Below are 71,805 nucleotides of genomic sequence, written 5' to 3'. Positions count from 1 at the left end.
TCTTTTTTTCTCAAAACTAGGGTATCATCAGAATTAAAGAACACTAATTTTGAGGCATAACCACCCTATTTTGTCTGTTTGATTTGGCTTGAATCCAATACAGTATAGAACATATCCATCAACAAATTGTCCAGGTCCATTCAACCTCACAGATGGATCCAGTCTCCAGCCCTTATGTCTCCTGAATAGCCACCATATTTCCTTCCTCTTGGACAGCAGATGAATGTGACCCAGATAAAGGAAGTTTTCAATCATAAACACTGTCTTGGAAGGACAACAAGATTACATTTCTCCCCGTGGCGGTTTGGTCATTTATTGTAATCTAGCATGAAAAAGAAAGGGAAATAATATCTTCCTTCCTCTTTAGCAGGCTGCCATGCTGGGAAAATAATGTATTATCCTATACAAATGAAAAGGGTCTATGGATAATCTTATTCTCTCTGAGTAAGGAGTATGGCTTTACTACTGGCCTGCACGTTATGAACCAAATAATGTCTACAGTGGTTTGCGAAAGTATTCACCCCCCTTGGCATTTTTCCTATTTTGTTGCCTTACAACCTGGAATTAAAATGGATTTTTGGGGGGTTTGTATCATTTGATTTACACAACATGCCTACCACTTTGAAGATGCAAAATATTTTTTCTTGTGAAACAAACAAGAAATAAGACAAAAAAACAGAACTTGAGCGTGCATAACTATTCACCCCCCCCCCCCCCCCAAAGTCAATACTATGTAGAGCCACATTTTGTAGCAATTACAGCTACAAGTCTCTTGTGGTATGTCTCTATAAGCTTGGCACATGTAGCCACTGGGATTTTTGCCCATTCTTCATGGCAAAACTGCTCCAGCTCCTTCAAGTTGGATGGGTTCCGCTGGTGTACAGCAATCTTTAAGTCATACCACAGATTCTCAATTGGATTGAGGTCTGGCCTTTGACTAGGCCATTCCAAGACATTTAAATGTTTCCCCTTAAACCACTCAAGTGTTGCTTTAGCAGTATGCTTAGGGTCATTGTCCTGGTGGAAGGTGAACCTCCATCCCAGTCTCAAATCTCTGGAAGACTGAAACAGGTTTCCCTCAAGAATTTTCCTGTATATAGCGCCATCCATCATTCCTTCAATTCTGACCAGTTTCCCAGTCCCTGAAAATGGGTTTAAGCCAGACATTGCGTTTTCCTTGATGGCCAAAAAGCTCAATTTTAGTCTAATCTGACCAGAGTACCTTCTTCCATATGTTTGGGGAGTCTCCCACATGGCTTTTGGCGAACACCAAACGTGTTAACTTATTTTTTTCTTTCAGCAATGGCTTTTTTCTGGCCACTCTTGCGTAAAGCCCAGCTCTGTGGAGTGTAAGGCTTAAAGTAGTCCTATGGACAGATACTCCAATCTCCGCTGTGGAGCTTTGCAGCTCCTTCAGTGTTATCTTTGGTCTCTTTGTTGCCTCTCTGATTAATGCCCTCCTTGCCTGGTCCGTGAGTTTTGGTGGGCGGCCCTCTCTTGGTAGGTTTGTTGTGACATATTCTTTCAATTTTCTAAGAATGGATTTAATGGTGCTCCGAGGGATGTTCAAAGTTTAGGATATTTTGTTATAACCCTGATCTGTACTTCTCCACAACTTTGTCCCTGACCTGTTTGGAGAGCTCCTTGGTCTTCATGGTGCCGCTTGCTTGGTGGTGCCACTTGCTTAGTGGTGTTGCAGACTCTAGGGCCTTTCAGAACAGGTGTATATTTACTGAGATCCTGTGACAGATCATGTGACACTTAAATAAAGTCCACCTGTGTGCAATCTAACTAATTATGTGACTTCTGAAGGTAATTGGTTGCACCAAAGCTTATTTAGGGGCTTCATAGCAAAGGGGGTGAATACATATGCACGCGCCACTTTTCCGTTATTTATTTTTTAGAATTTTTTTAAACAAGTTATTTTTTTCATTTCACTTCACCAATTTTGACTTTTGTGTATCTCCATTACATGAAATCCAAATAAAAATCAATTTCTATTACAGGTTGTAATGCAACAAAATAGGAAAAACGCCAAGGGGGATAAATACTTTTGCAAGGCACTGTATATCCCAAATGGCACCCTATTCCCCTTCATAGTGCATTACATTTGAGCAGGGCCTATAGAGCTCTGGCCAAAATTAGTGCACTATCTAGGGAATAGGAGGCCATTTGGGACGTCACCAATGTCTATTGATGTTCTGTGCAGTAGCAGGCTATACTACTATCAGATTAATTGATAATTGGGTCATTGGACAACCCAGTCCTCACCCACTTCTGGGACAAAAAGACATGAATCAAAGCCATTTCAGGATAAAAACCTTCAGGACAACTTCCATGCAACAGGACTATCTAATTCTCATTCTGCAATGTCATTCCACAGGAGTAAACAGATAATTGCATTGCAGTCTAAGTAATGTTTGATTTGGAGACAAATTGCAAAATATTTTTATTTATTTTTTGCTTTCTTTTATGTGAGTGCACCACAACCTCTGCTGAGAAGTCTGTGCCTTATTGGCACAGGTGGTAGTGCACTGACATTTACTATAACTAGAACAGAGTTCTTGGTTCCCCCTTAATGCTACTGAACACGTCATAGAGCATCAGCAGTAGTCATGTGACCTGAACAGTGAGGGACAATTCAACTTATTGACCTGGGAAACTCCCCTGACATACCAAGTTCCTTTTTTAATGTAGCTGGAATCACCCACACATGATTTATTCACACACACCCTGTTATTTACTGATTGTACTGTAAGTGTTTTCCCAGCTAGCACATAATGTTCTAAGAACCATATGTTTCTTAGAACTTGGTGAGAGCCTGGTTGTCCTATGGTTATTTGCATACAACATTTCCATAATGTTTCCTACAGGTTTCCTTACGGCTATATTTAAAGTAATGTTCTCAAATTGTTCGGAGAACGTTAAGAAACAACGTTGTTCCGTGGGAATTTCAGAACTTCAGCCTAACGTTTTTTCTACAGATTTCCTCATGGTTCTATTTCAAGTTATGTTCTCAGAACATAACAAAAAGTTTCCATAAAAAACACAAGAAAAAGTGTGTAACGTTCAATAAAAGTTCTAAGAATGTTATTTAAAAACATACATTCTGTTCTCAGCATCAACAAACGATCTCTATCCTCTATCTTGTTAAGTGTGTTCAGCTGTGTTGTCCTCGCCCACTAATTGGCCACACCTGATGTTAATGAGTGTTTGTTTCCTTTGAAATGGGGTCTGTTTGAATAGACTAAAATGAACAGCTTTGTATAAGTTTTAAAAAAACATGGCATGCTAGCTCCATCCTTGTGGCGTAGTGGACTTATTCCATGGATAGCAAGCAGAAGATCATAGGTTCGAATCTCACTGATGCCATGCCACAAGAAATGAAAAATAAACATAATGTGTTTGCATGATTAATGCCTAAGCAAATTAATTTATACGTGTCATATCTGTGCTTGGAATTCAAAACAGTTAACCTAAGCTAGCAGTAAAATGTTCTCAGAACCTCCCTGCAACCAAAAAAGTTATGTTCCCAGAACAGGCTAAAAGTTCACTTTTGTCCTCAGAAGATTTATTAAAAAACTTTCAGTTTTACCGGACAGGAAACGTATGGGTTCGTTCCCAGAACCAATGGGAAATCAAAAACGTACATTCCCACAACTTCCAAGAAATCAAATGTGTCAGCTGGGTTTAATCATCCACACTTGTGGTGTTTTGGACATGCATACCTTGATTCCTCTGTAGCCCCATGTTCCTCTGGGTTCTGCAGGAGAGCACTGGCGCTGTAGGGTGAAGAATCTTCCTCCTCCTCAGACGACGATAATGATGCGGACAGTGAACCTCCGTCCATGACTGATCTGAGCCAACAAATGAACCTGACAAAAGTTCAAAAACTGCACTCCAAAAGGAAATATAAAAAGAAATAAGAACTAAATAAGAAGTCAAGGTTGGTCAAGGCTGTCTTCTCTAGTGTGCAGATTTTACACTTATTTTTGACCTGATCCAACTGTCAACTGATCCAGAATCCTCTGATGTGATGAACACCAGCCCAAGTTGTATAAAGCCTCCACAGAGCATGTGGTGGAGAGTCAATATGACTTTCAGTCTCTGTTGTCTGCCTAAAAAGGAAGTCCAAACATACCCTGCTGCCTGTACCCACATACAAATGATGTTAGAATATAGGAAGTCGCACAACAACTTAGGCTGCTTCTCTGTCTCAACTCTGTCAGAGGGTTTTTAAATGTAGTATTTATAATGTGAGAATAGGAAGTCACAGAACAACTCTCAACTCATCTCAACTCTGTCTGGGTCTAAACAATAGGTAAATATCGTTCTGTTTCTGTCATTACTTTCAAAGTGGGGTTTTTGAGAGGTTGTCCCACAGATTTAGGAGTTATTTTTGAGTACAAATAAAGAAGTATGACATCAGTGGGGAATTCCACTCATGCTCATGTTTCTTTCTGTGTGTGAGCGAGTGAGCGAGCGAGTGAGTGTCTAGAGTTCACAGCATACTCTCAATGTACAAACAACTGTCATGTCCCCAATCTCACAAGTATCACAGTTACTGAATCAAAGGCATTACATGTAAATAAAAGAACACAACTGTTATCATAACAAAGCAGCCTGCATTCCACTTCTACCACATCATGTGACATTCCAGTGAGATACAGATCTAAGTTATGGCAAGGCCCCCACATTTTTTACTTTTAAGATACCCCTACCTGAGGTAGAACAAAACACAATCATGTTTTGTTCACATCCCTAATGTCTCCCAAAAATATTTTACTGCAAAAGTTGTTAAATTGATAGATATTGTGACACACTCCCTGAACTCAAAGTTCAGAAAATATTGCAAGCTCTGATATTGCTAAAATGTGGAATACAAGTAGCCAGTTGTCTGTCCTACATACACAAACAAACAGGCATTAGGATATCTTCATGGGTCTTGGAAATATAGAGCTGACTGGAATATGTTTCGGGATTCACCCAATGGCATTGAGGAGTATACCGCCTCAGTCACCGGCTTTATCAATAAGTGCATCGACGACGTTGTCCCCACAGTGAACGTACGTACATATCCCAACCAGAAGCCATTGATTACAGGCAACATCCGCACCGAGCTAAAGACTAGAGCTGCCGCTTTCAAGGAGCGGGATACTAATCCGGATGCTTATAAGAAATCCTGCTATGCCCTCAGACGAACCATCAAACAGGAAAAGCGTCAATACAGGACTAAGATTGAATCCTACTACACCGGCTCTGATGCTCATCGGATGTGGCAGGGCTTGAAAACTATTACGGACTACAAAGGGAAACCCAGCCACGAGCTGCCCAGTGATGCAAGCATACCAGACAAGCTAAATGCCTTTTATGCTCGCTTCGAGGCAAGCAACACTGAAGCATGCATGAGAGCACCAGCTGTTCCGGACGACTGTGTGATCACGCTCTCCGTAGCCGATGTGAGCAAGACCTTTAAACAGGTCAACATTCACAAAGACGCGGGGCCAGACTGATTACCAGGACGTGTATTCAAGCATGCACGGACCAACTGGCAAAAGTCTAAACTGACATTTTCAACCTCTCCCTGACCAAGTATGTAATACCTACATGTTTCAAACAGACCACCATAGTCCCTGTGCCACGAAAGCGAAGGTAACCTGCCTAAATGATTACCGCCCCGTATCACTCAAGTCGGTAGCCATGAAGTGCTTTGAAAGGCTGGTCATGGTTGACATCAACACCATCACGCCGGAAACCCTAGACCCACTCCAATTCACATACCGCCCCAACAGATTCACAGATGACGCAATCTGAATCGCACTCCACACTGCCCTTTCCCACCTGGACAAAAGGAACACCTATGTGAGAATACTGTTAATTGACTACAGCTCAGCGTTCAACACCATAGTGCCCACAAAGCTCATCACTAAGCTAAGGACCCTGGGACTAAACACCTCCCTCTGCAACTGGATCCTTGACTTCCTGACGGGCCGCCCCCAGGTGGTAAGGGTAGGCAACACCACATCTGCCACGCTGATCCTCAACACGGGGGCCCCTCAGGGGTGCGTGCTTAGTCCCCTCCTGTACTCCCTGTTCACCCACAACTGCGTGGCCAAGCACAACTCTAACACCATTAAGTTTGCTGACGACACAACAGTGGTAGGCCTGATCACCAACAACAACGAGACAGCCTATAGGGAGGAGGTCAGAGATCTGGCGGTGTGGTGCCAGGACAACAACCTCTCCCTCAATGTGAGCAAGACAAAGGAGCTGATCATGGACTATAGGAAAAGGAGGACTGAACAGGCCCCCATTAACATTGACGGGGCTGAAGTGGAGCGGGTCGAGAGTTTCAAATTCCTTGGTGTCCACATCACCAACAAACTATTATGGTCCAAACACACCAAGACAGTTGTGAAGAGGGCACGACAACACCTTTTCCCCCTCAGGAGACTGAAAAGATTTGGCATGGGTCCCCAGACCCTCAAAAAGTTATACAGCTGCACCATCGAGAGCATCCTGACTGGTTGCATCACCGCCTGGTATGGCAACTGCTCGGCATCTGACCGTAAGGCGCTACAGAGGGTAATGCGTACGGCCCAGTACATCACTGGGGCCATGCTTCCTGACATCCAGGACCTATATACTAGGCGGTGTCAGAGGAAAATTGTCAAAAACTCCAGTCACCCAAGTCATAGACTGTTCTCTCTGCTACCTCACGGCAAGCGGTACCGGAGCGCCAAGTCTAGGACCTAAAGGCTCCTTAACAGCTTCTATCACCCCGCCCCCCCCTTTTGTTTTTACACTGCTGCTACTCGCTGTTTATTATCATTGCATAGTCACTTTACAAATTACCTCGAATAACCTGTACCCCCGCACTTTGACTCGGTACCGGTACCCCCTGTATATAGCCTCGTTACTGTTATGTAATTTACTTCTTACTTTTAGATTTGATTTAGTTTATTTAGTAAATATTTTCTTAACTCTATTTCTTGCACTGCATTGTTGGTTAAGGGCTTGTAAGTAAGCATTTCACGGTAAGGTCTACACCTGTTGTATTCGGCGCATGTGACAAATACAATTTGATTTGTAAACACAGTGGTACAATAGGCGGAAATATACTGTATAATATCAAATATGAATATTTATGATGAATGTAAGCTTGACTTTTTTGTAGCTGATTAGTAGAGAACTTTCCAAGTCAAATGTTCTCTCATTCAGTACTGTACGGTCCTGCTAGACAACAATACATACAGTTATACCTGTCTTTTGAGGTTGTAGCTATTGGAATCAGCTCTAAGAAAAACAAGTGGGCTCAGATATTGGAATTACAGTTTTTGGGGTCCAAGGTTCCTTGAAGCCTCTACTTTTGTAATTTAGTCAGGGGGCCACCACAGATTATATGTCACATCTGCTCCTGCAACGCCCTCTACTGCTCATCCTGTCTCCTTGACCTGCTGCCACTCCCCCAGTACTCTCTCCCTCTCCCTCTCTCTCTGTGTGTGATTGTGTGGGCGGAGACAGGTGTGCTGGAGTCAGAGCAGATCCCAACCAGCTGCAACCTGTTCCATAATCAAGACCTCTACAAATACCCTGCCACTTCCAGATCATAATCTCTGCTCAGTCAGTCTACGGTTCTAGCCGTTTGTTACTATTCAGATCCTGTTGTACCTGTTTTCCTTGCCTGACGCTGTTTTCCTCTCCGCTACAGTTCTGCCCGCTCTGACTCTGGTCCCTGTCTCCAGTCATCCTGCTACTCTGTCCTGGATTCCCCACTCTACTACTCCCTTGGATTCCCCTCCGGACCTGCTCACCCTGTATCAACCCCCCTCGCTCCAGCCTCAGCCTCCGCACCTGGTTTCCAGCAGTTTCCCCTGACCTGCACTCCATCTTCCCCCATGTTTCAATAAATACCTTGGTTACTTCATCCCAGTCTCCTCGTCTGAGTCTGCTCTTGGGTTCCCCTGTTCCACTCCGCGTAACATTATCTTTGGGTCCATCCTGGATTTTGCCTCAAATTCATTATGGCGTTCAAAATCCAATAATACCATTTAATGGAGGTTAAATCACGTTTAAATATCAATTTTGTTGATGAGGCCTTTTTTTCAGAATTTTGTACAACACTCATGCCCATAAAGACTGTTTTGGTGTGAATCAATTTGATTCCGAATCCAATATGGACATGATTACACTCAAACACCTTCGCCTGAATATACAGTGCCTTTCAAAAGTATTCATCCCCCTTGGCGTTTTTCCTATTTTGTTGCATTACAACCTGTAATTTAAATTGATTTTTATTTGGACTTCATGTAATGGACATAAACAAAATAGTCAAAATTGGTGAAGTGAAATGAAAAAAAAGACTTGTTTCAAAAAATTCTAAAAAATCAATAACGGAAAAGTGGTGCGTGCATATGTATTCACCCCCTTTGCTATGAAGCCCCTAAATAAGATCTGGTGCAACCAATTACCTTCAGAAGTCAAATAATTAGTTAAATAAAGTCCACCTGTGTGCAATCTAAGTGTCACATTATCTATCACAGGATCTCGCCCCAGAGTCTGCAACACCACTAAGCAAGGGACACCACCAAGCAAGCGGCACCATGAAGACCAAGGAGCTCTACAAACTGGTCAGGGACAAAGTTGTGGAGAAGTACAGATCAGGGTTGGGTTATAAAAAAATATCCGAAACTTTGAACATCCCACAGAGCACCATTAAATCCATTTTTAAAAAATGAAAAGAATATGGCACCACAACAAACCTGCCAAGAGAGGGCCGCCCACCAAAACTCACGGACCAGGCAAGGAGGGCATTAATCAGAGAGGCAACAAAGAGACCAAAGATAACCCTGAAGGAGCTGCAAAGCTCCACAGTGGAGATTGGGGAATCTGTCCATAGGACCACTTTAAGCCGTACACTCCACAGAGCTGGGCTTTACAGAAGAGTGGCCAGAAAGAAAGAAATAAGCAAACACGTTTGGTGTTCGCCAAAAGCCATGTGGGAGACTCCCCAAACATATGTAAGAAGGTACTCTGGTCAGATGAGACTAAAATTGAGCTTTTTGGCCATCAAGAAAAACGCTATGTCTGGCGTAAACCCAACACCTCTCATCACCCCGAGAACACCATCCCCACAGTCAAGCATGGTGGTGGCAGCATCATGCTGTGGGGATGTTTTTCATCGGCAGGGACAGGGAAACTGGTCAGAATTGAAGGAATGATGGATGGCACTAAATACAGGGAAATTATTGAGGGAAACCTGTTTCAGTCTTCCAGAGATTTGAGACTGGGACGGAGGTTCACCTTCCAGCAGCACAATGACCCTAAGCATACTGCTAAAGCAACACTCGAGTGGTTTAAGAGGAAACATTTAAATGTCTTGGAATGGCCTAGTCAAAGCCCAGACCTCAATCCAATTGAGAGTCTGTGGTATGACTTAAAGATTGTTGTACACCAGCCGAACCCATCCAACTTGAAGGAGCTGGAGCAGTTTTGCCTTGAAGAAAGGGCAAAAATCCCAGTGGCTAGATGTGCCAAGCTTATAGAGACATACCCCAAGAGACTTGCAGCTGTAATTGCTGCAAAAGGTGGCTCTACAAAGTATTGACTTTGGGGGGGTGAATAGTTATGCATGCTCAAGTTCTGTTTTTTTGTCTTATTTCTTGTAAAATATTTTGCATCTTCAAAGTGGTAGGCATGTTGTGTAAATCAAATGATACAAACCCCCAAAAAAGTATTTTTAATTCCAGGTTGTAAGGCAACAAAATAGGAAAAATGCCAAGGGGGGTGAATACTTTCGCAAGCCACTGTAAGCTTCCCTTGTTCATTTTGTATTGTGTTATTCTGTCTTTAATGTTTCATACGGTTCTAGGTATATCTAGGACTATGAGTGGCACTGCCATGCTTCTTGTGTTTGAATAGCTGAAGCCAAAGAGCTTTTAATGTGTGTTCATGTTTACATTCATCAATACATGCTAACTAGTTAAAATACCACATTTGGGATCTAGCTAATGATTAGCCAGTGTTGGGGAGTAGTGAACTACATGTAGTAAGTTAATTACATTTTACATTAACTTGGTGGTAGTTTAATTAAATTCAAATCTAGGTGGTGTTTTCAGTAGTTAATAAAACATTTTGCCATGTAGTTGTCACGGTTTCGGCCGAGGCGGCTCCTCCTCCTTGTTCGGGCAGGTTTCGCCGGTCGTCGTCTCCGGAGTTCTAGCTGCCACCGCTCTATGTTTTCGTGTTTGTTTGGTTTTGTCTGTTAGTCACACCTGTTTTGTGTTAGGTCTCATTTAGCACCCTATTTAGTTTCCTTGTTGTTAGGTTAGTGTTGTGTGTAATTGTTCGTGTCGTGGTTGCGCTACCTGTTTCGGTACGCTATTTTCCGTAGTTTCCTCCTTGTTGTTAGGAGAGATTTACGCACCTGTGTGTGCGCTTGCATTACGCCTGTGTGCGTCTTTTTGCCTCCGGGCTGTTGTGGATTATTTTTGTGCTAAGTAAAGTCTTGTTGGACTTACCCTCTGCTGCCTGCGCCTGATTCCACACCACACCTATACACAGCACCTTGACAGAATTACACACCTCATAATGGAATCAGCAGGAGCACCCGTCGACACCATGGAGGAGCGTCTCCTTGGACAAGAGCACCGGATCAACCGTATCGGGCACGCCTTGGAGGGCGTCATGGACACCCTTCGTCGATGGGAGACCAGCGGGGTTCCCACAGCCCCACCTATCGCACCATCACCTTCACCACCGGACAGCCAGCCCGTCCATCGACCGGAACCCAGTGGGATTCGGCTCTCGCTCCCGAGGGCGTACGACGGCACCGCTGCCGGGTGTCAGGGGTTCCTCCTACAAGTGGAGCTCTACCTGGCCACCATACACCCGGCGCCCTCGGGATACGAGAGCGTTTCCGCCCTCATCTCCTGTCTCACCGGCAAGGCGTTGGAGTGGGCCAACGCCGAATGGAGGGGAATAGACGCCGCCACAGTCACCTACGCGGAGTTCTCCCGTCGCTTCCGTGCGGTCTTCGACCATCCACCAGAGGGGAGAGCGGCGGGGGAACGTCTATTCCACCTCCGACAGGGGATGAGGAGCGCTCAGGCGTTTGCGCTGGAGTTCCGGACTCTAGCGGCTGATGCGGGGTGGAATGAGAGGGCCCTCATAGACCACTTCAGATGCAGCCTTCGGGAGGACGTCCGCAGGGAGTTAGCCTGCAGGGACACCACACTAACCTTTGACCAGCTGGTGGACATGGCCATTCGACTGGACAACCTGCTGGCGACCCGCGGACGTCCCAGGTGGGGGCCCCCCATTCCACCCTCCAGCGCCTCCGAGCAGTGTCCGATGGAGCTTGGAGGTGCTGGCGCTAGAGGGAGAAGAGGTAGGAGCCCGAGGGGGGCAGTCTCCTGCACCAAGTGTGGGCGCGGAGGGCACACCGCGGCTAGGTGCTGGGGAGGGTCCCCTGGTGAGGGAGAGAGCAGGTCATACAGTGGGGAGTCCACCCAGGTGAGTAGGCGCCCTACTTACCCAGAGCTTTCTGTCATTCACTTTACCTTACCTGTTTGTTTCCCACAGGTTGCACCTCGGTCCCAGCATAAGGCGCTAGTCGATTCAGGCGCAGCTGGGAATTTTGTAGACCGGAGATTCTGTGTTAAGTTAGGGATTCCCCTCCTTCCAGTCGAAAAACCCTTTCCTGTACATGCCCTAGATAGTCGTCCGTTAGGATCGGGGTTGATTGGGGAGGTCACAGCGCCACTTAGGATGATGACGCAGGGGGGTCATGAGGAGACGATTCAACTCTATCTTATCGACTCTCCTGCGTATCCGGTGGTACTGGGGCTTCCCTGGTTGATGACCTATGATCCTACTATTTCGTGGCGAGAGAAAGCTCTTAAAGGGTGGTCTGCTCAGTGTGAGGGGTTATGTCTGGGTGTTTCCGTAGGGGCGACCTCGGTGGAGAGTCCGAACCAGATGCCAGCACTGCACATTCCTCCTGAGTATGAGGATTTGGCGCTCGTGTTCAGTAAGACCAGAGCGGCACAGTTGCCACCTCATAGACAGGGGGATTGTGCGATAGACCTCCAGACAGGAGCAGCGCTTCCGCGGAGCCATGTGTATCCTTTGTCACAGGAGGAGAAAAGGGCAATGGAGACTTACATTGCCGAGTCTCTGAGACAGGGATACATACGGACCTCCACTTCTCCCGCGTCCTCGAGCTTCTTTTTTGTGAAGAAAAAGGATGGAGGTTTGCGTCCGTGTATTGATTACCGCGGTCTCAATCAGGTGACGGTGAAGTACAGCTATCCACTTCCTCTGATTGGGACCATGACGGAGTCCTTACAAGGTTCTTCACAAAATTGGATCTCAGGAGCGCACATAACTTGGTGCGTATTAGGGAGGGCGATGAGTGGAAGACAGCATTTAGTACTACATCCGGCCATTACGAGTATCTCGTCATGCCATATGGGTTAATGAATGCTCCAACAGTCTTCCAATCGTTTGTAGACGAACTTTTCCGGGACATGCAGGCGCAGGGAGTAGTGGTGTACATAGATGATATTCTTGTGTACAGTGCTACTCGGGCCGAGCATGTAGCCCTGGTGCGCAGGGTATTGAGGAGACTGTTGGAGCATGACCTGTATGTCAAAGCTGAGAAATGTCTGTTCTTCCAGGAGTCAGATTCCTTTTTGGGTTACCAGTTGTCTGCGTCAGGGGTGAGAATGGAGGTGGACCGAGTGTCCGCCGTGCGTAATTGGCAAACCCCAACTACGGTTAAAGAGGTGCAGCGGTTCTTGGGTTTTGCGAATTACTACCGGAGGTTTATCCGGGGTTTTGGACAGGTGGCAGCTCCCATAACGTCTCTTCTGAAGGGGGGTCCGGTGCGCTTGCAGTGGTCAGCGGAGGCGGACAGGGCCTTTGGGAGACTGAAGGACCTGTTTACCTCGGCCCCGGTGTTGGCGCACCCGGATCCCACTTTACCCTTCCAAGTTGAGGTAGACGCGTCTGAGGCCGGTATCGGGGCAGTTCTTTCTCAACGATCCAGTACACCACCTAAGCTCCGCCCCTGTGCTTTTTATTCTAAGAAGCTCAGTCCGGCGGAGCGGAATTATGACGTAGGGGACAGGGAGCTGTTAGCCGTAGTACAGGCCCTAAAGGTGTGGAGGCATTGGCTTGAGGGGGCTCAGCACCCTTTCCTCATTCTGACCGACCATCGTAACCTGGAATACATTCGGGCAGCTAGGAGACTGAATCCTCGCCAGGCTCGATGGACTATGTTTCTCGCCCGGTTTGTGTTCAAGATCACTTACATCCCTGGGTCCCAGAACGGGAAGGCAGATGCTCTGTCCCGTCGGTATGACACGGAGGAGAGGTGCGTGGAGTCCATTCCCATACTACCGGAGTCTTGTCTGATGGCACCGGTGGTGTGGGAGGTCGATGCGGAGATCGAGCGGGCGTTACGCACCGAGCCTAGTCCTCCACAGTGTCCGGTGGGTCGGGTGTACGTCCCGCTCGAGGTCCGGGATCGGCTGATTTATTGGGCTCACACGTCCCCCTCCTCTGGACATCCGGGTATTGGCCGGACGGTGCACTGCCTTAGTACGAAGTACTGGTGGCCAACGTTAGCCAGGGATGTGAGGGTTTATGTCTCCTCCTGTTCAGTGTGTGCCCAGTGTAAGGCGCCCAGACACTTGCCCAGGGGTAAATTACAGCCCCTGCCCGTTCCACAACGACCCTGGTCTCACCTTTCGGTGGATTTTGTTACCGATCTTCCCTCCTCACAGGGGAATACCACCATCCTGGTCGTTGTGGATCGGTTCTCGAAGGCCTGTCGTCTCCTTCCAATGCCGGGTCTTCCTACGGCCCTACAGACCGCTGAGGCTCTATTTACTCACGTCATCCGGCATTACGGGGTGCCCGAGGATATAGTGTCCGATCAAGGCCCCCAGTTTACCTCCAGAGTATGGAGAGCATTTATGGAACGTTTGGGGGTCTCGGTGAGCCTTACCTCGGGTTACCACCCGGAGAGTAATGGGCAGGTTGAACGAGTCAACCAGGATGTGGGTAGGTTTCTGAGGTCATATTGTCAGGGCCGGCCGGAGGAGTGGGCGAGATATGTGCCCTGGGCCGAGATGGCACAGAACTCTCTCCGCCACTCCTCCACCCAACTAACCCCTTTTCAGTGTGTATTAGGGTACCAGCCGGTTCTGGCACCATGGCATGAGAGCCAGATCGAGGCCCCCGCTGTGGATGAGTGGGTGCGGCGCTCGGAGGAGACGTGGGACGCTGCACACGTCCATCTGCAGCGTGCCATACGTCGACAGAAGACGAGCGCCGACCTACACCGCAGTGAGGGGCCAGTGTACGCACCTGGAGATCGAGTCTGGCTCTCAACCAGAAACCTGCCCCTCCGCCTGCCCTGCCGGAAGCTGGGTCGGCGGTTTGTGGGGCCTTTTAAAGTCCTGAGGAGATTGAACGAGGTGAGTTACAGGTTAGAACTACCTATTGATTACAAGAATATTAACCCCTCGTTCCATGTGTCTCTCCTCAGGCCGGTGGTAGCTGGTCCACTCCAGGACTTTGAGATTGAGGAGACTCCTCCGCCCCCGTTGGACATCGAGGGGGCTCCGGCGTACACGGTTCGGACCATCCTGGATTCGAGACGCCGGATGGGGGGTCTCCAATATCTCGTGGAGTGGGAGGGGTACGGTCCGGAGGAGCGGTGCTGGGTGCCAAGGAGGGACATTCTGGATCCGTCCCTGATGACCGAATTCCATCGTGGTCATCCTACGCGCCCTGCTCCGCGTCCCCCTGGTCGTCCCCGAGGCCGGAGGCGGGGGGGGGGTACTGTCACGGTTTCGGCCGAGGCGGCTCCTCCTCCTTGTTCGGGCAGGTTTCGCCGGTCGTCGTCTCCGGAGTTCTAGCTGCCACCGCTCTATGTTTCGTGTTTGTTTGGTTTTGTCTGTTAGTCACACCTGTTTTGTGTTAGGTCTCATTTAGCACCCTATTTAGTTTCCTTGTTGTTAGGTTAGTGTTGTGTGTAATTGTTCGTGTCGTGGTTGCGCTACCTGTTTCGGTACGCTATTTTCCGTAGTTTCCTCCTTGTTGTTAGGAGAGATTTACGCACCTGTGTGTGCGCTTGCATTACGCCTGTGTGCGTCTTTTTGCCTCCGGGCTGTTGTGGATTATTTTTGTGCTAAGTAAAGTCTTGTTGGACTTACCCTCTGCTGCCTGCGCCTGATTCCACACCACACCTATACACAGCACCTTGACAGTAGTGGTGCAGCTAACTACTGGAACTTGTTAAGTTGCGTCAATTCAAATCTGGTATTGGAACAAAAAGAGGTCAATACACGTCTTCTAAAATAGACTAGTATTTTAATTAATGCAAAACGCTTCAATGGTAAATATGATGTTCGTATATACGGGTCCACTGAAATACCACGCAGGGCCCTCAGAGAACTGGTCCATTGTTATAAGTTCTTCTTTAAATACTCTGACAGAGATAGTTCCCGCTCCCTGCTGGCCTATCAGAGTAGAGACTGAGCGTGGTTTAGACTTACTCAGCCTATCGTTGGCGCACAGGCTGGTCCCAGCCCCTTGGCGCTTCACTGTTGCCAGGTGTTTAGTTGTTTTGCAACTTGTCCAGAGAGTCAGCAACCTCAGACATCTTTGTAGCAGAACACATGTCCTTGAGCGTTCTAACAAATAGGCAGTGTTTGTGTATGTGAGACACAAGTCTTATCTCATCCTACTCCCTAACAGTTCCCCACATTAATCACAGCTTGTTATGTTAAACAATCTATGTCAGTACAGCACAAACCTATTATGTTTAATCATTCATGCTTTCTTATTAAGCTAACAGCACATCTAAAATATAAGAGAATAATTTCCCACAATCCCCCTTTTCACACCCACTGGGTGTGAACCCAAAATAAGAAAACCCCAAATAAGAAATTTCAGGGAAATTTAGGATTCCCCCTTTTGACACCCACTAGGGTGTCACTCATTAAAATACAATACAAACAAAAAGAATCACACTTTTATTAATGGGCAATAATGATAATAAAAAATAAAAACCCTCAGTCCTTCCATCTACACCTAACTTGTACTAGGTTGGCTACCAGCCACCCAGGAACTTCAAACCTTCACATAAGGAAAGACAAACATTCACAATGGTTAACTTGATTAATAAAGCATAAAACACAGGATTAATAGAATACAAAACACAAGATTAATAAAACATAAAACACAAACAGGGAAGTAAATGTTGGCCCCCTTTAGACACCCACTAGGGTGTCACTCCACCACCTCAGCAATAGCAAACCAAATCAGAGCAGGTGGTCAGTCCAGTTCAAGTGTTCAGCAGTCTGATGGCTTGTAGATAGAAACTGTCTCTGAGCCTGTTGGTATCAGAGCTCATGCTCCGATACCATCTGCCTGACGGTAAGGGAGAGAACAGCTCGTGGCTGGGGTGTATGGGGTCCTTGATGATGCGGCGTGCCTTCCTCAGGCACCGTTTCGAGTAGATGTCCTGGATGTGTGGGAGCACGGTCCCAGTGATGCCGTCTTCACCACCTGCTAGAGGGCCTTGCGGTCATGGACAGAACATTTCCCGTACCAGGCCGTGATGCAACCGGTCAGGACGCTTTCGATGGTGCAGTGGTAGTATATGGAGTGGACCTGGGGCGGCCACCTTAAAGTGTCTACAGAGAGTACGCAAACTGGGCCGACGGAGCACTGCAATGTCGTTTTAAGTCACAAAAGTAGGCGGCTCCTTGTAATTCGCTCCGTCATTCGACACAGTTTTGTTCTACCTGGAGATGGAGACCCAACGGATCATTCCTTGCGAAGACTGAGGGGCAGTATTGAGTGAGTTTTTCAATGGAAGTCCCGCCCCTGTGTCTACATCACGTTTTCCTTCTGGTATAAACACGGAAGAGATGCACATTCTGCTACTTCGCTTCTACTACTTGCAAGCTTCCTTTTTTGTGCTTTTATTTCTAGATTTGCTACACGCAATTATGTCTATGTCCAGTTTTAAGGAGAGTCAGTTCGAGCTGGTGAGAATACGAGAACCTTTACAACCCTTCAATGCGGTTGTATTTGGACAAGCACGTAAAAGACAACAGCTGGAGGGAGATATCAAAGAAACATGGAGAAAGATTGAGGACCGGTATGTTCGTAATCTGAAAAGGGTTAAGTAGACGAGGTGTGCATATCATTACAACGTCTATATTGGTATAATTGTCACATCATATGTATATAGTCATGTATTACCTGGATATGGTTGCATCAGGTTTACCCCCAGAGGGAATGCCTCATCTCCCACAAAGACATAATATGGGCTCAGTGTTTGAGTCCCCAGCTCAAGCTCTCTGGTCTGCAATGAGTGGGGAGCCGAATTTGCTTCGCGAGAAGATTCCCACATCTCCCTCCTGACCATATGCGCCCACGTCGATCATGGTGAAGCGGTACCTTGCATCGCAGACTGCCATCAGAACCATTGCGAAAAAGCCCTTCTAGGCAAACTCGCTGCCCGAGTTTGCCGGAGCTCGGATCCGAATATGTTTTCCGTCGACAGCTCCTGCAAAAAAACGGATAATCCCAACGGTCCCCAAAATCTCTGCCAATTTCTGCCTATTTTGCAGCACTTGCAATTCAAAAAGAGGCATGTTTGCTTCTGCTTTTGTGGCTAAAAAGTAGTCGTAAAGCATATAACACATTTACATTTACGTCATTTAGCAGACGCTCTTATCCAGAGCGACTTACAAATTGGACCAAACTAGGCTGACATGTAGCTAGCTAGCTAGCTAGAATTTGTAAACAGGCATAACACTGGATCGGATGTTTAAATGTCGTCACTAGCTAGAGTCAAAAGGAATGCCTCTGCCCCTCTTACCTGGTAAGCTACTGTGGCTCCCCACGCCCCCTAGTGGATATACACTACACAAGGTGGACTCCGTCTCTGGGTGGAACGCAACGAAGAGTCCGCTGCCCCCCAGAAAACGGACTCCACCCACGTGCATGCGCGCACGTAGATCAACGGAGTGGAGCTTGTAGCGGCCTTTAGGAAGTAGAGACACTGTTGCGCACTCTTGACAATAGTGGTGGTGTTGTTGGTCCATGACAAGTCCTCAGTGAGGAGTCTCTATTGCAGTCCCATTGATGTAGATCAGGGCATGTTTTCTCCTCTGCTTCTTGAAGTCAACAATCAACTCGTTTGTTTTGCTAACGTTGAGGGAGAGGTTGTTGTCATGACACCACAATGCCAGTTCACTTACCTCCTCTCTATAGGCTGACTCAGTTCACTAACCTCCTCTCTATAGGCTGACTCAGTTCCAGTGGCGATTTTAGCATGTCAATCTTGGTGGGGCGTTATAGTTGTCACGCTCTGGCTCCGGGACTGTGTATTTTGAGCCAGGGTGTGTTCATTTGGTTGTGTTTGGTATTGGTTGTGTTGTATTTGGTTGTGTTTCCTTGTTTGGTCGTGTGACTCCCAATCAGTGGTAACGAGTGTCAGCTGTCGGCTCGTTATCTCTGATTGGGAGCCATATTTAAACTGTCAGTGTTCACCTTAGTGTTGTGGGTTTTTGTTCCGTATCAGTCATTGTAACTGAGGACTTCACGATTCGTCATTGTTTGTTGTTTTTTGTAGTGAGTACTTTAATTAAAGAAAGTCATGTTCGCTCAACGCGCTGCGCTTTGGTCTCCCTCATTAGACGATCGTGACAGAAAAACCCACCTTAACCAGATCAAGCAGCGTGAAGAAGAGAGAGGATGGACTTGGGAGCAGTTGAGTAGGAGTCTCGACTGGGCCAAGCCAAGAGAAGAGGAGAGAGGTTGGACTTTGGAGCAGTGGGGTGAGAGTCTGGCGAGAACGATGGAGGCCTGGTCCACGAAGAGGAGAGAACCCCAGAAAATTTTTAGGGGGGGGCTCACGACGTCGGACCAGCAGGAGGCCGCGATAGAGCGGTCCAGTGGGTTGCCGGAGGAGGCCGCCGGGTTACGGGGGCCACTGGTCGAAGAGGGGATGGAGGAAGTAGAGGCACGGCGAGAGGTACTGGCGTGTGTTGCCAGTCCGGTCCGGCCCGTTCCAGATCCCGGTGTAGGGCCAGTGGTGTGTGTCCCCAGTACAGTCCGGCCCATCCAAGCTCCCCGCACCAAGCCAGTGGTGTGCGTCGTCAGCCCTGTCCGGCCCGTTCCTGCTCTCCGCGCCAAGTCTGTGGTGCGCGTCGCCAGCCCTGTCAGGCCCGTGCCTGCTCTCCGCACCAAGTCTATGGTGCGTTTCGTCAGCCCTGTCCGGCCCGTTCCTGCTCTCCGCACCAGGTCTGTGGTGCGCGTCGCCAGCCCAGTCCGGCCCATCCAAGCTCCCCGCACCAGGTCAGTGGTGCGCGTCGCCAGCCCTGTCCGGCCCGTGCCTGCTCTCCGCACCAAGTCTATGGTGCGTTTCGTCAGCCCTGTCCGGCCTGTTCCTGCCACTCGCACCAAACCAGGGGTGCGAGTCGCCAGCCTGGTCCAGCCCGTTCCTGCTACTCGCACCAAACCAGGGGTGCGAGTCGCCAGCCTGGTCCAGCCCGTTCCTGCTACTCGCACCAAGCCAAGGGTGCGAGTCGTCAGCCTGGTCCAGCCTGTTCCTGCCACTCGCACCAAGCCAAGGGTGCGAGTCGTCAGCTGGATTCTGCCTGTTCCTGCCACTCGCACCAAGTCAAAGGTGCGAGTCGTCAGCCGGATTCAGCCCATTCCTGCTACTCGCACCAAGCCAGGGATGCGAGTCTTCAGCCTGGTGAGGCCTGTTCCGGCTCCACGCACCATGCAAAGGGTGCGTATCGTCTGCCAGGTCCGGTCCATTCCTGCCTCACGCGCCAAGCCAGGGGTGCGCGACGGCAGTCCTGATCCAGCTAACTGGGTCAGATCGGACTGGGGGCACTACGGGGGGATTGTAGTAGGGTGGTGGTCAAGCCCGGAGCCGGAGCCGCCTCCGAGGAGCAATACCCACCCAGCCCTTCCCTATTTGGGGTGTAGGCGCGGTCGGAGTCCGCGCCTTTAGGGGGGGGTACTGTCACGCTCTGGCTCCGGGACTGTGTATTTTGAGCCAGGGTGTGTTCATTTGGTTGTGTTTGGTATTGGTTGTGTTGTATTTGGTTGTGTTTCCTTGTTTGGTCGTGTGACTCCCAATCAGTGGTAACGAGTGTCAGCTGTCGGCTCGTTATCTCTGATTGGGAGCCATATTTAAACTGTCAGTGTTCACCTTAGTGTTGTGGGTTTTTGTTCCGTATCAGTCATTGTAACTGAGGACTTCACGATTCGTCATTGTTTGTTGTTTTTTGTAGTGAGTACTTTAATTAAAGAAAGTCATGTTCGCTCAACGCGCTGCGCTTTGGTCTCCCTCATTAGACGATCGTGACAATAGTCTTCCTCTGAAGACGAAGCCATACTATGTGCCTGTTGTGATAGAGGCAGACAGACAGGTAGCTCAGGCAGGCAGACTGATTGACTGACAGACGGACGGACAGACAGAATAACAGACATACACTCTAAGGCAGACATACAGGTGTGTTCAGAGGCAGGCAGACAGACCGAGAACACACAGAGCGAGAGTAAGAGGAGAGAGAGAAATGGAAAGAGAGAATGGATCTTAAAAGAGCCTATGAGTTGGGTGAGAAGAACCAAGAAAGTTAATGAATATATGTAGAATGAAAGAAGGGAGCAATCCACAGATAGTCTGCAAAGAAAGAAAGAAAAACAGCTAATTTATGAACAATGAATGTTGGCTACTGTAGCGTTTCAGAACTTGCAGTCAATATCAGTTACAATCTTTAGGCCCCAACTTTAAACACACTTTTATAACCTGTCCTTCATGTAACTTCCTAATATTTTGATACTTATTTATATGTCATTGTTGTTGTCGTCATCGGCGTTGTTGGAATACAGTTGTTATTAAGTTAATTTAGAAAATCTAACTTGGAATAAAAAAAATAGACTAATGCTGCAACAACAGCAAAGCATTGAACATTCTTTGCAGTTATGTTAGCCCTAGCTAGCAATCCTGGCAGTTTATCACTGTTGAGATTCATAACATTATCTATTAATCTGTCTGCCAAAATGTATGTTGAGTTGATGTAAAGTACAAACACTGGCTGCAAAAGGTATCCTACAATTGCCTATAAGTTATGAAAATGCATGACTTCAAATCAAATTGTATTGGACACACACATATTTAGTAGATGTTATTGTGGGTGTGGGGAAATGCTTGTGTTCCTAGGGCCAACAGTGCAGTAGTATCTAACAATTCACAACAATACACACAAATCTAAATACTTAGTATTGAAACATGGACAAGCTATCGTGCACGTCACTACCTACCTTAGTCGGGAAAGATGGGATGGGAGTGGGAAAACTTGTGCCAATAAACTGGGCAGGTTCAGGGGTCACACAATATTTTATCTGCTCATCATTGGTTCAAACCATAGAGATAGATAGAGGATTCATCTTTGTATCAGTGCCATTATAGTGTCTGTGACAGTTTCGGCAGCGCCATTGAGGAAATCTCAATTTTTAAGTAGTCAATTTTCTTCTTCACGATTGGCTGATCCCTCCTGATGACCCAATTGGACGTGACTCTAACAGGGCCACCAGGAAGAATCAGCCAATGAAGTTGGAAGTTCCACCCTGTTGACTACATTAAAATGGTGGAAGCCTTCAATGGCGCTGCCCATGGTAATACAGCCTTTTGGCCACTAGAGGCCTCTATCATACTCTATGGCTCAAACTAAACATACCTGATCAAATTGTAGGGAGGACCGTGTGCAACAACATAAGTGGTCCATCCATTGTGTTTTGTTTATATGGTTCCGCTTTAAAAATCATACGACACGGGTCAAAACATGCGGGTGCATTCAAGACTTAGGATATGATACGTCTGACATTTTGTATTATATGGTACGACCGCTATTCCATTGGTAGTCTAACGTAACGCAACATATCATGCTAAGGGCGTGTTCCTCTGCCCAGGCGTTGCTGATGCCTGCCAGATCTTACCTGGATGGTGTTTACATCTGCAGATGTAAACAGGGCTTTATAAATAAATTTGATTGATAGGTATTTTACGTATCAGCTAACATCATATGTTATAGCAATCTATCAGTCGATGGCACAGTCGATGACGTGGCATGCAACCATTGGTTGATGCATGTATCGTCTGAGCAGGGGAACGCGACTTATAGCATACTAAAGCAGTCAAATGTAATATATCGTATTAAAAGGGTCAAAGCATACTGGTGCAATCAAGACATAGGATACTATACGTCCTACAATTCCTATTATATTGTACGACAGCTATTCCATTGGTAGCCTAATGTAACCTAACGTAACAAGTGATACTAAATGGAGTGTCTCGTAAATACGTAAAGAATAATACTAAATGCTCTGAGGCCAGGTTGCAACCATCTTGCGGACCAGAGTGGGCTGGCTCTGTCAGTTGGGAGAGACTGTGGGCGCGTTCCTCTGCCCAGACGTTGCTGCCTGGATAGGTATTTATTTAAATTGTATTTAAGTATCAGCTAACCACATAATAGTCGTGTTCCCCTGCTCAGATGTTGTGCACATCAACCAATGGTTGCGTGCCATGTCATCGACTGACAGATTGCTATGACGTATGATGTGGTTAGCAGATACGTAAAATACCCATACAGGTATTTGTAAGATCAGGCAGCAACGCCTGGGCATAAGAACGCGCCCCACAGTTATAGCAATCTGTCAGTCGATGACACTGTAGAGATAAGTGGTCTTATTTATATATTTTGTGTCTGCTTTGCTTTGCGCCTCAAAAAGATATCAGAGTGGAATGTTTTGTGTATGGATCTTCAAAGCAGAGTGTCTATTAAGGGGGTTATCTCTGTGGTGGCGCATGAAGTGTGTGCAGATGAAATACCTGAGGAAGTAGATGGAGTGGTTGGTGCACGTCGACTGACCCGTATTGGTAGATGGAGTGAAGAAATTCACTTCATCCATACTTTTCCTCTTTGATTAACAGTCTCTCCCTTCTCATGTAAAGTTGGGCTATATGAGATACCCTGTAAGAGCCTTCATGCATAAACCCCTTCAGTGTCAAAGATTTGGTCATCTGGCAAGTATATGCAGACAGGAAGCGTATCGAATGCCAGCGGAGGTTAAATAATAATATGCCATTTAGCAGACGCTTTTATCCAAAGCGACTTACAGTCATGTGTGCATACATTTTTACGTATGTGTGGTCCCGGGGATCGAACCCACTACCCTGGCGTTACAAGCGCCATGCTCTACCAATTGAGCTACAGAGGACCACAACAGGTTATATGTTGCAGTTGTGGTGGTAAACATGCACCTGAATTCCTGGATTTTCCTGTTAGGGTGAAGGAGACAGAGGTGGCAAGAGTATGGGCTGGCCAGCTTGTTTCCTATCTGGAGGCAGTGAGACGAGTAGGGCTGAGTAGTGCTGAATATGCAATGGTAGTAGAGCCTGCACCAGTGAATATTTCTAGGGAACCTGATATAATGCAAGTTAAAATGGTGGACTTTGTATCGTATTTTTTTTTTATGTGTCTATTTCCCACTTTCCTACAATGGATTTTTTTTCTCTATAGTTTACCACCCGTACAGAAGGTGGCGGCATGCACCTCTAACGTTTGTTTGCGGACCGCCATAATACAAAAGAAAAAGAAGATGACAGTCGAAGACGTCGCACGCAACCATTGGTTGATGCCTGCAACGTCTGCGCAGTAGACAGTACAGACGACTGCAGGGCCAAAGATAGCAGAAACTGCTTCTCCAATAACGCTTGTAGGCGATGCTATCTAAGCTAAACTCATGCGCAGATACATGTCATTGGGTCTTATTGTCGTCTCGCGCATGTGCAAGCCGTCAGCTCAAAGGCACTCGTTCGATATAAAGTTGTTTTTGACGAAAATGAAAACGTGTCCGTTTGTCATTTTCACTAGGTTGGAGTAATAACATGTTCAACTACTTAAGACATTGGCTCGAATCTAGGTTGTGCCTTTAGATTTCGAAAAAATTAACAACTAAGGAATAATTTTTCACTTCTCTCATTGACTTCTCATACCCCAAACCCCGGCCTGGTCTGCTTGGTCTGTTTCAAGCGTTCCTAGAAGTCTCATGATGTTGCGCCTTTGGGTTTAGAAACTGTGGTCGGATTAGCTAGCTGTTTTTTTTTTTCCAACAACGGTTTCAAAAGGCTAATAATTTACAATACCTGGCTAAAAAGTACAACGTTATTGTTATTATAACATATTTATTTTAATTTATATATGTATAATGTACCTATCAACAAGTTCGCCAGTGTTAGCAACAAAAATGAGCGTTGTTTGCTAGCTAGCTAAAAGGCTAACTAGGTATCCAAAACAGTCCTGGTAATAAACAGCTGATAAATTGTTATATTTGTGTATATATTTTATTATATTTCGAATCTGACTTCCAGTAAGTGCAGCAGCTACCGCCTCAGTCTGGGGCAAAGAGCGTCGTCGAGGGACGACAGCAAATTCTTTAGGATTATGAGTTCTTCCGACGAGGTGAGTTGAACCATTCCTAGCCTAATGTTACTGTATGTATCTAGCTAGCCAGAAGATCCCTACCGTTACGCTTGTTTACACTGTGGTCGGAACGCCATCATGGTTAGAATAAAAGCCAATTTATGCTTCACCCTAAAATGTGAAATATGGTTGGAGGCTGTGACGCAATTGCGGTGCATGCAGAGGACAAATGAAGCTCCATACCACATCGCCTTCTTCTTCTTCAATGAGGTTTAACTGCGGTTGGCATCCAATTTGTTGCATTACCGCCACCTACTAGACTGGAGTTCAACTCCCTTATCTTTCCTTAAAAAAAACAAAAAAACATTTACATTACATTTTCGTCATTTAGCAGACGCTCTTATTCGGAGCGACTTACAGTTAGTGAATGCATACATGTTTTTTGGTTTTTTTTTTTTCTTCATACAAACCCACATCCCTGCCGGCCAAACCCTCCCCTACCTTGGACGACGCTGGACAAATTGTGCGCCGCCCATGGGTCTCCCGGTCGCGGCCGGCTGCGACAGAACCTGGACTCGAACCAGGATCTCTAGTGGCACAGCTAGCACTGCGATGCAGTGCCTTAGACCACTGCGTCACTCGGGAGTTCCCTAAACCAAAGCAAAGAAATATCCTACCATCTAACACTACACTCACACCTTCTACACTACAACTAATAATTAACCCTACCCTTCTCCACTGTTTAAATACACTCACACCTACCTCATGCCCTCAACCTGAATTGATGGGACATCACCACTTAACACTCCCTGTAACTCTTCTGCTGTCAAGTCTCGCACACCCAAATATCTCTCTGCAGCTGCCACCACCACCTCAATTTTCTTCGATTTGCGTTCCATCCCTGCAGTACAATTAATAACCATTGCTATAAATGCTAAAAATCCAATCTTGCTGAACCATATATCACTTTTTGGTTTATTCCTCTGTACTGGTACATCTCTACTACTCACACCATTTCTCTCAGGATCCCTCCTCCTTGACCCATCTTCCTCTACTTTCTTCACTGCCTCCGCATATGACAACTTCTTCTCTATTCTTACCCTGGATACCTCAACTTTCTTCTCTTGCACTGGACATGTCTGATCCCCAGCCCCATGGCCACCCCTACAATTAGCACACACCACCACTTTCCCCACTGCTTCACACTCCTTTGTCTCATGCCCTTCTGCACACTTCTCACACCTTGGAATCTCCCTCCTACACACTGCTGCCACATGCCCATAAGTTTGACACCTGTAACATCTTAAGGTATTCAGCACATATGCTCGCACTGGATAACTTATATATCCTAACCTCACTTTCTCAGGCAAAGACTCAACTTCAAAACTCAAAAGAACAGACAATGACTCTTCTGTTTCCCCACTCTCGCCACCCTGTTTACGTCGCACCAAACGACGAGCATCAAACACACCGGGAATCATCTCCTTCAGTTGGTCAACTTTTACATTCACTGCTACTCCAGTAATCACTCCTCTCAATGGCGCCCTTTTCTTAAGAGCGAAACAATTCACAGTTCTTTCCCCCATTTGTTTAACTCTGAGCGCCTTCTCCCTCTGCCAAACAGAAACACAAACAATTATCACTAGACCACTTCTGGTTACCCTCACCGATTCCACTTTACCCAACGCTTTTTTCACCCATCTTGAAACCACAAATGGATCAGCCAAAAGGCAAGGATCCATTTTTTCCACAAACTTCACTCCTACTGTCACAGACTCATCTTTATCCTGACCCGCTGTGCAATCCTCGGGCTCCGAGTTCTTCACCACTCCTTCCACCTCCGCTACATAATAATAATAATAATAATAATTAGTCATTTAGCAGACGCTCTTATCCAGAGCGACTTACAGGAGCAATTAGGGTTAAGTGCCTTGCTCAAGGGCACATCGTCTCTTAGACCTCCTCTGCCTCTCTTTTTCCCTCCATTCCTCCTCATTCATCCAAGTATACGTCTCCTTATGATAATACTGCATTTCTCCAAACCTATATCTGTTTCTTGCCTTCTCTAAGGATTCCATTTTCCCCTCCTTTCCCTTCCGGCGTCTATTCTATCCTCGGCCTTGACCTCTTCATTGCTCTCCTCTTCTGATCCGCTGTCTTCCTCTCCTGAATCACCATCGTCTTCCGATCCCTCATCCGAGCTGTTAACCTCACTATCATCGGGACTTACTCCCTTTCCAACTGCTCGTCTCTACCACATCGCCCCTGCACCGCTCACGTTTGGTATCTTCTTCTTCTTCAATGATGTTTAACGGTGGTTGGCATCCAATAAATGTTGAATTACAGCCACCAACTGGACTGGAGTATAACTCCCTTATACTTTGCTTGAAAAAAAGAAAGAAATCAACAAATACCCTACCATATAACCCTAAACTCATTAAAAACCCACCACCCTACTCTACTAAATCTAGTCGTACCTCAGGCCAACAGCCTGAAAGGACGGGACACCACCACTCAACACACCCTGTAACTCTTCTGACATCAAATCTCGTACACCCAAATACTTCTCTGCATATAATCTTACTGAAGCATATATCACTTGTTGGCTTATCCATCTGTACTCGTGCAGATCTACTACTCACACCACTCCTCTCAGGATCCCTTCCCCTTGACCCATCTTCCTCTACTTTCTACATTCTTCACTGCCTCAGCATACGACAAGTTCTGCAATACTCTAACCCTTGTAGCCTCAACCTACCTCACTCTCACCGGACATTTCTGATCCCCAGCCACATGGGCACCCCTACAATTAACACATACCGCTTCCTTCCCCAATGCTACCCATACCTTTTGTCTCATGCCCTTCTGCACACTTCTCACACCTAGGAACCTCCCTCCTACACTCTGATGCCACATGTCCATAAGCTTGACACCTGTAACAACGCAATGTATTTGGTACAAAAGCTTGTACGGGATAACTGATACACTATATATACAAAAGTATATGGACACCCCATCAAATTAGTGGATTCGGCTATTTCAGCCACACCCGTTGCTGACAGGTGTATAAAATCGAGCAAACAGCCATGCAATCGCCATAGACAAACATTGGCAGTTGAATGGCCTTACTGAAGAGCTCAGTGACTTTCAACATGGCACCGTCATAAGATGCCACCTTTCCAACAAGTCCGTTCGTAAAATTTCTGCCCTGCGAGAGTTGCCCCAGTCAACTGTAAGTGCTGTTATTGTGAAGTGGAAATGTCAAGGAGCATCAACTGCTCAGCCGCGAAGTGGTAGGCCACACAAGCTCACAGAAAGGGACCGCCGAGTGCTGTAGCTTGTAAAAATTGTTTGTCATCGGTTGCAACACTCACTACCGAGTTCCAAACTGCCTCTGGAAGCAACGTCAGCACAATAACTGTTCGTCGGGAGCTTCATGAAATGGGTATCCATGGCCGAGCAGCCACACACAAGCTTAAGATCACCATGCGCAATGCCAAGCGTCGGCTGGAGTGATGTAAAGGTCACCACCATTGGACTCTGGAGCAGTGGAAACGCGTTCTCTGGAGTGATGAATCACGCTTCACCATCTGGCAGTCCGACAGACGAATCTGGGTTTGGCGGATGCCAGGAGAACGCTACCTGCCCCAATGCATAGTGCCAACTGTAACGTTTGGTGGAGGAGGAATAATGGTCTGGGGCTGTTTTTATTGTTCGGGCTAGGCCCCTTAGTTCCAGTGAAGGGAAATCTTAACGCTACAGCATACAATTACATTCTAGACGATTCTGTGCTTCCAACTTTGTGGCAACAGTTTGGGGAAGGCCCTTTCCTGTTTCAGCATGACAATGCCCCCTTGCAGAAAGTGAGGTCCATACAGAAATGGTTTGTCGAGATCGGTGTGGAAGAACATGACTGGCCTACATAGAGCCTTGACCTCAACCTCATCGAACACCTTTGGGATGAATTGGAATGCTGACTGCGAGCCAGGCCTAATCGCCCAACATCGGTGCCCAACCTCACTAATGCTCTTGTGGCTGAATGGAAGCAAGTCCCTGCAGCAATGTTCCAACATCTAGTGGAAAGCCTTCCCAGAAGAGTGGAGGCTGTTATACCAGCATAGGGGGGACCAACTTCATATTAATACCAATGGTTTTGGAAAGAGATGTTCGACGAGCAGGTGTCCACATACTTTTGGTCATTAAGTGTATGTCTTAACATCACTTTGTCGGGCAAAGGCTCAAAATCAAAACTCAAAAGAACAGACAATAACTGTTCTGTTTCTCCACTCACGCCACCCTGTCTGCGTCGCACCAAATAACGAGCATCACAAACACCGGAAATCTTCCTCTTCAGTTGGTCCACTTTCACATTTACCGCTACCCCAGTAATCACTCCTTTCAATGGCACCCTTTTCTGAAGAGCAAAAACAATTCACATCTCTTGTCCCCAGTCGTTTGACGCAGAGTGCCTTCTCCCTCTGACCGACCAACAGAAACACAAACAATTATCACAAGACCACTTCGGGTTAACTTCACCAATTCCACAGCACGTAACTCCGTTTTCACCCACCCTGAAACCACCCACCCTGAAACCACAGCTCATAATAGCTGATGGGACGCGCTGTACAAAAATGTAAGAATGGCTGTAATCAACGTAATTGTGCATTTAGATTACACATTCTCAGTAGAATGCTGATATTCTTTCCTTACTGCATTCGTTTTTACTAAACGGTACATTCTAAATAGTATGTAGTATACAGTTTAAGGCAAGCCAGATTTCAGACACGGCGACTGTTGTAATTAGCAGTGTCTCTACTGTGTGTTGTAATTAGCAGAGTGTCTCTACTGTGTGTTGTAATTAGCAGAGTGTCTCTACTGTGTGTTGTAATGAGCAGAGTGTCTCTACTGTGTGTTGTAATGAGCAGAGTGTCTCTACTGTGTGTTGTAATGAGCAGTGTCTCTACTGTGTGTTGTATTGAGCAGTGGCTCTACTGTGTGTTGTAATGAACAGAGTATCTACTGTGTGTTGTAATGAGCAGTGGCTCTACTTTGTGATGTAATGAGCAGTGTCTCTACTGTGTGTTGTAATGAGCAGAGTGTCTCTACTGTGTGTTGTAATGAGCAGTGTCGCTACTGTGTGTCTCTAATGTGTCCCACAGGGCTGAACTCCCCAGTACCTGCGTTTTATGAGGAGAGACGGACCTAAACTGGTGAACGCTGCACCGCTTCTCGCACCCAGCCACTCGGAGGAGGAAGATGAGTGGACCCCTCGCCTGGAGAGATGCTGGAGTTATGTTGTGAAAGCAGAGCAGGAAGAGATGACTGTCACAGTGAAAGCAGAGCAGGAAGAGATGACTCTCACAGTGAAAGCAGAGCAGGAAGAGATGACTGTCACAGTGAAAGCAGAGCAGGAAGAGATGACTGTCACTGTGAAAGCAGAGCAGGAAGAGATGACTGTCACAGTGAAAGCAGAGCAGGAAGAGATGACTGTCACAGTGAAAGAGGATGAGGAAGAGATGACTGTCACAGTGAAAGAGGATGAGGAAGAGATGACTGTCACAGTGAAAGAAGAGGAGGAAGAGATGATTGTCACAGTGAAAGAGGAGCAGGAAGAGATGACTGTCACAGTGAAAGAGGATGAGGATGATGAAGAAGAGCAGATTGGAGAACTGATTAACACCAGCAGTAAGTATACAGTATTAAAAACAGGGGCACAAACTGCCATTATTGAACCAATGTGTGTTTTTAAAGGGGCATTCTACTGAAGTTCTACACTTGAATATGTTGTTCTGTACTGTAGGAATTGTTAAAGCTACAAAGATTGGGGGCAGCCAATGTTAATGGATCAAATACTCTCATTATATTTATCTGAATATCTCTTTCTGTAGTGCATTGTTCAGTCTCAATACTCAACATACCATGATAGCAACATTACTTTTTTAAAACATGATTTGAAGCGCTACATTTCTTTTTAAAATCTCAACAGTGTTAATGTCCTTAGTGTTCTTGTTTATAAGGTAAGACCGACTGATCTGATTGAACTCTCTATGATACAGTACCACATTATTACAACCAACCCTAGTCTAATTACAAATTATGGAGAAGACCGAATCAAGACAAGGAGCATTTTAGATGCATTCATGTTAAGGGCATTTTAGATGTATTACTATTTCTTCAGGGTAGCGAGCTAAATGTTTTAGATTAGATGACAAGCTTAGTTATGCATCTACAGTGCATTCGGAAAGTATTCAGACCCCTTGACTTTTTTCACATTTTGTTACGTTACAGCATTATCCTAAAATTTATTAAATCATTTTTTTCCTTCATCAATCTACACACAATACCCCATAATGACAAAGCAAAAACAGTTTATTTTTTATATCACATTTACATAAGTATTCAGACCCTTTACTCAGTACTTTGTTGAAGCACCCTTGGCAGCGATTACAGCCTCAAGTCTTCTTGAGTATGACGCTACAAGCTTGGCACACACGTTTGGGGAGTTTCTTCCATTTATCTCTGAAGATCCTCTCAAGCTCTGGATAGGGGGCGTCGCTGCAAAGCTATTTTCAGGTCTCTCCAGAGATGTTCGATCGGGTTCAAGTCCGGGCTCTGGCTGGGCCACTCAAGGACATTCAGAGACGTGTCCCGAAGCAACTCCTGCATTGTCTTGGCTGTGTGCTTAGGGTCGCTGTCCTGTTGGAAGGTGAACCTTAGCACCAGTCTGAGGTCCTGAGCACTCTGGAGCAGGTTTTCATCAAGGATCTCTCTGTACTTTGCTCCGTTCATCTTTCCCTCCATCCTGACTAGTCTCCCAGTCCTTGCCGCTAAAAAACATCCCCACAGCATGATGCTGCCACCACCATGCTTCACCATAGGAATGGTGCCAGGTTTCCTCCAGACGTGACGCTTGGCATTCAGGCCAAAATGTTCAATCTTGGTTTCATCAGACCAGAGAATCTTGTTTCTCATTGTTTGAGTCCTTTAGGTTCCTTTTGGCAAACTCCAAGCGGGCTGTCATGTGCCTTTTACTGAGGAGTGTCTTCCGTCTGGCTACTCTACCATAAAGGCCTGATTGGTGGAGTGCTGCAGAGATGGTTGTCCTTCTGGAAGGTTCTCCCATCTCCACAGAGGAACTCTGGAGCTCTGTCCGAGTGACCATCGGGTTCTTGGTCACCTCCCTGATCAAGGCCCTTCTCCCCCGATTGCTCAGTTTGGCCGGACGGCCAGCTCTAGGAAGTTTTGGTGGTTCCAAACTTCTTCCATTTAAGAATGATGGAGGCCACTGTGTTCTTGGGGACCTTCAATGCTGCAGAAATGTTTTGGTACCCTTCCCCAGATCTGTGCCTTAACACAATCTTGTCTCGGAGCTCAACGGACAATTCCTTCGACCTCATGGCTTGGTTTTTGGTTTGACATGCACTGTCAACTGTGGGACCTTATATAGACAGGTGTGTGCCTTTCCAAATCATGTCCAATCAATTTAATTTACCACAGGTGGACTCCAATCAAGTTGTAGAAACATCTCAAGGATGGAAACAGGATGCACCTGAGCGCAATTTCGAGTCTCATAGCAAAGGGTCTGAGTACTTATGTAAATAAGGTATTTCTGTTTTTATTTTTAATACATTTGCAAAAATGTTGACACCTGTTTTCGCTTTGTCATTATGGGGTATTCTGTGTATATTTATGAGAAGAAGAAAATATATTTCATCAATTTTAGAATAAGGCTGTAACATAACAAATTGTGGATAAAGTCAAGGGGTCTGAATACTTTCCGAATGCACTGTAGCTAGATAGCTAGCCAACTTGACAATGAATGTAGCTATTTGTATGATTTTTACTCCTGTCTCCTAGTATTGAGCGGTGTCTACTGTGTGTTGTAATGAGCAGTGTCTCTACTGTGTGATGTAATGAGCAGAGTGTCTCTACTGTGTGTTGTATTGAGCAGAGTGTCTCTACTGTGTGTTGTATTGAGCAGAGTGTCTCTACTGTGTGTTGTATTGAGCAGAGTGTCTCTACTGTGTGTTGTATTGAGCAGAGTGTCTCTACTGTGTGTTGTATTGAGCAGAGTGTCTCTACTGTGTGTTGTATTGAGCAGAGTGTCTCTACTGTGTGTTGTATTGAGCAGAGTGTCTCTACTGTGTGTTGTATTGAGCAGAGTGTCTCTACTGTGTGTTGTATTGAGCAGAGTGTCTCTACTGTGTGTTGTATTGAGCAGAGTGTCTCTACTGTGTGTTGTATTGAGCGGAGTGTCTCTAATGTGTCCCTCAGGGCTGAACTCCCCGGTACCTGCGTTTATGAGGAAAGGCAGACCTAAACTGGTAAACATTGCTCCGCTTCTCGCACCCAGCGATTCCGAGGAGGATGAGTGGACCCCTCGACTGGAGAGATGCCCACCAGGTAGAGCAGTAGTAGTAAATTAGGATGTTATAAGAAGTATCATGTTAGTAGAACGATAGGACCTACCCAGATACCACTAGGCTAGTAGACTGGTAGGACCTACCCAGATACCACTAGGCTAGTAGACTGGTAGGACCTACCCAGATACCACTAGGCTAGTAGACTGGTAGAACCTACCCAGATACCACTAGGCTAGTAGACTGGTAGGACCTACCCAGATACCACTAGGCTAGTAGACTGATAGGACCTACCCAGATACCACTAGGCTAGTAGACTGGTAGGACCTACCCAGATACCACTAGGCTAGTAGACTGGTAGGACCTACCCAGATACCACTAGGCTAGTAGACTGGTAGGACATACCCAGATACCACTAGGCTAGTAGACTGGTAGGACCTACCCAGATACCACTAGGCTAGTAGACTGGTAGGACCTACCCAGATACCACTAGGCTAGTAGACTGGTAGGGCTAAAGGAGTGGAAGGTATGCTAAAAGAAGTCAGGTTAGTAGTAGAGAGGAAGGTGCCATAAAATGTTACCTGTTAGTTCTGGTAACCTGTTAGTTCTGGTAACCTGTTAGTACTGGTAACCTGTTAGTTCTGGTAACCTGTTAGTTCTGGTAACCTGTTAGTTCTGGTAACCTGTTATATTATGTCCCTGTGGTCTGTCCTTCCTCACAGCACCCCGGAGCTTCCGACCCTCAACCAGGAGACCAGCAGCGTCTCAGGGAATCCCTCAGGCTGCCACACCTACAGTACAGGTGAGTGTTATTTAAAACAGTACAGGTGAGTGTTATTTAAAACAGTACAGGTGAGTGTTATTTAAAACAGTACAGGTGAGTGTTATTTAAAACAGTACAGGTGAGTGTTATTTAAAACAGTACCGGTGAGTGTTATTTAAAACAGGACAGGTGAGTGTTATTTAAAACAGTACCGGTGAGTGTTATTTAAAACAGGACAGGTGAGTGTTATTTAAAACAGTACAGGTGAGTGTTATTTAAAACAGTACAGGTAACTGCACAGGTGACTAGCATATTATACATTTGGGGTGTTTTTTCTCTTCTCTTAGATACTAGTGCTCTAAAGGGTTGGAGTTAAATTATGAATTAAATGATGATGGTACTGTAGATATAATGTTATGTAATCCTGTAGAGGACTCTGACAGCTCTGTCTAGTCAGCATTGTCATATTACAGCCCAACCCCCTTTGGTCCTAAAAATAATGGAATGAAATGATGATAAATATCATGTTCTGTGGTCATCCCATTATGCCCTCAGCAGCCCCCCAGCAGTGAGGAGGCAGGACCCAGTAATATGAGGACAGAACCACCCCAGCCATTCCTGGAGGTGCTGACTGAAGAAGTGGCCGTCCTCAGAGACAGCAGCACAGCAGACACACACAGTGGAGGACAGGAGGCGCTAGGAGACAAGGTGTGTGTGTTACTGTCATACACATAACGCAACACACAATATATTTTAATTAATGATGCTACTAAACAAAGGTCAAGTGATGATGACACACAGACCCAGTGGTCAGTTTGAACTCTCCTCTGGTCTCTTTCCAGGAGGGTCAAAATGAAACGACCCCCAGCACCAGTGGAGGGGAGGCAGGGAGATCCACTCAGGGAAGGGGGGCAGACACCCCAGCTGTCACTCAGAGAGGGGCTCCCTTGTTGTACTCCAAACCATCAACCTCAGATAACAGAGACAGACAGGAATAGACTTGTTAGAGTTTGATATTGTGATTTTATTTGGTCTGAGAGAAAAGATTAGGCACATTGACTGTTTCTGGAAAAATACATTATAATAATAATTATTATTATTATCTTATTCCACATGCAATATGGCTATTATTTTAATATGGCTATTCTTTTCAGTTGTCTGTGTGTGTGTACAGTGCCTTCAGAAAGTATTCACACCCCTTGTCTTTTCACCCCAAAACAATTTGGTTACAGCCTGAAACGTTTAAAAAACATTATTGAGATGTTTTGGTCACTGGCCTACATACAATACCCCATAATGTCAAAGTGGAATTATGTTTTTTCAAAATTGTTACTAATTAAACATTCAATAAGTATTCAACCCCTTTTTTATGGCAAGCCTAAACAAGTTCCTGAATAAACATTTGCTTAACAAGTCACATAATATATTTTGTGGTCTAAGGCACTGCATCGCAGTGCTAGCTGTGCCACTAGAGATCCTGGTTCGAATCCAGGCTCTGTCGTAGCCGGCCGTGACCGGGAGACCCATGGGGCGGCGCACAATTGGCCCAGCGTCGTCCAGGGTAGGGGAGGGAAAGGCCGGCAGGGGGTGTAGCTCAGTTGGTAGAGCATGGCGTTTGCAACGCCAGGGTTGTGGGTTCGATAAAATAATGTATGCGCTAACTGTAAGTCGCTCTGGATAAGAGCGTCTGCTAAATGACTAAAAATGTAAAATGTAAAATAATAAGTTGCAAGGACTCACTCTGTGTGCAATAATAGGTCCCTCAGTCGAGCAGTGAATTTCAAATAAACACCAGGGCTGTTTTCCAATGCCTCGCAAAGAAGGGCACCTATTGGTAGATGGGTAAAAAAAAGCAGACATTGAATATCCCTTTGAGCGTGGTGAAGTTATTAATTACACTTTGGATGGTCTATCAATACACCCAGTCATTACAAAGATACATGCGTCCTTCCTAACTCAGTTGCCGAAGAGGAAGGAAACCGCTCAGGGATTTCACCATGAACCCAATGGTGACTTTAAAACAGTTAGAGTTTAATGGCTGTGATAGGAGAAAACGGACTATGGATCAACATTGTAGTTACTACACAAAACTAACCTAATTCACAGAGTGAAAAGAAGGGAACCTGTACAGAATAAAAAATATTTGAAAACATGCATTCTGTTTGCAACAAGGCACTAAAATAGTACTGCAAACATTGTGGCAAAGAAATTAACTTTTTGTCCTGAATACAAAGTGTTATGTTTGGGGCAAATACAATACAACACATTACTGAATACCACTCTCCATATTTTCAAGCATAGTGGTGGCTGCATCATGTTATGGGTATGCTTGTAATCGTTAAATACTGGGGAGTTTTCAGGATAAAAAAGAAACGGAATAGAGCTAAGTACAGGCAAAATCCTAGAGGAAAACCTGGTTCAGTCTGCTTTCCACCAGACACTGGGAGATGAATTCACCTTTCAGCAGGACAATAACTTAAAACACAAGGCCAAATCTACACTGAAGTTGCTTATCAAGAAGACAGTGGATGTTCCTGAGTGGCTGGTTACAGTTTTGACTTAAATCTACTTGAAAATCGATGGCAAGGCCTGAAAATGGTTGTCTAGCAATGATCAACAACCAATTTGACAGAGCTTGAAGAGTTTTTCAAAGAATAATGGGCAAATGTTGCACAATCCAGGTGTGGATTAGAGACTTACCCTGAAAGACTCACAGCTGTAATCGCTGCCAAAGGTGCTTCTACAACATATTGACTCAGGGGTGTGAATACTTATGTAAATTATTTTCACGTTTTTGTCCTCCCCCTTTTGAATTCAGGCTGTAACACAACACTGTGGAATAAGACAAAGGATGTGAATACTTTCTGAAGGCACTGTTGTTTGTATGTATTGGATGTGTGCGTCAGACCTGTGTAAGAAGAGAGAGTGGCTGGAAAGACAGAAAGACACGTACAAGCACGGCAGAAACCTGAGAGACAGACCAAGAATCACTTACACAGAAGAGGAGGTCCCCAAAGATGACCACTACCTCTGTGAGTCTTTCGCCCTCTGTCTCTCTCTCTCTCTCTCTCTCTCTCTCTCTCTCTCTCTCTCTCTCTCTCAATCTGAGAGACAATGGCTATCTCTATGAGTCTGGACCTAGAACAAAGAGGAATTTATTGTCAACATTTTTTAAAAGCATTCTTGTCATTTACAGGGCCAAAAATACAATATTTGGTCCACCAGCCACAGTGACAGGTAGATTAAAACATCTACCAGCCACAGATTTTTTACCAGCCAAAATATATTTGCGCCATAATATATATATATATATATATATATATATATAGGAATATATATAAAAAACAGATGGTATATTGCTAAATTGTATTACATTTTTTGTGACCTGAGACGAGACAAAATGTTCAACTGCCCCTTTAAGGGCGGGAGGTTACCGTGGTAACATGGGTCGTGTCACTGTGTGTGTGTGTGTGTGTGTGTGAGATTTGGGATTGGATCTAACTAGTAGTAGATGCTATCATTTGAAGCAGCAGACTCAAATTAACATTGAAAAACAACCAAGCTTGTGAACAAAACAATGTAAATAGTCAAGAAACACGAGGACAAAGTCTCACTTTGTAGACTTTAGAGTAAATGAGACAATTTGTTATGCCTGTGCGCAACGCCTCCCAAAACAATATGATCAGCACAGTGCGCACAGCTCCCCAGCCAGGCAGTGTTGCTGCTCGAGGTGGGATATTGGATTCCTAGTTCTTTGTGCGATTAGCAGCTATGAAACGAAACGGCAGAAATGCTTTGAAAACCACTACTGCAGCATTTTCTGCAATTTGGCAGTACGCCCAGAACCTTGTTTAGAGAAAGGTTTCAAGGTCTCAGCTTAGAGAGAAGAAACCTTGTGAGGTATTGGTCTGTCACATGCATGGCCCAGTATTGGTCGTCACATGAATGAAGAAAACATTAATTATGAATGATGAATAAGCTAAATCATGCAAATATAACTTGTCAGTATATAAGGGAGCTAACGGGACTGCCCCATTAGAGCTCCTGACAGATGTTCACTATGGTGCATCAAGTTTGTTGGAACCTCTCCAGCGCACTGATAATAAACAATGATTCATTTAAGATGGACTTTGAGTGTCCCTGTGTAAGAATTTCCACGACAGTATCATCCCTGTTCCCCTCTCTCTCTCTCTCTCTCTCTCTCTCTCTCTCTCTCTCTCTCTCTCTCTCTCTCTCTCTCTCTCTCTCTCTCTCTCGCTCTCTCGCTCTCTCGCTCTCTCTCGCTGTCTCTCTCTCTCTCGCTGTCTCTCTCTCTGTCTCTCTCTCTCTCTGTCTCTCTGTTTCTCTCTCTCTCTCTTTGTCTCTCTCTTTGTCTCTCGCTGTCTCGCTCTCTCTCTCTCGCTCTCTCTCTCGCTGTCTCTCTCTCTCTCGCTGTCTCTCTCGCTGTCTCTCTCTCTCGCTCTCTCTCTCTCGCTGTCTCTCTCTCTCGCTGTCTCTCTCTCTCGCTCTCTCTCTCTCGCTGTCTCTCTGTCTCTCTCTGTCTCTCTCGCTGTCTCTCTCTCTCTCTCTCTCTCTCTCTCTCTCTGTCTCTCTGTCTCTCTCTCTCTCTGGCTCTCTCTCTCTCTCTCTCTCTCTCTCTCTCTCTCTCTCTCTCTACCTCTCTGCATGTCTTTATCATCATGATAACTGACGTTTAACATGTTCTATTTATCTTTCTCTCTCCCAGACTGTGAGGACTGCAAGTCTTTCTTCATGGAGGAGTGTGAGCTCCATGGTCCTGCTCTCTTTGTCCCTGACATCCCTGCCCCTCTAGGAGCCCCTGACAGGGCCAGACTCACCCTGCCGTCCGGCCTGGAGGTCAGGACATCAGGCATCCCTGAAGTAGGACTGGGGGTATTCAACCAAGGAAACACTGTGCCTGCAGGAGCCCACTATGGACCTTATGAAGGAGAGATCACAGACAAGGACCAGGCCATGGAGAGTGGATACTCCTGGGTGGTGAGAGGAGTGTGTGTGTGTGTCATCGCGCTGTGCTTACATTTTGTCCAACCTGATCAAAACTGTAAATATGAATTGTTGTTTTCCTCAGATCTACAAGAGCAAACACTGGGACGACTACATTGATGCTGGGAAAGACACTCACTCCAACTGGATGAGGTGAGCAACACTGTGAAGTACAGAGGAAGTCTCACAGTCCTCTTCCTCCTTCTGTTTCTCTCTGTAAGTACAGAGGAAGTCTCAGTCCTCTTCCTCCTCCTGTTTCTCTCTGTAAGTACAGAGGAAGTCACAGTCCTCAGTTTCCTCCTGTTTCTCTCTGTAAGTACAGAGGAAGTCTCAGTCCTCTTCCTCCTGTTTCTCTCTGTAAGTACAGAGGAAGTCCTACAGTCCTCTCTATCTCTGCCTCATACCTAATAACTTCAATAAATCCTTCTCTTTTATTCCCATATGTTTTCCCTCATTATTTTCTCCATACATAATTAACCCCTCTGTTAACTCTCTCTCTCAGGTATGTGAACTGTGCTCGTAGAGAAGAAGAACAGAATCTGGTGGCCTTCCAGTACAGAGGAGAGATTCTATACCGCTGCTGTAAGCCTATAGCTGTTGGAGAGGAGCGCTTGGTTTGGTACGGAGAGGAGTACGCCAGAGACCTGGGCATTGTCTTCGACTACCTCTGGGACAAAAAGAGCTCTGCTAAAGGTACTTTACTCTCTCTCCCCTCTTCCTCCTCTCTTCATCCCTCTCTTTATCTCTGGAACAACAAGAGCTCTGCTAAAGGTACTTTAATGTTATTTCCACCTTGTCTGTCATTTTCTTATTCTACTACATTTTCCAGCTTCAATAAAATGTCGACAAAACAAAATGACAAGGTGGGATCTTTTTTGTGTCTGTAGAATGTATTATGCGCGAAATGGCTGTGGAAACAAATATGAATAACCATCATATTGAAGTAGGTAGCTTAGTGGTTAAGAGCGTTGTGCCAGTAACCGAAAGGTCGCTGGTTCTAATCCCCGAGCCGACTAGGTGAAAAATCTGTCGATGTGCCCTTGAGCAAGGCACTTAACCCTAATTGCTTCTGTAAGTGGCTCTGGATAAGAGCGTAGGCTAAATGACTAAAATGTAAAAAATGTAAAAGTAAACTTGGAGTCACGCGATATGTTGTGTGGTCCTCCCACTACGACTCATGCAGTTTATTAAGCTACAGATGAAATAACTTCACAGGGTGGTGAAAGCGCACGGTGATGAGCTTGATGCTCCTTCCCAATAAACATTGAGGGTCTTATTCTGGTGACATGATGATCGATGCTTGGCTGCCATTTGACAAAAAAAAAGAATCTGGCTCTTTTTTCCATAATAAGAATCTCATCATGTTGGTAGTCTACCCCCACTGTATCTGTGAGCTGTTGGCTAGAGAGCACGTGCAAAGACCAGAGTGGGCACATTTGCTATGTAACACATTTCTTTGTGACAAAACGGTCAGTAGAGTTGAAAATTGCGATGGAAACCCATTTACTTGTATTTATTATTCGGTACATGTGAATTTACCCTGTTAAACTCTGAGTTGTTGTTTTGGACCCGGGTCCAGCGAGTTTGGGGGAGGTTTCTGTCAAAAAATAAAAAGTGACATCATCATTTGAAAGCTACAGTCCTTGTCTTTTTGGAAATCAAACTAAGATCTTAATGCTAGCAATGTCATAAGAATCCCCCCCACTGCCCCCCCATAAAGACCATGAATCATGCGCTCATTGTTTACAGTAGGAAAAGTGAATGGAAAAATAAGTTTGAAGTTTCCTCCCCTGTCTGTGTCTTATAAATAAATACATTTGAAGTCGGAAGTTTACATACACTTAGGTTGGAGTCATTAAAACTAGTTTTTCAACCACTCCACAAATTTCTTGTTAACAAGCTATATAGTTTTGGCAAGTCGGTTAGGACATCTACTTTGTGCATGACACAAGTAATTTTTCCAACAATTGTTTACAGACAGATTATTTCACTTATAATTCACTGTATCACAATTCCAGTGGGTCAGACGTTTACATACACTAAGTTGACTGTGCCTTTAAACAGCTTGGAAAATTCCAGAAAATGATGTCATGGCTTTAGAAGCTTCTGATAGGCTAATTGACATAATTTGAGTCAATTGGAGGTGTTTCTGTGGATGTATTTCAAGGTCTACCTTCAAACTCAGTGCCTCTTTGCTTGACATCATGGGAAAATCTAAAGAAATCAGCCAAGACCTCAAAAAATCTTTGTAGACCTCCACAAGTCTGGTTCATCCTTGAGAGCAATTTCCAAATGCCTGAAGGTACCACGTTCATCTGTACAAACAATAGTACGCAAGTATAAACACCATGGGACCACGCAGCCATCATACCGCTCAGAAAGGAGACGCGTTCTGTCTCCTAGAGATGAACGTACTTTGGTGCGAAAAGTGCAAATCAATCCCAGAACAACAGCAAAGGACCTTGTGAAGATGCTGGAGGAAACGGGTACAAAAGTATCTATATCCACAGTAAAACGAGTCCTATATCGACATAACCTGAAAGGTGGCTCAGCAAGGAAGATGCCACTGCTCCAAAACCGCCATAAAAAAGCCAGACTACGTTTTGCAACTGCACATGGGGACAAAGATCATACTTTTTGGAGAAATGTCCTCTGGTCTGATGAAACAAAAATGTAACTATTTGGCCATAATGACCATCGTTATGTTTGGAGGAAAAAGGGGGTTGCTTGCAAGCCGAAGAACACCATCCCAACAGTGAAGCATGGGGTGGCAGCATCATGCTGTGGGGGTGCTTTGCTACAGGAGGGACTGGTGCACTTCACAAAATAGATGGCATCATGAGGAAGGAAAATTATGTGGATATATTGAAGCAAAATCTCAAGACATCAGTCAGGAAGTTAAAGCTTGGTCGCAAATGGGTCTTCCAAATGGACAATGACCTCAAGCATACTTCCAAAGTTGTGGCAAAATGGCTTAAGGACAACCAAGTAAAGGTATTGGAGTGGCCATCACAAAGCCCTGACCTCAATCCTATTGAAAATCTGTGGGCAGAACTGAAAAAGCGTGTGCGAGTTACACCAGCTCTGTCAGGAGGAATAGGCCAAAATTCCCCCAACTTATTGTGGGAAGCTTGTGGAAGGCTACCCGAAACATTTGACCCAAGTTAAACAATTTAAAGGCAATGCTACCAAATACTAATTGAGTGTATGTAAACTTCTGACCCACTGGGAATGTGATGAAATAAATAAAAGCTGAAATAAATCATTCTCTCTACTATTATTCTGACATTTCGCATTCTTAAAATAAAATGGTGATCCTAACTGACCTAAGACAGGGCATTTTTACTAGGATTAAATGTCAGGAATTGTGAAAAACTACGTTTACATGTTTTTGGCTAAGGTGTATGTAAACTTCCGACTTCAACTGTAACTCCACAACATGAAAGCCCTGATTTGTCATTTTAAGACGACAGGCATTTTGGCACAGTGCCTCACTACCCAAACCAGACGTAACTGGTTTCAAGTGGCCAAGAGACGTCAACTGCTATCTAGTGCACGAACTGGGAATTAGACGGGGGATATATTTACATCAATGGATAGGTAGAGACTTCAGCTTTCTCCTCATACTGTATATACAGTACCAGTCAAACGTTTGGACATACCTACTCATTCAAGGATTGAAATAATAAACAATTCAACGGTTGAGAGATTGCCAAGAGTGTGCAAAGCTGTCATCAAGGCAAAGGGTGGCTAGTTGAATAATCTCAAATATAAAATATATTTTGATTTGTTTAACACTTTTTTGGTTACTACATGATTCCATATGTGTTATTTAATAGTTTTGATGTCTTCACTATTATTCTACAATGTAAAAAAAAGAAAAAAAGAAAGAAAAACCCTTGAATGAGTAGGTGTGTCCAAACATTTGACTGGTAGTCTATATCAGTGAACACGAATAACAATACGTTTATTTTTTAAGTGCCGCTAATGATCTTGCCTTGGCGCAGACAGCATCAGAGTTTGAGGTTAACTGTAAAAGTTCTTTTTATTTGCACTAAGTCATCACACACAGCATGTGTCAGTTTGATGGAAACGCATCTCTGGTGGGAAATATTGTTTTTGATGCGGATTTTAGAATATTTGCATGAAAATCTAATGCCAATTTATTGGTATCCTAGCTAATGACAAATCATTGATTTTGATTTTAAACAATGTTTTCTGTTGTGTATTATCATGTCCTGAGATGTTCCTGTTCAGGTCACATAGTCAGGAAAACATGTATGTTTTAAATGATTATATTTATTGTGATTTCCCTTATCTTAATTGTTCTCTCTCTCTCACTCTCTCACACACAGATGTGAACGTTGAGTCTTTCCAGATCTTCTCGTGTTCTGGCTGTCCGTTCTCCTTCACCTCTCAGATCTTCCTCCTCAAGCACATAAAGAGATGTCACCATGATGAGTATGTCAGACTGTTGAGGAGTGGAGAGATCAGATCAGAGAATCGCATGTCCTCCAGCAGCTCACAACACCATGGAACCACATCAGGTTCCTCCAATCCAGCTCCCACCAGGAAACAGAGAGAGACGGACAAGCCACGACCACACCGCTGTTCTCAGTGTGGGAAGAGCTTCATTAAAGAAGATAATCTCAGAACACACCAACGCATTCACACAGGAGAGAGGCCGTTCCACTGCTCCCAGTGTGGGAAGAGTTTCAATACAGGGAGTGATTACAATAGACACCAGCTCACTCACACAGGAGAGAAGCCGTTCCACTGTTCCCAGTGTGGGAAGAGTTTCAGGGAGTCAGGAAAGTTAAAGATACACCAGCGCATTCACACAGGAGAAAAGCCATTCCACTGTTCCCAGTGTGGGAAGAGCTTCAGGGAGTCAGGAAATTTAAAGATACACCAGCGCATTCACACAGGTGAGAAGCCGTTCCACTGCTCCCAGTGTGGGAAGAGTTTCACTAGAGCGTATAATCTCATCAGACACCAGCTAACTCACACAGGAGAGAAGCCATTCCACTGTTCCCAGTGTGGGAAGACCTTTGGTTTCATACACGTTCTAACAGCACATCAGCACACTCACACAGGAGAGAAGCCGTTCCACTGTTCCCAGTGTAGGAAGAGTTTCAGTCAAGAGAGTAATCTCAGAACACACCAGCGCATTCACACATGAGAGAAACCGTTCCACTGCTCCCAGTGTGGGAAGCGTTTCAATACAAGGAGTGATTACAATAGACACCAGCTCACTCACACAGGAGATAAGCCATTCCACTGCTCCCAGTGTGGGAAGAGTTTCAGTCGGTCATACAATCTAAAGACACACCAGTGTTCTTAAAAGAGTAAAGTAGTTTTCACTTGTAAATGGGATGGTAATGTGACAATGAGATGCAGTAAGTTTTTGTTCTATCAAGAAACATGACTGAAGTCTTTTTTACATAGATACCAGGGTTGGGGTCAATTCCAGTCAATTCAGGAAGTACAATCAAATTCCAATTCTCTTCCAATGCTTTTCAATGAAGAAAATGTGTAATTGGAATTTGGTTTACTCTCTGAATTGACTGGAATACTGTTGAATTATTCTGATATGATATTCACAGAACTCAAGTCACATTTGAATATAGTAAATTACGCATGTGTATATTAACTGTAAATATTTAAGTAATATTATTGCCAACTGAAATGTATTCCCCCTTAAGTCATTAACATGGCAAGATTTAAATCCATTTTTGATATCATAATAAAATTCACATCTCCTCTCCTTTGTTGTTCGTCTTGTGTCAGATATTAGCAACTCACACCCAGAGAAGGGTTCTCTCATCTTCACTGTTGATTGTCTGACTCCAAGTAAGGAGTTGTTCTGAGGTCCGTTTATTTTCTCTCCAGGGGCCTCATTTATAACCTTTGTGTAAATGTAACACTAAATATCTGCATGTGCCATTTCTAAAAAGACACACGCACAAAAATATTGATTTATAAACTTGACGCAGGCCATACTTCCTGTTATGAATCAGACCTATGGTAAAACTGCGTGGGTGAAAGGGCAATAAGACTCTGCCTGAAAAACGCCCATAAGTCACCTTTTATGGTGACAATAATGCCCTTATTTGCTGTTTACTTTGGAAGTATTAGAATTAGGCCAATAATGTATGTAAAGGAAATAGCAATGCATTGAGAACTTGATCAAATGTCTTTGGAGGTATTGGCAGAATTTTTTCTTTTGCAGGGACATTTGCTGTATCTACCGTTTCTGAAAGACAAAACCAATTACAAATTGTTATGGACCTGTAAACAGATCGTTTGAATGCAATAATGTTTCCATTCACTTTTTTCCCTAACCTAAATATGCTGCACTGCTGCCGAATTCTGAAACATTGTCTACTCTGATGGAAATTACAGAACACAGTTCAATGCAAAAGATCAACTGTCTGTTCACCTGTTAAATTCTCCTGTAAGTTATAAACTGCTCTCCCTGTCGGATGCATGACATTTCTTGAAATTATAATAGGCTATCTTATAGGCCCAATTAAATAAGAGATGCGCATGGTAATTTGTTGTACGGTTACTTCGGGAATATGAACTCATCATGGCCAGAAAATGTGAGGAATTTATTCTGTGATGGTTATGGTATATGTATTATGTATATACAGGAAATATAAATGTTTTGTATGCTTATAGGCTATTTCATGAGTATGTCATTACACCCAGAAAAGGTGAGGAATTTATTCTGCAATGGCTGGGCACCATTTGGGACGCATACAGACTAGCGTTGCGGCAACATCATTTCTCCCTATATTTAGACTATGAATCCCAGCAACCTCTTAGCATGATCCCTCTCATCAGACCTTGATCATTTTGCATTTAACAGCAGGTTATGCAAGGAAAGGAGACAGGAAGGTAGAGGAGAGAGCGAGGGAACGGAGAGAGATGTAGAGATGTTAGGCTGTGACAGAGAGAGAGAGACTGAAGGAAAGAGATCGAAACAGACAGAAAGGGTGGCTGGGATACATAAGGCAGAGAGAAATTAGGAAGAGTGGGGTCTCGTGAATAAAATGAATGAGGGACTGACTGATTAGTTCATATAATCCTCTCCCTCCCCACTGGGCACACACTGGTTGAATCAATGTTGTTTCCACGTAATTTCAACGGAATTACATTGAACCAACATGGAATAGAAGTTGAATTGACGTCTGTGCCCAGTGGGTCCCTCTCTCCCTCCCTGCCTCCCTCTACTGATCATATGGGCCTCTCTACACAGTAATGACAATGCTGACATGTGTGTCCTCCACTCTCTCTCCTCTCACTCTCCTCCACTCTCTCTCCTCTCACTCTCCTCCACTCTCTCTCCTCTCACTCTCCTCCACTCTCTCTCCTCTCACTCTCCTCCACTCTCTCTCCTCTCACTCTCCTCCACTCTCTCTCCTCTCACTCTCCTCCACTCTCTCTCCTCTCACTCTCCTCCACTCTCTCTCCTCTCACTCTCCTCCACTCTCTTCTCTCTCACTCTTCTCCACTTCCTCCTTTCTCCTCCACTCTCTTCTCTCTCACTCTCCTCCACTTCCTCCTCTCTCCCTCCCCTGGTATCAATAACCAGTTATAAAACTGAAATACACAGGGTGTAATTGTACTGTTTATTAAAAGTGGTGCAGGTCTCCAGTGTTGAGCCCCATAGAGCTCCTGTCCCTAGCCTTCTGCTTGGGGCTGGATTTACAGACCGGGACCATCCCCACACACGCAAAATATAATTACCCCAAAAATGCTAACCTCCCCTGTTATTGGTAATGGTGAGTGGTTAGCATGTCTTGGGGGTATGATTTTTGTGCCTCTGTATCGTTCTCACCCATCATTATTCATTCATGATTTTCATTAATGTAGAAGTTTTCAGAAATATATTCTATTCTTATTCACAATATTAGTGACTTTTTTGTATTTACCAATCATATCTATTGTGCACAACATAATCTGAAACACAACCAAAACAAACTGCAAATGCATCCAACAAGTTTGTAGAGTCACAAGCTTGATGTAGTCATTGCGTGCTAGGAATATGTTACCAAATGAAACGTTTGACTACTTTTATACAAATACTGTAAGTAGATTTGTCCAAAAACTTGACACCTTTAAATGGTGGAACTAGCTCAGCTGGTAGAGCACGGCGCTTGTAACGCCAGGGTAGTGGGTTCGATCCCCGGGACCACCCACACACAAAAATGTATGCACACATGACTGTAAGTCGCTTTGGATAAAAGCGTCTGCTAAATGGCATATTATTATTATTATTATTATTTCTAAACCATGAAACAGATATGTCTGAAAATTACCCTGACATTCAGTACTGTCACCTCATATGAAACAATTGATCTCAAATCCAAAATGCTGGAGTATAGAGCCAAATTAAAAGTTTTAGCTTCACTGTCCAAATCAATACGTAGGGGAGTGTATACCATATACTGTATACTGAACAAAATATAAACGCAACAATTTCAATGATTTTACTGATTTACAGTTCATATAAGGAAATCAGTCAATTGAAATAAATAAATGAGTTGTGAGGCCGGTTGGACGGTAGCTCTAATCGTAAAAGCCTAGTAAGGGACTAATGACCACTCTGGCCCTTCTCCAGTTAAACAACAGGTCATCCGTTTCTTCACTTTCTCACTGGCTTCAAGTAATAAAGATTTTGTTCTAATGATTTTCTGTGTCTGTTTGTTCATCATAGTCACACCTCTGTCTCTTCTTCTATCTGGTCACAACAAGCAAAGTTTACGTTCATGGTGGAAAAACTCCACATTGGTTTTAGCTTGTTTACTCAACAGTGAAAGGACTGTATTGGTGTCTGGGGGGTAGAGCAGGGGAGGGGAGAGGAGGTAGGTGGTTTCACCCCACAGCTTTCTGACACTGGAGAGAAAATAGAACGGTGAGAGAGAGAGATGAGAGGGAGGGAGAGAGAGAGAGAGAGAGAGAGGGAGAGATTAAAGAGAAAGATTGAAAGAAAGAGAGAGATATGTAGAGAGAGAAAGATATGGAGAGAGAGAGATAGATGGAGAGAGAGAGAGATATGGAGAGAGAGAAATATATGGAGAGAGAGAGAGAGAGAAAAACTGATGGATCAGTGTAAGAAAGGACAAGAGGGCAGGAGAGAGGGAGAGAGATATGGAGAGAGAGAGAGATATGGAGAGAGAGATATGGAGAGAGAGAGAGAGATATGGAGAGAGAGAGAGAGAGAGATATGGAGAGAGAGAGATATGGAGAGAGAGAGAGAGATATGGAGAGAGATACTGATGGATCAGTGTAAGAGAGGACGAGAGGGCAGGAGAGAGGGAGAGAGATATATAGAGAGAGAGAGATATGGAGAGAGAGAGAGATATGGAGAGAGAGATGGAGAGAGAGAGCTATGGAGAGAGAGAGAGAGAGATATGGAGAGAGAGAGAGAGATATGGAGAGAGAGAGATACTGATGGATCAGTGTAAGAGAGGACGAGAGGGCAGGAGAGAGGGAGAGAGATATGGAGAGAGAGAGAGAGATATCGAGAGAGAGAGATATGGAGAGAGAGAGACATATGGAGAGAGAGAGAGATACTGATGGATCAGTGTAAGAGAGGACGAGAGGGCAGGAGAGAGATATGGATCAGGGGTCCTGCTCCATATGTCATTTATCATTACAAAGCAGTCAGGGTATTGCTGTGTCAAGCAGAGGCCACCTCTGTGGTCAGGGTATTGCTGTGTCAGGCAGAGGCCACCTCTGTGTGTGTGTGTGTGTATGTGTGCGTGTGTGTGTGTGTGCGTGTGTGTGTGCGCACACTATAGGGCTGTGGGAGGGAGTAGCGAGGCAATGGCTTTATTGAGTTTCTGTCAAAATCAAGGACAAATTACACACGCTGCTCCACACTGTGCTCCATTGATTTTCTCCCAAACAGGAGTGAGCAGAGTGGGACAGGCAGAAATAGAGGGAGAAGAAGAGGGATAGAAGGAGAGAGGGACGGTGTCACGACTTCCTCCGAAGCTGCCTCCTCTCCTTGTTCGGGCAGGCTTTGGCGTTTGTCGTCACCGGCCTTCTAGCCACTGCCACTCTTCATCTCATCATTCCATTTGTTTTTTCTTGTTTATTACACACACCTGGTTTCAATTCCCCTCATCAGTACCTGTTTAAGTGTTCCCTCTGCCCCCTTGTCTTTGTGTGTGATTGTTTTTTGTGGAGGTTATATGAGCTTGGTGGTACTTTGTATCGACATACAGTTGAAGTCGGAGTGCATACATTTTTTCATACTGGCCCCCCGTGGGAATCAAACCCACAACCCTGGCATTGCAAGCGCCATGCTCTAACAACTGAGCTACACGGGACCACACCTTAGCCAAATACATTTACACTCCGTTTTTCACAATTCCTGACATTTAATCCTAGTAAGAAATTCCCTGTTTTAGGTCAGTTAGGATCACCACTTTATTTTAAGAATGTGAAATGTCAGAATAATAGTAGAGAGAATTATTTATTTCAGCTTTTATTTCTTTCATCACATTCCCAGTGGGTCAGAAGTTTACATACACTCAATTAGTATTTGGTAGCATTGCCTTTAAATTGTTTAACTTAGGTCAAATGTTTCGGGTAGCCTTCCACAAGCTTCCCACAATAAGTTGGGTGAATTTTGGCCCATTCCTCCTGACAGAGCTGGTGTAACAGAGTCAGGTTTGTAGGCCTCCTTGCTCGCACACGCTTTTTCAGTTATGCCCACAAATTGTCTATAGGATTGAGGTCAGGGCTTTGTGATGGCTACTCCAATACCTTGACTTTGTTGTCCTTAAGCCATTTTGCCACAACTTTGGAAGTATGCTTGGGGTCATTGTCCATTTGGAAGAGCCATTTGAGACCAAGCTTTAACTTCCTGACTGATGTCTTGAGATGTTGCTTCAATATAGCCACATAATTTTCCTTCCTCATGATGCCATCTATTTTGTGAAGTGCACCAGTCCCTCCTGCAGCAAAGCACCCCCACAGCATGATGCTGCCACCCCCTTGCTTCACGGTTAGGATGGTGTTCTTCGGCTTGCAAGTTACCCCCTTTTTCCTCCAAACATAACGATGGTCATTATGGCCAAACAGTTAGATTTTTGTTTAATCAGACCAGAGGACATTTCTCCAAAAAGTATGATCTTTGTCCCCATGTGCAGTTGCAAACCGTAGTCTGGCATTTCTATGGCGGTTTTGGAGCAGTGGCTTCTTCCTTGCTGAGCGGCCTTTCAGGTTATGTCAATATAGGACTCGTTTGACTGTGACTCCTCCAGCATCTTCACAAGGTCCTTTGCTGTTGTTCTGGGATTGATTTGCACTTTTCACACCAGTAAGTATGTTCATCGCTAGGAGACTGCGTACTATTGTTTGTACAGATGAACGTGGTACCTTCAGGCGTTTGGAAATTGCTCCCAAGGATGAAGCAGACTTGTGGAGGTCTACAATTTTTTTTCTGAGGTCTTGGCTGATTTCTTTTGATTTTCCCATGATGTTAAGCAAAGAGGCACTGAGTTTTAAGGTAGGCCTTGAAATACATCCACAAATACATTTCCAATTGACTCAAATTAGCCTATCAGAAGCTTCTAAATCCATGACATCATTTTCTGGAATTTTTCAAGCTGTTTAAAGGCACTGTCAACTGGAATTGCTATACAGTGAATTATAAGTGAAATAATCTGTCTGTAAACAATTGTTGGAAATATTACTTGTGTCATGCACAAAGTAGATGTCCTAACCGATTTGCCAAAACTATAGTTTGTTAACAAGAAGTGTGTGGAGTGATTGAAAAACAAGTTTTAATGACTCCATCCTAAGTGTATGTAAACTTCCGACTTCAACTGTATATACGAAATAAACCTTTATTCTGTGATTTACCCTCCTGCGCCTGACTCGGTCCAAATCACACGCCACAGAATCACACACCCGCCATGGAGTCAGCAGGAGAAGAGCCCATGCCTGGAGTCGTGGCACGGGTCCACGAGCATTCCAGGATGCTAGCCAGCTTGGGAGAAGCAATGGATCGGGTTCTCCAGGTCGTCCAACGCCTGGAGAGGAGAGGACCCGACCCGTCGGGACCAGCTGAGCGACCGGATCTGGCTACCCACACTCCTTCAGCCCGAGTTTTTAATCTATCCCGACCGAGGGAGTTTTATGGGACGGCTGCCCGCTGCCAGGGATTCCTCCTGCAGCTGGACCTCTACTTCGTGAACATCAGCAGGGCACTCTCGCATCACCCCAGCTAGCGCAAACCCACACTCGTTCAGAGCCCTCTGCTGCGCACTGCACCATACACGTCACCTTCCCTGATTACACAGTAGTATCCCAGTGTAAGGCGCTGGTCGATTCAGGCGCAGCTGGGAACTTTATGGACAGGTCGTTAGCTCTAAGTCTAGGTATTCCATTGCTTCCCCTATCCACTCCACTATCCATCAAAGCACTGACAGTCGACCATTAGGGTCAGGGTTCGTTAGGGAAGTTACAGCACCAGTCACAATGGTTACCCAAAGGACCCATATAAAGCACGTCACATTTTTTATCATTTTGTCCCCCGATTTCCCTGTTGTGTTAGGTCTTCCCTGGTTAGCACTACACAACCCCACGTTTTCATGGCCGCAGACGGTTCTCACGGGGTGGTCGCGAGAGTGTCAGGGTAGGTGCCTAGCTGTTTCCATTGGTGCAACCACGGTGAAAAGTCCAGACACTTCCTCCACCGTGCGCATCTCCCCCGAATACCTCAATTTGGCGCACACGACCAAATTACCACCTCATCGGGGCGGGGGGGATTGCGCGATAAACCTACGAGTAGATGCTGTGCCTCCCAGGAGCCATGTATATCCCCTGTCGCAGGCTGAAACGGAGGCGATGGAGACATACGTCTCCGATTCCCTGCGCCATGGGTTCATTTGTCCCTCCACTTCGCCTGCCTCTTCGAGTTTATTTTTTGTGAAGAAGAAAGACGGAGGTCTGCGCCCGTGCATTAATTACAGAGCATTGAACAAGGGGACAATACGTTATAGTTATCCTCTGCCCCTCATCCTATCTGTGATAAAGTCAATGCATGGGGCGCGCTCTTACACAAAATGAGATCTCAGGAGTGCGTATAACCTGGTGCGTGTCCGAGAGGGGGACGAATGGAAGACAGCATTCAGCACAACCATGGGGCATTATGAATACCTGGTGATGCCCTACGGTTTGATGAATGTTCCATCAGTCTTCCAGTCCTCTGTGAACGAGGTGTTTCCGGACATGCTTGGTCACAGTGTAGTGGTGTACATCGATGACATTCTGGTGTATTCCGCTATGCGCGCCGAGCATTTGTCCCTGGTTCGCAAAGTGCTGGGCCGACTGTTGGAAAATGACCTTTATGCCAAGGCAGAGAAGTGTTTGTTTTTTCAACAGTCCGTCTCCTTCCTCGGATACGGCATTACCACCTCAGGTGTGGAGATGGAGGGAGATCGCATTTCAGCCGTGCGTAATTGGCAGACTCCAACCACGGTAAAGGAGGTGCAGCGCTTTATTGGCTTTGCCAACTACTATCGGAGGTTTATCCGGGACTTTGGCAAGGTCGCAGCTCCCATCAAATCTCTGTTGAAGGGTGGGCCATCCCGGCTCCGCTGGTCTGCTGAGGCTGACAGGTCCTTCTGTAACCTGAGGGGTCTGTTCATCTCAGCCCCGGTACTGGCCCATCCCGACCCGTCACTACCGTTCGTAGTGGAGGTGGATCCGTCCGAGGTAGGGATAGGCGCTGTCCTGTCTCAACGCTCGGGCACGCCACCCAAGCTCCGTCCCTGTGCCTTCTTCTCCAAGAAGCTCAGCCCGGCGGAGCAGAACTACGACGTTGGTGATCGGGAGCTGTTGGCTGTAGTCAGAGCCCTGACCGTGTAGAGGCACTGGCTCAAGGGGGCAAAACACCCTTTCCTCGTCTGGACGGACCACCGTAACCTGGAGTACATCCGGGCAGCGAGGAGGCTGAACCCTCGCCAGGCCAGGTGGGCCCTATTCTTCACCCGGTTTGAGTTTACTCTGTCATACATCCCGGGTACGAAGAATGTGAAGGAAGACGCGCTGTCACGACTGTACGACACAGAGGAGAGGCCCATAGACAACACCCCCATACTCCCGGCCTACTGCATTGTGGTGCTGGTAGTATGGGCGATGGACACGGACATAGAGCAGGCGGTACGCACAGAGCCATCTCCACCTCAGTGTCCAGCTGGGCTGCAGTACGTGCCGTCTCTTGTCTGTGACCGTCTGATCTATTGGGCCCACACGTCTCCCTCCTCTGGTCACCCAGGTATCAGTTGTACAGTGCTCTGCCTGACCGGAAAGTACTGGTGGCCTACCTTGGCAAAGGACGTGAGGGTGTATGTCTCCTCCTGCTTGGTGTGCGCCCAGAGTAAGGCACCTAGGTACCTCCCAACGGGTAAGTTACAGCCCTTACCAGTTCAACAATGGCCATGGTCCCACCTGTGTATTGACTTTCTAACAGATCTTCCCCTCTCTCAGGGTAACACCACCATCATGGTCGTTGTGGACCGCTTTTCAAAAGCCTGCCGCCTCCTTCCTCTGCCCGGTCTCCCCACGGCCCTGCAGACGGCAGAGGCCCTGTTTACTCACGTCTTCCGGCACTACGGGGTGCCAGAGGACATAGTGTCTCACCGGGGTCCCCAGTTCACATCCAGGGTCTGGAAGGCGTTCATGGAATGTCTGGGGGTCTCGGTCAGCCTGACCTCTGGGTTTCACCCCGAGTCTAATGGGCAGGTGGAACGGGTGAATCAAGATGTGGGTAGGTTCCTGCGGTCCTACTGCCAGGACCGGCCGGGGGAGTGGTTGGTGTTCTTGCCATGGTTATCAGCCAGTTCTGGCACCGTGGCATCCGAGCCAGACCGAAGCTCCTGCGGTGGATGACTGGTTTCGGCGCACGGAGACGTGGAACGCTGCTCACGTTCACCTCCAGTGTGCCGCCAGAAGGCCAACGCTGACCGCCACCGCAGTGAGGCTCCGGTTTTTGTACCGGGTGATAGGGTCTGGCTCTTGACCCAGAATCTGCACCTCCGCTTGCCCTGCCGGAAGCTGAGCCCGTGGTTTGTGGGGCCGTTCAAAGTCCTGAGGAGAATCAACGAGGTTACCCATAGGTTACAACTCCCTCCAGATGACCGTATTAACCCCTCGTTTCATGTGTCTCTCCTCAGGCCGGTGGTGGCTGGTCCGCTCCAGGAGTCTGAGGTGCGGGAGGTCCCACCGCCCCCTCTGGACATCGAGGGGGCCCCGGCGTACTCCGTCCGTTCCATCCTGGATTCGAGGAGTCGGGTAGGGGGCCTTCAGTACCTCGTGGAGTAGGAGGGGTACGGTCCGGAGGAGCGGTGTTGGGTCCCGGTGAGGGATATCCTCGATCCCTCCCTGTTCCGGGATTTCCACCGTCGCCATCCGGCTCGCCCTGCTCCGCGTCCTCCTGGCCGTCCCCGAGGCCGGTGTCGGCACGCTGCTGGAGCTGCGTGTCAATGGGGGGTACTGTCACGACTTCCTCCGAAGCTGCCTCCCCTCCTTGTTCGGGCAGGCTTCGGCGTTCGTCGTCACTGGCCATCTAGCCACTGCTGCTCCTCATCTCATCATTTAATTTGTTTTGTCTTGTTTATTACACACACCTGGTTTCAATTCCCCTCATCAGTACCTGTATAAATGTTCCCTCTGCCCCCTTGTCTTTGAGTGTGATTGTTTATTGTGGAGGTTATATGAGCTTGGTGGAGCTTCTTGTACTTTGTATCGACATATATACGGAATAAACCTTTATTCTGTGATTTACCCTCCTGCGCCACAGACAGCGGGACAGGAGTAAGGAGAAAGAGAGTGAGCGGGAAAACACTAATAGAACACTCTGGTCACAAACTGGTTGAATCAACGTTGTTTCAACGTAATTTGTCAACATATTGTGACATGGAACCTATGTTGAAAATACATTGGATTTGAAAAAAGTAATCAACATAAACTATTGTTTTGAGTGTAAAATTTCAACCACAGGATTATGTCATCATGGTAACCAAATTTCAACATAGACAAACCTTGTATAAAATATGTTGAATTTGTACCTTTTAAACAAAGTCAGCTCTTCAACGTTATTCAGCTCTTCAACGTTATAGTCTCCCGAGTGGCGCAGTGGTCTAAGGCACTGCATCGCAGTGCTAGCTGTGCCACTAGAGATCCTGGTTCGAATCCAGGCTCTGTCGTAGCCGGCCGTGACCGGGAGACCAATGGGGCGGCGCACAATTGGCCCAGCGTCGTCTAGGGTAGGGGAGGGAATGGCCGGCAGGGATGTAGCTTAGTTGGTAGAGCATGGCGTTTGCAACGCCAGGGTTGTGGGTTCGATTCCCACGGGGGTATAAAAAAAATAATGTAAGTCGCCCTGGATAAGAGCGTCTGCTAAATGACGTTAATGTAAATGTTATATCAACTACCAGAAGAAAAAACTATAGGCTGGGCAGCACCTCCTACTGGAGAATTGATTTATCTACAGCTACCCTTTGGCCTCCCATCCAGGGTTTTAACCAAGCCAAGCCCTGCTTAGCTATGATGTCACTGACTATTACCAATGTGCTATCGTGAGAATGATTGTTGAGAGATCTCCACTAACTAAATAGATTCACTGTTGCTATCGATGTCATTCCAAAGGGTAGGTTTAACAGAGCAAATGAAATGTAACCAAACTTTATCACTCATTTATCATCATTGATACTAGACAGGCCTATACAGCATTAGGGAAGTCATCAACATACAGTAGCTTCGGAAAGTATTTAGACCCATGCAGTATCCTCTGGCCTTCCCAACCATTTAATGAGGGATTCTAATGAAGTGAAGGATGAAGCTGATACTGTAGTTTTGTTTTTACAAGCACTTCATATCTGCTGGTTCAGTTTTTGATAATGGTAGGGCCCAGGCCTCTAATGTAAGCTCTGTTACAGTAAACTGTCACATAGGCCCTCATGTGAATCATTTAAACTTTGAGCCTGTTTCTTATGCTGAGGACTATAAAGCACGGAAGGCAATAGACACTAAAAAGTCTGCAGGTCCAGACAACCTGGATCCCTACCTCTTACAGATAGCAGCTGGTATTATTACTGAACCTGTGGATCACCTGGATCCCTACCTCTTAAAGATAGCAGCTGGTATTATTACTGAACCTGTGGATCACCTGGATCCCTACCTCTTAAAGATAGCAGTTGGTATTATTACTGAACCTGTGGATCACCTGGATCCCTCTTAAAGATAGCAGCTGGTATTATTACTGAACCTGTGGATCACCTGGATCCCTACCTCTTAAAGATAGCAGCTGGTATTATTACTGAACCTGTGGATCACCTGGATCCCTACCTCTTAAAGATAACAGCTGGTATTATTACTGAACCTGTGGATCACCTGGATCCCTACCTCTTACAGATAGCAGCTGGAAAAATTACTGAACCTGTGGATCACCTGGATCCCTACCTCTTAAAGATAGCAGCTGGTATAATTACTGAACCTGTGGATCACCTGGATCCCTCTTAAAGATAGCAGCTGGTATTATTACTGAACCTGTGGATCACCTGGATCCCTACCTCTTAAAAATAACAGCTGGTATTATTACTGAACCTGTGGATCACCTGGATCCCTACCTCTTACAGATAGCAGCTGGTATTATTACTGAACCTGTGGATCACCTGGATCTCTACCTCTTAAAGATAGCAGCTGGTATTACTACTGAACCTGTGGATCACCTGGATCCCTACCTCTTAAAGATAACAGCTGGTATTATTACTGAACCTGTGGATCACCTGGATCCCTAACTCTTAAAGATAGCAGCTGGTATTATTACTGAACCTGTGGATCACCTGGATCCCCACCTCTTAAAGATAGCAGCTGGTATTATTACTGAACCTGTGGATCACCTGGATCCCTACCTCTTAAAGATAGCAGCTGGTATTATTACTGAACCTGTGGATCACCTGGATCCCTCTTAAAGATAGCAGCTGGTATTATTACTAAACCTGTGGATCACCTGGATTCCTACCTCTTAAAGATAGCAGCTGGTATTATTACTGAACCTGTGGATCACCTGGATCCCTCTTAAAGATAGCAGCTAGTATTATTACTGAACCTGTGGATCACCTGGATCCCTACCTCTTAAAGACAACAGCTGGTATTATTACTGAACCTGTGGATCACCTGGATCCCTCTTAAAGATAGCAGCTGGTATTATTACTAAACATGTGGATCACCTGGATACCTACCTCTTAAAGATAGCAGCTGGTATTATTACTGAACCTGTGGATCACCTGGATCCCTCTTAAAGATAGCAGCTGGTATTATTACTGAACCTGTGGATCACCTGGATCCCTACCTCTTAAAGACAACAGCTGGTATTATTACTGAACCTGTGGATCACCTGGATCCCTACATCTTAAAGACAACAGCTGGTATTATTACCGAGCCTGTGGATCACCTGGATCCCTACCTCTTAAAGATATCAGCTGGTATTATTACTGAACCTGTGGATCACCTGGATCCCTACCTCTTAAAGATAGCAGCTGGTATTATTACTGAACCTGTGGATCACCTGGATCCCTACCTCTTAAAGATAGCAGCTGGTATTATTACTGAACCTGTGGCTCACCTGGATCCATACCTCTTAAAGATAGCAGCTGGTATTATTACTGAACCTGTGGATCACCTGGATCCCTCTTAAAGATAGCAGCTGGTATTATTACTAAACCTGTGGATCACCTGGATACCTACCTCTTAAAGAGAGCAGCTGGTATTATTACTGAACCTGTGGATAACCTGGATCCCTCTTAAAGATAGCAGCTGGTATTATTACTGAACCTGTGGATCACCTGGATCCCTACCTCTTAAAGGTAACAGCTGGTATTATTACTGAACCTGTGGCTCACCTGGATCCCTACCTCTTAAAGATAGCAGCTGGTATTATTACTGAACCTGTGGATCACCTGGATCCCTACCTCTTAAAGATAGCAGCTGGTATTATTACTGAACCTGTGGATCACCTGGATCCCTACCTCTTAAAGATAACAGCTGGTATTATTACTGAACCTGTGGATAACCTGGATCCCTACCTCTTAAAGATAGCAGCTTGTATTATTACTGAACCTGTGGATCACCTGGATCCCTACCTCTTAAAGATAATAGCTGGTATTATTACTGAACCTGTGGATCACCTGGATCCCTCTTAAAGATAGCAGCTGGTATTATTACTGAACCTGTGGATCACCTGGAACCCTCTTAAAGATAGCAGCTGCTATTATTACTGAACCTGTGGATCACCTGGATCACTCTTAAAGATAGCAGCTGGTATTATTACTGAACCTGTGGATCACCTGAATCCCTACCTCTTAAAGATAGCAGCTGGTATTATTACTGAACCTGTGGATCACCTGGATCCCCACCTCTTAAAGATAGCAGCTGGTATTATTCCTGAACCTGTGGATCACCTGGATCCCTCTTAAAGATAGCAGCTGGTATTATTACTGAAACTGTGGATCACCTGGATCCCTCTTAAAGATAACAGCTGGTATTATTACTGAACCTTTGGATCACCTGGATCCCTCTTAAAGAAAGCAGCTGGTATTATTACTGAACCTGTGGATCACCTGAATCCCTACCTCTTAAAGATAGCAGCTGGAATTATTACTGAGCCTGTGGATCACCTGGATCCCCACCTCTTAAAGATAGCAGCTGGTATTATTACTGAACCTGTGGCTCACCTGGATCCCTACCTCTTAAAGATAGCAGCTGGTATTATTACTGAACCTGTGGATCACCTGGATCCCTCTTAAAGAAAGCAGCTGGTATTATTACTGAACCTGTGGATCACCTGAATCCCTACCTCTTAAAGATAGCAGCTGGAATTATTACTGAGCCTGTGGATCACCTGGATCCATACCTCTTAAAGATAGCAGCTGGTATTATTACTGAACCTGTGGATCACCTGGATCCCTCTTAAAGATAGCAGCTGGTATTATTACTAAACCTGTGGATCACCTGGATACCTACCTCTTAAAGAGATCAGCTGGTATTATTACTGAACCTGTGGATAACCTGGATCCCTCTTAAAGATAGCAGCTGGTATTATTACTGAACCTGTGGATCACCTGGATCCCTACCTCTTAAAGGTAACAGCTGGTATTATTACTGAACCTGTGGCTCACCTGGATCCCTACCTCTTAAAGATAGCAGCTGGTATTATTACTGAACCTGTGGATCACCTGGATCCCTACCTCTTAAAGATAGCAGCTGGTATTATTACTGAACCTGTGGATCACCTGGATCCCTACCTCTTAAAGATAGCAGCTGGTATTATTACTGAACCTGTGGATCACCTGGATCCCTACCTCTTAAAGATAACAGTTGGTATTATTACTGAACCTGTGGATAACCTGGATCCCTACCTCTTAAAGATAGCAGCTTGTATTATTACTGAACCTGTGGATCACCTGGATCCCTACCTCTTAAAGATAGCAGCTGGTATTATTACTGAACCTGTGGATCACCTGGATCCCTCTTAAAGATAGCAGCTGGTATTATTACTGAACCTGTGGATCACCTGGAACCCTCTTAAAGATAGCAGCTGCTATTATTACTGAACCTGTGGATCACCTGGATCACTCTTAAAGATAGCAGCTGGTATTATTACTGAACCTGTGGATCACCTGAATCCCTACCTCTTAAAGATAGCAGCTGGTATTATTACTGAACCTGTGGATCACCTGGATCCCCACCTCTTAAAGATAGCAGCTGGTATTATTCCTGAATGTGACACTCTGGCTCTAGGACTTGTATATGTGAGCCAGGGTGTATCTCATTTGGTGGTGTTGGGGATGGGTGAGTTTCATTTTGTTTGTATTTAGTGGTGATTGGTTAATGACTCCCAATCGGAGGTAACGAGTGTCAGCTGTCGGCTCGTTATCTCTGATTGGGAGCCATATATAGTCTGTGTGTTTTCACCTTTGTTTTGTGGGTTATTGTTTCCGTGTTACCGTCAGTCTGTGTATTGCTCGGTTGAGCGTTATTTTTGCCACTGTTTGCTGGAGCGTTCGTTGCACTTGTGTGTGCACTTATTTCATCCTGACGCACCTGTTTGTGCGCATTGTCTTTTCGCCTTCGTGCGTATTTTGCTGTCAGGCTTATTTTGTCCTGTTGCCTGTGTTTAGGCAGGAATACAGCTTTTTGGAATTCAGTCTGCTTCCTGCGTTTGATTCCTACACCACACCTACAACACGACCTGACAGAATAACCCACCACAAAAGGACCAAGCAGCGTAACAAGCGGCAACAGGACCTACCTACACAGGAGTTATGGACGCCTCCTAAGGATTTTTGGACATGGGAGGAGATTCGGGCTGGAAAGGGTCCTTGGGCACAACCGGAGGAATATCACCGCCCTCGTGAAGAGCTGGAGGCAGCCAAAGCCGAGAGGAGGTGGTACGAGGAGGCAGCGCGAAGGCGAGGCTGGAAGCCCGTGGAAGAGAGGCAACCCCAAGAAATTTTTTGGGGGGGGCACATGGCTTGGGCGACGGAGCAGCAGGAGGCTGCCACAGGGAGAAAAGGAGAGAAGGCTAACGGAGTACGGGAGTCATTGGCGAGTAGAAGGAGGGAAGTTGTTGTGGCACGGCATGAGAGACTGAAGTGTGTTACCAGTCCTGTCCGGCCCGTTCCTGATCCCCAGTTAAGGCCAGTGGTGTGTGTTCCCGGTACGGACCGGCCTGTTCCTACTCCACGCACCAGGTCCACGATGTGCGTCGCCAGCCCGGCCCGGCCTGTTCCTGCTCCACGCACGAAGCCTACGGGGTGCGTCGCCAGCCGGCCAGAGTCTGCCGTCTGCCCAACGGCGCCTGAACTGGCCGTCTGCCCAACGGCGCCTGAACTGGCCGTCTGCCCAACGGCGCCTGAACTGGCCGTCTGCCCAACGGCGCTGGAACTGCCCGTCTGCCCTATGGCGTCTGAACTGCCCGTCTGCCAAGCGCTGCATAAGCCGCCCGTCTGTACTGAGCCTGCAAAGCCGCCCGTCTGCCATGAGCCTTCAGAGCCGTCCGCCAGATCGGAGCCGCTAGAGCCTTCCGCCAGACAGGAGCCGCTAGAGCCTTCCGCCAGACAGAATCATACACTTTCTATGGAATCAGCAGGAGCCGACGCAGCCCATACTAGACTGGAAGCTCAGGTTCGGGACCAGAAAGAGCAGCTCCTGCAGATGGGAGCCGCCCTGCTGGAGGTGATGACTGCAATCCGAGGCTGGGGTCCGCCTCCACCGCCAGCCGCCCAGCCAGCACCATCAGCCAGCCAAGAGCAGCCAGATCCGTCAGCCAGCCATGAGCCGTCCCGCCAGGATCCGCCAGAGCCGTCCCGCCAGGATCCGCCAGAGCCGTCTAGCCAGGATCCGCCAGAGCCGTCCAGCCAGGATCCGCCAGAGCCGTCCAGCCAGGATCCGCCAGAGCCGTCCAGCCAGGATCCGCCAGAGCCGTCCAGCCAGGATCCGCCAGAGCCGTCCAGCCAGGATCCGCCAGAGCCGTCCAGCCTGGATCCGCCAGAGCCGTCCCGCCGGGATCCGCCAGAGCCGTCCAGCCTGGATCCGCCAGAGCCGTCCAGCCTGGATCCGCCAGAGCCGTCCCGCCAGGATCCGCCAGAGCCGTCCCGCCAGGATCCGCCAGAGCCGTCCCGCCAGGATCCGCGAGAGCCAGCCAGCCAGGATCCGCCATCTAGTCAGGTGCTGCCCCTTAGCCCGGTGCTGCCCCTTAGCCCGGTGCTGCCCCTTAGCCCGGTGCGGCCCCTTAGTCCGGTGCGGCCCCTTAGTCCGGTGCTGCCCCTTAGCCCGGTGCTGCCCCTTGTTCCGGTGCTGCCCCTTATCCCGGTGCTGCCCCTTATCCCGGTGCTGCCCCTTAGGCCGATGCTGCCCCTTAGTCCGGTGTTGCCCCTTAGTCCAGGTGGGGTTAGTTGGAGGGTGGTCATTGGGAGGAGGCTACCGAAGCAGGTTGTGACTGTGGTGGGGTGGGGATCACGACCGGGGCCAGAACCGCCACCATGGACAGACGCCCACCCAGGCCCTCCCCTAGTCCTGATGTTGGTGCGCCCGGAGTTCGCACCTTTAGGGGGGGGTACTGTGACACTCTGGCTCTAGGACTTGTATATGTGAGCCAGGGTGTATCTCATTTGGTGGTGTTGGGGATGGGTGAGTTTCATTTTGTTTGTATTTAGTGGTGATTGGTTAATGACTCCCAATCGGAGGTAACGAGTGTCAGCTGTCGGCTCGTTATCTCTGATTGGGAGCCATATATAGTCTGTGTGTTTTCACCTTTGTTTTGTGGGTTATTGTTTCCGTGTTGCTGTTAGTCTGTATCAGTATTTGAACTTCACGTATCGTCATTTGTTGTTTTTTCGTGGTTGCTTTTATTAATAAAGTCATCATGTTCACTCACAACGCTGCGCATTGGTCTCCTCCTTCAGACGATCGTGACACTGAACCTGTGGATCACCTGGATCCCTCTTAAAGATAGCATCTGGTATTATTACTGAAACTGTGGATCACCTGGATCCCTCTTAAAGATAACAGCTGGTATTATTACTGAACCTTTGGATCACCTGGATCCCTCTTAAAGAAAGCAGCTGGTATTATTACTGAACCTGTGGATCACCTGAATCCCTACCTCTTAAAGATAGCAGCTGGAATTATTACTGAGCCTGTGGATCACCTGGATCCCCACCTCTTAAAGATAGCAGCTGGTATTATTACTGAACCTGTGGCTCACCTGGATCCCTACCTCTTAAAGATAACAGCTGGTATTATTACTGAACCTGTGGCTCACCTGGATCCCTACCTCTTAAAGATAGCAGCTGGTATTATTACTGAACCTGTGGATCACCTGGACCCCTACCTCTTAAAGATAGCAGCTGGTATTATTACTGAACCTGTGGATAACCTGGATCCCTACCTCTTAAAGATAGAAGCTGGTATTATTACTGAACCTGTGGATCACCTGGATCCCTCTTAAAGATAGCAGCTGGTATTATTACTGAACCTGTGGATCACCTGGATCCCTCTTAAAGATAGCAGCTGGAATTATTACTGAACCTGTGGATCACCTGAATCCCTACCTCTTAAATATAGCAGCTGGTATTATTACTGAACCTGTGGCTCACCTGGATCCCTCTTAAAGATAGCAGCTGGTATTATTACTGAACCTGTGGATCACCTGGATCCCTACCTCTTAAAGATAGCAGTTGGTATTATTACTGAACCTGTGGATCACCTGGATCCCTACCTCTTAAAGATAGCAACTGGTATTATTACTGAACCTGTGGCTCACCTGGATCCCTACCTCTTAAAGATAACAGCTGGTATCATTGCTGAACCTGTGGATCACCTGGATCCCTACCTCTTAAAGGTAGCAGCTGGTAATATTACTGAACCTGTGGCTCACCTGGATCCCTACCTCTTAAAGATAACAGCTGGTATCATTGCTGAACCTGTGGATCACCTGGATCCCTACCTCTTAAAGATAGCAGCTGGTATTATTACTGAACCTGTGGATCACCTGGATCCCTACCTCTTAAAGATAGCAGCTGGTATTATTACTGAACCTGTGGATAACCTGGATCCCTACCTCTTAAAGATAGCAGCTGGTATTATTACTGAACCTGTGGATCACCTGAATCCCTACCTCTTTAAGATAGCAGATGGTATTATTACTGAACCTGTGGCTCACCTGGATCCCTCTTAAAGATAGCAGCTGGTATTATTACTGAACCGGTGGCTCACCTGGATCACTACCTCTTAAAGATAACAGCTGGTATTATTACTGAACCTGTGGATCACCTGGATCCCTACCTCTTAAAGGTAGCAGCTGGTAATATTACTGAACCTGTGGCTCACCTGGATCCCCACCTCTTAAAGATAACAGCTGGTATCATTGCTGAACCTGTGGATCACCTGGATCCCTACCTCTTAAAGATAGCAGCTGGTATTATTACTGAACCTGTGGATCACCTGGTTCCCTACCTCTTAAAGAGAGCAGCTGGTATTATTACTGAACCTGTGGATAACCTGGATCCCTACCTCTTAAAGATAGCAGCTGGTATTATTACTGAACCTGTGGATCACCTGAATCCCTACCTCTTTAAGATAGCAGATGGTATTATTACTGAACCTGTGGCTCACCTGGATCCCTCTTAAAGATAGCAGCTGGTATTATTACTGAACCGGTGGCTCACCTGGATCACTACCTCTTAAAGATAACAGCTGGTATTATTACTGAACCTGTGGATCACCTGGATCCCTACCTCTTAAAGGTAGCAGCTGGTAATATTACTGAACCTGTGGCTCACCTGGATCCCCACCTCTTAAAGATAACAGCTGGTATCATTGCTGAACCTGTGGATCACCTGGATCCCTACCTCTTAAAGATAGCAGCTGGTATTATTACTGAACCTGTGGATCACCTGGTTCCCTACCTCTTAAAGATAGCAGCTGGTATTATTACTGAACCTGTGGATAACCTGGATCCCTAACTCTTAAAGATAGCAGCTGGTATTATTACTGAACCTGTGGATCACCTGGATCCCTACCTCTTTAAGATAGCAGATGGTATTATTACTGAACCTGTGGCTCACCTGGATCCCTCTTAAAGATAGCAGCTTGTATTATTACTGAACCGGTGGCTCACCTGGATCACTACCTCTTAAAGATAACAGCTGGTATTATTACTGAACCTGTGGATCACCTGGATCCCTACCTCTTAAAGATATTAGCTGGTATTATTACAGAACCTGTGGATCACCTGTATCCCTACCTCTTAAAGAGAGCAGCTGGTATTATTACTGAACCTGTGGATCACCTGGATCCCTACCTCTTAAAGATAGCAGTTGGTATTATTACTGAACCTGTGGCTCACCTGGATCCCTACCTCTTAAAGATAGCAGCTGGTATTATTACTGAACCTGTGGATCACCTGGATCCCTCTTAAAGACAGCAGCTGGTATTATTACTGAACCTTTGGCTCACCTTGATCCCTACCTCTTAAATATAGCAGCTGGTATTATTACTGAACCTGTGGATCACCTGGATCCCTACCTCTTAAAGATAGCAGCTGGTATTATTACTGAACCTGTGGATCACCTGGATCCCTACCTCTTAAAGATAGCAGCTGGTATTATTACTGAACCTGTGGATCACCTGTATCCCTCTTAAAGATAACAGCTGGTATTATTACTGAACCTGTGGATCACCTGGATCCCTACCTCTTAAAGATAGCAGCTGGTATTATTACTGAACCTGTGGATCACCTGGATCCCTCTTAAAGATAGCAGCTGGTATTATTACTGAACCGGTGGCTCACCTGGATCCCTACCTCTTAAAGATAACAGCTGGTATTATTACTGAACCTGTGGATCACCTGGATCCCTACCTCTTAAAGATAGCAGCTGGTATTATTACTGAACCTTTGGCTCACCTTGATCCCTACCTCTTAAAGATAGCAGCTGGTATTATTACTGAACCTGTGGATCACCTGGATCCCTCTTAAAGATAGCAGCTGGTATTATTACTGAACCTGTGGCTCACATTTTCAACTTTAGTCTGTTGACCAATTCCATCCCCAGCATTTGGAAATCAGCTTATGTCTTCCCACTGCTAAAGGGTGGAGATCCCTCAAATGCTAATAACTATCGTCCTATCTCCAAACTCCCTATCCTGGCCAAAGTCTATGAATCCCTAGTGAACTCACAGTTTAAAATAACTTTTTATTTGAAAAGAACATACTGAGCACCACAACTGCAGCTATACAGTGGCAAATGACATCATAAATGCACTTGATAAAAAGCAACATTGTGCTGCTCTGTTTGTTGATTCATCAAAGGCATTTGATTCAGTTGATCATGAATCATTGCTAGCTAGACTCAGTAACATTAGCCACAGTGAAGGGGCAGTAAATTGGTTTAGGAACTATCTTTCTGACAGAACACAAAGTCTAGCTTTCTTGAGATTAATAGAGGTGTGCCCCAGGGTTCCATTTTAGCTCCTGTGTTGTTCTCAATTTGTATGAATGATTTGGGAAATGGGATGCAACCAGCAATGTTGCATCTATATACCGATGATACAGTCATATATTCATGTGCTCCTTCTCTGGTTCAGGCTGTTGAAGAGCTCCAGACTGCTTTTCAGTCAATGCAGGCCTCCCTTTCTGGTCTCAAACTGACCTTTAATGTACAAAAAACTAAATTCATGACCTTTACCAGAGCTCGCACTCAGCCAGAGAAGGTTAGCATTGTCACATCTGGTGACTTATCCATTGAAAAAGTGTCATCCTAAAAATACCTAGGTACATGGTTGGATGACAAGTTGTCCTTTAAAGGTCATATGGATAATCTTGTAAAGGAAACTTAAATTGAAATTGCGTTTTTATTTTCGTAATAAGGCTGGCTTCCCACTTATGGCTAGAAAGAAGCTTGTTCAGGCCACTTTTCTCTCTGTAGTTGATTATGTTGACTTGTTGTATTTGCATGCAGCTTCCTCTGTCTTACAGGGACTGGACTCTGTTTATCATGCGTCCTTTATTACAAATGCCAAGTCACTCACCCATCATTGCACCTTGTACCAAATGGACCTCACTTTATATGCGCAGAAAGATACATTTGTATGTGTTTATCTACAAAGCCCTTTTGGGTAAACTCCCTCTTCACCTCTGTAGTCTGGTCTCCTTCACCACCAGCAGGTACCAGACCTGGTCTGCTAGGTGGTTGCTACTGTAGTCTGGTCTCCTTCACCACCAGCAGGTACCAGACCCGGTCTGCTAGGTGGTTGCTACTGTAGTCTGGTCTCCTTCACCACCAGCAGGTACCAGACCCGGTCTGCTAGGTGGTTGCTACTGTAGTCTGGTCTCCTTCACCACCAGCAGGTACCAGACCCGGTCTGCTAGGTGGTTGCTACTATAGTCTGGTCTCCTTCACCACCAGCAGGTACCAGACCCGGTCTGCTAGGTGGTTGCTACTGTAGTCTGGTCTCCTTCACCACCAGCGGTTACCAGACCTGGTCTGCTAGGTGGTTGCTACTGTAGTCTGGTCTCCTTCACCACCAGCAGGTACCAGACCTGGTCTGCTAGGTGGTTGCTACTTAAAGTCCCCAGGACATTTGCAGTATTAGGGAAGACTGCCGTCTCGTCTTGTGCACCAGAGGCCTGGAATAGTCTACAATCCAGGCTTCATCTAGATATGTTAGTGCCACTGAATTAATTTAAAATGTTGATGGGAGACTCTGTTACAGAGGAGTGTAAATGCTTTTTTTAGGCTGGATCATGTTGTTGAGTTGTATTGTATTGTTGTATGTTTTAATTCTGTAATGTATTGATTGTTGCTGCCTTCTTGGACAGGTCTCCCTTGAAAAAGAGACTCTGGGTCTCAATGGGCTTTTCCTGGTTAAATAAAGGTTAAATAAAATAAAACATAAATAAATCAACACTGTCAACGGATCTCAGGTGATGCTCTCTAGTGTGACACAATCATCACAGACCCAGAGGTACCCAGAGGTACCCAGAGGAACCATTACAGTGTACACTACAGTACCTCAATGGAGATCATTACAGTTTATTTACAATGGCAATTTTCTGCTACTCACCTATTTCATTTGAGTGTTGCTAAAACAATCATCCATTCAGAGGAAAGGACAAGGTGTACCTCCGGCTGATCCTGTTCTTCTCACGCCAGAATACTCCACCTACTAAAACTGCTACCCTTGGATCTTTCCTTTCAATACTGTATTTGCTCTTGGAAAAAAGAGTCACATTTTGCATTAGAGTTGCCTTTTTAATACGAGTTTATGTTGTATTTGTGTTGAGTATAGTTCATTTGTACTGGTGTGAATGCTTAGTACATCAGTCCCTATAAGTCCTCTATGTGGTACCTCAGTGTCTGGTAGAGTTATACCACAGTGTGGAGGGGAGGGTCACAACAGGGTCAGTAGAGTGTTAATATGACAGTCTTTCTCTATTAATTCCCAGTTAACGGTTAATCACAAAAACTCACTGTTCTCCATTAACTGAGGTTTTTAATGCCTCCATTAAGAATTAATATGACCCTACGTTGATCATTAACATGGGGGCTTTCATTAGGCTAAGACGCATGAATCAGCATCCCAAATGGCACCCTAATCCCTATGGGCCCTGGTCAAAAGTAGTGCACTATAAAGGGAATAGGGTACCACTTGGGAGGGGAAGGGGGGGGAGAGATGGGGGAGAGGGAGATGGGGGAGAGGGGGAGAGAGGGAGAGAGGAAGAGAGAGAAAGAGAGGGGAGAGGGAGATAGGGGGAGAGAGGGGGAGAGCGGGGGAGAGAGGGAGGGGGAGAGAGAGGGAGAGGGGGAGAGGGGGAGGGGGGAGAGAGAGATGGGGAAGAGAGAGAGAGGGCGAGAGGAAGAGAGAGGGGTAGAGAGGGGGAGGGTGAGAGAGGGAGATGGAGAGTGGGAGAGAGAGAGGGAGAGAGAGAGAGAGAGTGGGGAGAGTGAGAGAGGGGGAGAGGAAGAGAGAGGGGGAGAGAGGGGGAGGGGGAGAGAGGAAGTGAGATGGGGAGAGAGGGGGAGGGGGAGAGAGGGAGAAAGAGAGATGAGAGAGAGAGAGAGAGAGAGAGAGAGAGAGAGAGAGAGAGAGAGAGAGAGAGAGAGAGAGAGAGAGAGAGAAAGAGAGAGAGGGGGGAGAGGGAGAGATGGCCAGGGAGGGAGATGGATATTAGGGAGAGCGAGAGGGAGATAGAGGGAGAGAGAGAGAGAGAGAGAGAGAGAGAGAGAGAGAGAGGGAGAGTGGGAGAGGGAGAGAGGGCGAGAGAGGGAGATGGCGATTAGGGAGAGAGAGAGGGAGATGGAGAGGGGGAGAGGGAGAGGGAGGTACATGGAGAGAGGGGGAGGGAGAGAGAGAGAGGAGAGAGGGAGAGGGGGAGAGAGAGGGAGATGGAGAGAAGGAGAGAGAGAGGAAGAGAGGGAGAAGGAGAGAGAGAGGAAGAGGGAGCGTAGAGGAGTGTCAGAAGAGAAACTCAAAGAGGAGAGGAGACTTCGAAGCCAAACATTCCCAACATCACAGAGACACCACCATTCTGATCTGGTCTGGCAGCATACACATGCACACACACACACACACACACACACACACACACACACAGACGCACAGTAATGACTTTGGCTGATGAAATTCCCCACACACAGAGAACCAGGAGTCCCAGCTAAAGCTAACGAGGTGAGGTCTATACAGTATGTCTGGGTCTCAGATGGCACCCAATGGCTCTGGTCAAAAGTAGTGCACTATAAAGGGAAAAGGGTGCCATTTGGGACGCCGTCTCCACGCAGGCATGAAGTGGAATCATTCTCCCATACCAAGACGTCAGCACAGGCAGTACACTCTCTTAATGAGGTTGCTCCATACAGGCAGTACACTCTCTTAATGAGGTTGCTCCATACAGGCAGTACACTCTCTTAATGAGGTTGCTCCATACAGGCAGTACACTCTCTTAATGAGGTTGCTCCATACAGGCAGTACACTCTCTTAATGAGGTTGCTCCATACAGGCAGTACACTCTCTTAATGAGGTTGCTCCATACAGGCAGTACACTCTCTTAATGAGGTTGCTCCATACAGGCAGTACACTCTCTTAATGAGGTTGCTCCATACAGGCAGTACACTCTCTTAATGAGGTTGCTCCATACAGGCAGTACACTCTCTTAATGAGGTTGCTCCATACAGGCAGTACACTCTCTTAATGAGGTTGCTCCATACAGGCAGTACACTCTCTTAATGAGGTTGCTCCATACAGGCAGTACACTCTCTTAATGAGGTTGCTCCATACATGAATGCATGTTCAGGACGTATGCTTTATATACAGTAATCTACAGGTACATACTGTACAATGGGTAGCATTAGACACGCCTCATGGCTCAAATGGATTTGAAAAGACCTGACATTATCAACCATAGAGGTTAAGGGTTATAAAGACAGTCTGGGGAATCAGATCTATAGACCACAAACTGACCGTGACTGACCCCTTTGATGACCAATCACAGCCTTGACCCAGTAAACATGAGCCCTCCTCTCCTCCTTACACCCCCACCCCTCCTCCTTTTCCTTCCCAAGCCTTCCATCTCAGAGGTCATCTTTGTTGTGGTAATAGTATGATACATAATGTCCACTGGTTACCCCTGTCTGCTCCTTGCTCGCCGTATGAGGGACTACACACCAGACAATACACTATGAAACTACAGAAATTCCCATTCCAGTCATTTTCGGAACAGCGTGTTGCCATTCCCGGGAGCAAAGCAGCACTCCGCAGCCTGTGTAATGTGTGTGTGTGTGTGTGTTTGTGTGTGGTGTGCACATGCGCACGCGTGTGTGTGCCTGTATTGTGTAGTTGAGGTATGGTGCAGCGATCTGACCTGAGCCCTATAGGAGGATTATACATCCAGACTAGACAGCTATGGCTTTGACCTGTGTGCTTTGGGTCAGTCTGAATCAATGGGATCAATTACCGTGGAGACCAGGCCCAAAACAAACACACTAATCAACCCATCTGTCTGTGAGGAGAGGGTGTATGTGTGTGTGTGTGTGTGTAGATGGGGCAGTGAAGCCTGGATGGCTCTTCTGCCCTCCCTCAGGAGAGCGAGAGAGCGAGAGAGCGAGAGAGAGAGAGAGAGAGAGAGAGAGAGAGAGAGAGAGAGAGAGAGAGAGAGAGAGAGAGAGAGAGAGATTCTTTATCATTCTTCTCACATATGGACTGAAAAACATTCAGAAGTTAGGGCAGATATATGAGATGACGTTAATGAATGTTAGACGTGATTTCCTCATGCTTTGGTTGTTATTCTGAACCTGATGGAAGAGCAGGCTGTTCTCAGAGTATTCCCTCAGTACCACAACAAACAAACAATAAACAAACTAGGCAACAATACATATTTCAGAGGTGAAAGGAGACGCCGGGCTGTCTAAATATGGTAGACCTACTATATGTGAAGTGAAACCGACAGCCATGGTTCCGCCTGACCTTTCACAGCGAGAGCAGAAGCTGTGGTGAGACACTTCAGTCGGATCATTCAGTGGATATACAGTGGAATCTGAAAACAGGGCCTGCGTCTCAAATATCACCCTATTCCCTATATAGTGCACTACTTTTGACCAAGGCCCATAGGACTGTGGTTGAAAGTAGTGCACTACATATAGGGAATAGGGTGCCAAATGGGACGTAGTAAGGGCATCTCCAGCATCATGTGCCAATGACACCAGACAGTTCTACAGGGGTAATATTATCTGTAGTTCTGGTGGGGGCAGTTATACAGGGGTAATATTATCTGTAGTTCTGGTGGGGGCAGTTAGACAGGGGTAATATTATCTGTAGTTCTGGTGGGGGCAGTTATACAGGGGTAATATTATCTGTAGTTCTGGTGGGGGCAGTTATACAGGGGTAATATTATCTGTAGTTCTGGTGGGGACAGTTATACAGGGATAATATTATCTGTAGTTCTGGTGGGGGCAGTTATACAGGGATAATATTATCTGTAGTTCTGGTGGGGGCAGTTATACAGGAGTAATATTATCTGTAGTTCTGGTGGGGGCAGTTATACAGGGGTAATATTATCTGTAGTTCTGGTGGGGGCAGTTATACAGGGATAATATTATCTGTAGTTCTGGTGGGGGCAGTTATACAGGGGTAATATTATCTGTAGTTCTGGTGGGGGCAGTTATACAGGAGTAATATTATCTGTAGTTCTGGTGGGGGCAGTTATACAGGGGTAATATTATCTGTAGTTCTGGTGGGGGCAGTTATACAGGGATAATATTATCTGTAGTTCTGGTGGGGGCAGTTATACAGGGGTAATATTATCTGTAGTTCTGGTGGGGGCAGTTATACAGGGGTAATATTATCTGTAGTTCTGGTGGGGGCAGTTATACAGGGGTAATATTATCTGTAGTTCTGGTGGGGGCAGTTATACAGGGATAATATTATCTGTAGTTCTGGTGGGGGCAGTTATACAGGGGTAATATTATCTGTAGTTCTGGTGGGGGCAGTTATACAGGGGTAATATTATCTGTAGTTCTGGTGGGGGCAGTTATACAGGGATAATATTGTCTATAGTTGT

At 46.0% G+C, this 71,805-nt stretch overlaps 3 protein-coding genes across 4 annotated transcripts in view; 2 read left to right on the top strand and 1 right to left on the bottom strand.

Annotated features, from left to right (window-relative positions):
* Positions 1 to 4,131, bottom strand: part of LOC311107320 (uncharacterized protein) — a 10,118-nt gene extending 5,987 nt beyond the window's left edge. The window contains exon 1 of the mRNA XM_084149805.1: positions 3,729 to 4,131. Coding sequence (XP_084005931.1) covers positions 3,729 to 3,850 — 122 coding nt within the window. The 5' untranslated portion in view covers positions 3,851 to 4,131. The remainder of the gene's footprint in view (positions 1 to 3,728) is intronic.
* Positions 4,132 to 23,864: 19,733 nt separating this feature from the next.
* On the top strand, positions 23,865 to 34,662 carry LOC311107602 (uncharacterized protein). 2 transcript variants are annotated; one of them, XM_084150124.1, is made up of 6 exons: positions 23,865 to 24,572; positions 29,693 to 30,218; positions 32,808 to 32,936; positions 33,616 to 33,695; positions 34,215 to 34,364; positions 34,499 to 34,662. In XM_084150124.1, the coding sequence occupies exons 2-6, from the start codon at positions 29,720 to 29,722 to the stop codon at positions 34,652 to 34,654; spliced, it is 1,014 nt and encodes a 337-aa protein (XP_084006250.1). In that variant the 5' UTR covers positions 23,865 to 24,572; positions 29,693 to 29,719; the 3' UTR covers positions 34,655 to 34,662. The 2 variants fall into 2 exon arrangements, with proteins under 2 accessions (XP_084006250.1, XP_084006249.1); XM_084150123.1 differs by having other exon boundaries at positions 34,212 to 34,364.
* A 1,296-nt stretch (positions 34,663 to 35,958) lies between these two features.
* Positions 35,959 to 44,427, top strand: LOC311107601 (histone-lysine N-methyltransferase PRDM9-like). Its single transcript, XM_084150122.1, has 5 exons — positions 35,959 to 36,688; positions 38,383 to 38,654; positions 38,746 to 38,813; positions 39,163 to 39,353; positions 43,016 to 44,427. Exons 1-5 carry the CDS (start codon positions 36,541 to 36,543, stop codon positions 43,840 to 43,842), a joined length of 1,506 nt encoding a protein of 501 aa, XP_084006248.1. The 5' UTR covers positions 35,959 to 36,540; the 3' UTR covers positions 43,843 to 44,427.
* The last annotated feature ends 27,378 nt before the right edge of the window (positions 44,428 to 71,805 follow it).

Source organism: Coregonus lavaretus (genome assembly GCF_964263955.1).
Source record: "Coregonus lavaretus genome assembly, chromosome: 32".
In the NCBI taxonomy this organism is placed as follows: domain Eukaryota; kingdom Metazoa; phylum Chordata; class Actinopteri; order Salmoniformes; family Salmonidae; genus Coregonus; species Coregonus lavaretus.
The sequence above is the reverse complement of the archived record's forward strand: the minus strand, read 5'-3'. Positions and strand labels throughout refer to the sequence as shown.

Coding starts and splice junctions, on each gene's coding strand:
- LOC311107601 (XM_084150122.1), top strand. CDS start 36,541: ATGTATTGGATGTGTGCGTCAGACCTGTGTAAGAAGAGAGAGTGGCTG. Junction 38,655..38,745: donor AGAGTGGATACTCCTGGGTG/GTGAGAGGAGTG, acceptor TGTTTTCCTCAG/ATCTACAAGAGCAAACACTG. Junction 39,354..43,015: donor CAAAAAGAGCTCTGCTAAAG/GTACTTTACTCT, acceptor TCTCACACACAG/ATGTGAACGTTGAGTCTTTC.
- LOC311107602 (XM_084150123.1), top strand. CDS start 29,720: ATGAGGAGAGACGGACCTAAACTGGTGAACGCTGCACCGCTTCTCGCA. Junction 32,937..33,615: donor ACTGGAGAGATGCCCACCAG/GTAGAGCAGTAG, acceptor CCTTCCTCACAG/CACCCCGGAGCTTCCGACCC. Junction 33,696..34,211: donor CTGCCACACCTACAGTACAG/GTGAGTGTTATT, acceptor TTATGCCCTCAG/CAGCCCCCCAGCAGTGAGGA.